This window comes from Oreochromis aureus, linkage group 3, assembly GCF_013358895.1.
Source record: "Oreochromis aureus strain Israel breed Guangdong linkage group 3, ZZ_aureus, whole genome shotgun sequence".
NCBI classification, from domain to species: domain Eukaryota; kingdom Metazoa; phylum Chordata; class Actinopteri; order Cichliformes; family Cichlidae; genus Oreochromis; species Oreochromis aureus.
Genome location: NC_052944.1, coordinates 21819110 through 21880057, shown reverse-complemented (window position 1 = coordinate 21880057; position 60948 = coordinate 21819110). Strand labels below are relative to the sequence as shown.

General features: G+C 40.9%; 5 protein-coding genes across 8 annotated transcripts in view; 4 read left to right on the top strand and 1 right to left on the bottom strand.

The window, feature by feature from the left end:
- Nucleotides 1–3993: 3993 nt before the first annotated feature.
- On the top strand, nt 3994–26535 carry per1b (period circadian clock 1b). 3 transcript variants are annotated; one of them, XM_031749325.2, is made up of 20 exons: nt 3995–4195; nt 12579–13497; nt 14422–14675; nt 14885–15006; nt 15562–15763; nt 15849–16043; nt 16725–16803; nt 17043–17149; nt 18037–18190; nt 18458–18728; nt 19677–19785; nt 19983–20142; nt 20224–20339; nt 20471–20617; nt 21163–21552; nt 22170–22954; nt 23046–23232; nt 23579–23792; nt 24767–24917; nt 25016–26535. In XM_031749325.2, exons 2-20 carry the CDS (start codon nt 13085–13087, stop codon nt 25289–25291), a joined length of 4332 nt encoding a protein of 1443 aa, XP_031605185.1. In that variant the 5' UTR covers nt 3995–4195; nt 12579–13084; the 3' UTR covers nt 25292–26535. The 3 variants fall into 3 exon arrangements, with proteins under 3 accessions (XP_031605187.1, XP_031605185.1, XP_031605186.1); XM_031749326.2 differs by lacking the exon at nt 3995–4195 and adding an exon at nt 8593–8705; XM_031749327.2 differs by lacking the exon at nt 20471–20617 and having other exon boundaries at nt 3994–4195.
- Nucleotides 26536–28509: 1974 nt separating this feature from the next.
- pcolceb (procollagen C-endopeptidase enhancer b) lies at nt 28510–36873 on the top strand. Its single transcript, XM_031749342.2, has 9 exons — nt 28510–28660; nt 29822–29930; nt 31256–31514; nt 31693–31817; nt 34037–34173; nt 34335–35173; nt 35284–35364; nt 35843–36013; nt 36489–36873. Exons 1-9 carry the CDS (start codon nt 28572–28574, stop codon nt 36617–36619), a joined length of 1941 nt encoding a protein of 646 aa, XP_031605202.2. The 5' UTR covers nt 28510–28571; the 3' UTR covers nt 36620–36873.
- A 3621-nt stretch (nt 36874–40494) lies between these two features.
- On the bottom strand, nt 40495–43210 carry LOC116327701 (transmembrane protein 272-like). The gene is made up of 5 exons (XM_031749347.2): nt 43159–43210; nt 42876–42935; nt 42738–42788; nt 42446–42610; nt 40495–40984 (listed from the first exon to the last, which is right to left on the bottom strand). Exons 2-5 carry the CDS (start codon nt 42928–42930, stop codon nt 40773–40775), a joined length of 483 nt encoding a protein of 160 aa, XP_031605207.1. The 5' UTR covers nt 42931–42935; nt 43159–43210; the 3' UTR covers nt 40495–40772.
- A 2349-nt stretch (nt 43211–45559) lies between these two features.
- On the top strand, nt 45560–53202 carry LOC116327702 (cornifelin homolog B-like). 2 transcript variants are annotated; one of them, XM_031749349.2, is made up of 4 exons: nt 45560–45650; nt 50899–50997; nt 51978–52123; nt 52935–53202. In XM_031749349.2, exons 1-4 carry the CDS (start codon nt 45575–45577, stop codon nt 53022–53024), a joined length of 411 nt encoding a protein of 136 aa, XP_031605209.2. In that variant the 5' UTR covers nt 45560–45574; the 3' UTR covers nt 53025–53202. The 2 variants fall into 2 exon arrangements, with proteins under 2 accessions (XP_031605209.2, XP_031605208.1); XM_031749348.2 differs by lacking the exon at nt 45560–45650 and adding an exon at nt 49738–49896.
- Nucleotides 53203–58561: 5359 nt separating this feature from the next.
- The window catches only part of LOC116327704 (cornifelin-like), a 2784-nt gene continuing 397 nt past the window's right edge, over nt 58562–60948 (top strand). The window contains exons 1-4 of the mRNA XM_039607586.1: nt 58562–58672; nt 58980–59107; nt 60141–60286; nt 60939–60948. The exon at nt 60939–60948 is cut by the window's right edge and continues 397 nt beyond it. Of these exons, the coding sequence (XP_039463520.1) occupies nt 58981–59107; nt 60141–60286; nt 60939–60948 (283 nt within the window). The 5' untranslated portion in view covers nt 58562–58672; nt 58980. The remainder of the gene's footprint in view (nt 58673–58979; nt 59108–60140; nt 60287–60938) is intronic.

The window sequence follows — 60948 nt, the reverse complement described above, 5'->3', positions numbered from 1 at the left end:
CTTTCGGTCCGCTAGTAAAACGTAGTTCTATTAATCTGCGCTTGATTACTCTTGAACCGGAACCGGATGTAAGTCCCAAAAAACTGAATTTTGGAACTGAAATTGAAATTATTCGAGAGCTAAATTTTTAAAGGATAAAATACGGTTTCAAAGCAAATGAATTCATTTTCAAAATATAAAATTAAATTTCAATTTAATGATGATCATTTTCAAACCAATAAATTGAATTTCAAATTAGGCTAATTCAAATTCAGTTTTTAAAAGCATTTATTCAAGTTACAATTCAGATTCAATCCGGGCAATTCAAATTCGAATTTAACTTATTCAAATTCAGTTTCTGATTGCACAGATTTCTGCCCATACAGAGGACGATGAAATTTACAGTTTTGGAATCTGTGAGATCTCTGTTTTCAAACTACGTGTAGTTTGTTTGGTTAGCCGGGGCTCTATGCTAACAAGGTTCCGTTGTGTTTGTTTACTGACATTTTGCGAAGTAACTGCTCTTTTAACTGTTTGGTGTCTTTGCTTTGTTTGGTGGTTGTAGAAATGGTTTATATGAGATTTTAGCTGAGATTCAGAGGTTTCTGTGGATATTACACATTTTGGGACTTATATTTCTGACCCCGTGTTATAACCGATTAAACGCGACCTCCTCCCTTTTGCCCCTGGTAACCTATAAGGGCAGCAAATCATCATTTTGCAAATTCTGATTTAAATTTCAATGATCAATAAACCATTGTCATTTTAGTTTTCCACGTTAATTAGTTAGAGCCTTTTTGTTAATTAGTTAATTAATACATTTTTTCTGAATACTGTTGTCACATTTAGCGTCTGATGAAACTGTAAAAAGTGTTTTCTGAGGACTGTGCAAAAGAAAATGAACAAAAAAATGCCACCCCTTTCCTATTGGTGTAAAAGGTTACCAAGTTGACCAATAAAAAATGATTTGGCAACACGTGGGATTTAGTTATTTAGGAAGAGGGGAATGTTTTGGTAGTAACATTTTCCCTACTCAGTTTTAATGTTTTTGTGTGATTTCAGATCAGTTGTGTTAACCCTTGGAAGGTCAACATGTCAATGAAACATGTCAATAAAAAAGTAACTGTAAATTAACTGTAAATTTAACTGTAAATTCAGACATGTAAGATTGTGCTGAAAAGAATGATACCAAACAAGGCAGGGACAAAAAAATTTAAGATGAAATACAGAGGTAAAATCACAAATAGCCCACAATTTTAAAATAAAACACTCACACTCATTTTATTTGTATTTTCTTTGCAACACTATAAAGGCTTCAGAGAATCTGGACTCTGATCTGCAGTAACACACATTTTTTCTTCTTTTTTTTGTACATACACCACCTCTTTGAGGTAACACCTGCCAAGAAAAAGATTGGGCCAAAAGAATAAATAAAAGATTTCATCATTTGTTGAAAGAGACTGTCTCTGAGGTTATTCACCTGTCTATTGTTCATTATGCCTCAACAGCCAATCACATGGCATCAACCTAATGTATTTAGGTATGTAAACATGGTCAAGACGAAGTTCAAACTACACTGAGGTTAGGGAAGGGAATTGATAAGAATTTAGCAATTCCATTATTGATATCACTTATCAATTCGATTCCTTATTGATTCCCTTATCAATTCTCATTGGCTCCACTTTGAGAGTCACCACTATCTCTAATCAGCAGATCAACGACATTACATTCATGCAAAGTAATTACATGATGAGTGGTCAAATGTTTGAGGATGTTAGAGGTATTTTCCATCTTTTTGTGATCAAAACAGTTCTATATATATTTATAGTGTTCTGTGTAGTATGTGTATATTACTCAGAACACTTTTCTTAAAAGTAATGCAGTACATTACTTAACTACACATTTCTTAAGACATTTGTTACGTTATCTTTATGATGTTACTCTGTAAAAAGGATCTGAAACACACTGTCTCATAATTACCACATAACAACATAAGCCTACAGGCTACAGCCTCACACACCAACACAAATCCCTATCCTAATAGATGTGCAGCCAACAAAGCAACTGAGTGATGCTATCCTGTCAACATGGACCAAAATCTCTGAGGAATGTTCTAGTAGTAGTAGTTCTAGGGTCTAGTATGACGGTAGCACAGGGTACCTGATAAAGTGCCTGGTAAGTGTATATACTTATAAAAGTATGTTGATATTACTGGTTCAGTGCTTCTTTGAGTTTTTCCTCATACATTATCAGTGTTATGCATTGCTGCCCTCTGTAGGACACATTCCTAGTTGCGTTTGGTTGTGATGAATAAGATTTATTTGCAAATCTGAAGCGATGGAGGCCAGACTGAAACTCTTTTTTGAACTGCTGCAATGCAACGCTCCGTCACAGTCTGGGAAATCCAAACACCATAAATAAAACCTCAGTGGAAACAAATAAATCTGTTGCTGATATGTAACATTATTCCATACAAATACAGAAGAGCACGTATGAATGCATATTTAATATAGGTATACGGTATACAGCACGCCGTTCTGCTGCTCTCTCGAGTTGCACAGCTCCTGTGACGTTCCCAGCAAATGAGATCACACAGGACATGTGCATGTTTCTCCCCACCAGAGGCAGCCAGGCAGAGAGGCCAACTAAACCAGTGACTGAGGACGAAAAGTGGGGCATTTCAGCAGCAGGATTGTGCGGAGTTGTTGATCTGTGCAATGCACAAAGGTGTAACTTGTACTAAAATACATTGCTTCACGCTCTGTCTGTATGCATACTGTATATGTGCTGTATATACTGTATATATGATAGCATTTTGTTTTTGTTTTGTCATTGCTTGGGATGGGAGTGGTCACTGTTCAGCAGCATGCTGTTCTAGTGACCTGTAAAGTCTCACTGAGACGCTTTGTCGTGTGTTTTCCTTTGAATTCGTCCCTGATTTATGGGAGCTGCACACGGACCTGTGCCCTACATCTGCGCTGTTTACAGACACCGAGCCACCATCCCACAGCCTCGTGCCGCTGGAGAGGGCATACAGAGCGAATGACGTCATCGTGCTGGGAGCACGTTGAAGTGTACATGTCTGGGCCTTGCCGCAGCCGTAAATACGAAACAAAAGCGCAACATAAAAGGCGCTTGCTTTTTGCTTGTTAAATTGCTTTTTTTCAGCGCTGGGTGTAAATAACTTGGGCATTTAAACTTTTATTACATCTCTTCTATATATGGACAGGTAGAATTGTTGCTCGGCTCGGACTGTCAGCGGTTTATAACTCATCTGCAAAATCATTTGAACAAAATATGCCTGCAATCTGACAAAACAAACAAACAACAAATCTTAATCATTTTTGGTTTTGTAGCGACGCTTAAATAGTTGTTTTATTACATGCTCCACCATAGCCTGGATTTTGTTTGATCTTGCTGGTCAAAGTTCAATATGACTGAAATTGAAAGAAAATAGATATAATGATCGATTTATAAGGGATAAAGGTAACTTGGGTTCAGTTAGTTGTCTCTTTCCAGGATTAAACGGTATTGACTTTAAGACTGAACTCTTCCCAGAAGAACCTACGCATAAAAAGTAATTGTAAATGAGTTAATTTCGAAGTATGACAAAATATAATAATATTATAAAACCATTACTACACAGATGTATACAGATGATAAGGAGTGATTTCTGTTGGATGCAGCAGTGTATTTAATAAATAATACAAAAAATCATAAGCATAATATTTCTCAGCCAAACTCTTAACCAGCTGCGTGCTGAAAGTATAATTGCGCTGCTACTGCGTCCATTACGGCCAACTGCACCAACTGTGGGCAGGGGCTACGCCTTCTCGTGTTCCAATGTGTTTTCGAAAGGAACTCAGGACCAGTCACTCTACAACGTGACCGCCAGGCCCCGTGCCGCTAGCCCCGCCCATTATAACCAATCACAGCGAACTGGGACGGGCTTTGGGCGGGGAAACTCTCACGTGCTGTCCAATCAAGACGGCTATTTCAATATTAGTTACCAGACCATGTACGTGCACGTGTGTCCCTGCGTGTAAACTACAGTTGGGGGAAGAATAAAAAAAAAATGTATTTAGATCCAGCACAGACCGCTAAGTGAAGGTTGTCGTTGCTACCTGGATTTATGCCGTCTCTTTCAAGACTTTTGAGTTCCCCACCTTGGGATATTGAAGCAGTTGCGTTATTGTTATTTTGAAGCATATTTAAGGTAAGCTGGCGCTTTTGGCACTCTGTCTTACAAGTATGTGTTGCTTTGTAACTACCATGCTAGCTGTTATTATGCTTACTGTGCATCAGTATAGAAATTGGAGAGATATATGCCTTTAACGGCCTCGTTTTATAGCTGCTGTACATGACTGTTCAGCTCACAGATGATACATGAGCTTTTTTCTTTAAACCTCCTCGGCTAAACTTGATGTAACCTGATGACTTCAAAGTGTAAATGTATTTAGAAGAAGAAGCCAACAATGTGAACTAATGTAACACAGCAGTAATCTACATCTACTACATCCCGCCCAGTTTCCAGGACCTAATTCCTATTTTTCGTGAATTGTGTGAAACTGGCCCCTTTGGTTTCTGCGTGGTGGACGTGCATACACGAACGTTGTACGGTGTGCTAAGAGGGGAGGAAAATTGCCCCCTTATGTTTACGATATGCTTGCTAGCAAAGGGGCATTCATTGTTTTTCACATATATTGTGACTGATGATCAGTTTAATCATACGTGGCTTCATCAACAACCCATTTTTTTTCATGTCACAAAAAGTAATCCCCCTCCTTTTTTAAAAAAATACTTTGCCAGGAAAGGGAGGGGTTTCTGCCGTGTGGTGGTCGTCTGGCAGACAAGCTAGTTATGTTAAGCATTACATTTGGACTCTGATTTAGGTACTGAAGCAACACAGCAAATGTTTACTCAGTGTTTTAGCCAGACTAGTGTAAACTGGACGTCCATCTAAAAGGCATTCATAGAGGCTTCTTTCCCAATGTACACATACTGTTCTTGGTGCTGGCAGATTTTACTGAAAGCCAAACACAGTTTTTACAGCTCTGCTCTCATTTGATGTAGGACTATTTGACTTGTGCATTCACTGTAGACAATCGCATGCCACTGCTCCTGTGATTGAACAGTGGCGATCCACTCATGCCTGTGAATTGTATTTTGTCGCCCCCAGAGGCTGCATAACTTTGTCACTGCATCATATTAATATTAGAAATCATCGCACAGCCCTGGTGTTTTCACTCAGCCAGTTTCAGTTGGCACCTGTGCCAAAATCTTGTGACATTTGTGATGGTGTCCTGTTCCAGGCTTGTAATCCCCTCTGAGTGGCAGTTTTACAGTAAATGCTCCATAAACAGTGCGGCACACACCAGATCACTGTTACCACACCGCAGAGGCTTGAGGGTTAAACATGACCCTGCACAAATGCAAGCCTGCAGCTTCTTTGCACTCTTACCCTCCTGAGTGACTGAGAGTGCAAAAAAGCTGCTCAAAATCTACTCAGAGCCGCTCCCTTATTCACAGAGGGTTCCCATAATGGCACTGTCTTTCACCCAATAAGTGACCTATCAGAAAGTCTTAGAGTGGACCATGGATGGGCAGGAGACGAGCTCATAAAGAAAAGTCAAACTTGATTTCTGGCAGCAGCGAGTTGTGCTAATGTTGCAGGAGGTTGATAGAGGCAGAGAGACATGCAGTGGCAGCAGGGGTAATTTTCTTCGCGCTGCAATCATTTGATCACATGTATGTGGGGTAATGACTCAACTCATGAGACAAGTAAACAATCTTTAGTTTCCCTCGCAGCGATACATCAAAGCACGAATGACTAATTTAGCAGCGGTTTAGTCAGCAGAAACAGAGCACCACGTTCTTTCCGTTTTGACTTCACAAAAAAGAAAAATGTTTGAGATGAATCTTTAGTTCGATGTAAGTTATTTCTTTATTTGAGCTATATACTTTTAAAATGGACACGTATGTTTGGAAAGACAAAGAGGGTTTAGATATGAGCAGATAGAAGGAGTGTGTCTGTCTTGTTTTTGGATAAGAGAAGAAAAAACAAAAAAACATCAAGGTTACCAGACTGACCGCAAACTGCTGGGAAATATCTCAGGTTTTCTTTTTAAATGTCTCTGTTTCTGATTTGGTTTTGAGGTTTTACACTAAAAGCTGCCATTGCCTCAGAGGGGTTTTTTTTCATTCTTGTATTACATGTTCATTGTTAAAGTTTCCAGCTGAACTTGTTACAGAGGATGTTCACAACAGACACGTGGACAAGTCTGTGGATGTGGTGTTTTTTACCTGCTTCTTACAGGCTTTTATTTTACCCTCTTCAGCAGCTTATGTGCTGAGGTTTGTTGGCAGGCGGTCCAGAGTGTGTGCAGTCATGCATATATTCATGCAACCGGTGCTGTTATTAAATGATCAAGTTGCCACATGTTGATGATTGAATCTAGTAATTTACACCAGACACTTGATTTTTTTTAATGTCAGCGAGTGACACTAATGAAAAGCATTTTTGTTTTGGGGATTTAAGTGGACCTATTATGCTTTTCCTTATTTTCTGTCACATATAGGTTGTTACAGTGGAGGATGCTCATATTAAACATGGCCAGAATTTAAATAATGATGTTGATGGATGTGGATGTAATCGCTGTGAGCTTGGGCTTCAGACCGTACTTAACACATGGATTGAGTCTGTTTTTTGTTTTTGTTTTTTTACTCTTTGCTCTGTGTGATGTCAGAGAGAGGGGATATCCTTTATATGGTCCTGTGTAGGAGTATGACAACCCCACACCTGCTGTTAAAACCTTATGTTTGCCAGCAGGAAGAAAGTTCAGAGAATGAGCTGAGGGACTGGATCAAGGCCAGGAATATGAGTGAGAATTATTTTGAGCTGTGTATCATGCAAAGAGACTCTGATAGAGTCCAAGAATAAAAAAAAAAAATCAATAGCATTTGTACCTTAAGGATCACGTTACTGCATAGAAACACTGGGAACCTGCAGTAACACCATCAGCAAGCGGGATTTAAGGCAGGCTGGATTGGTTTCTGGAAAACCACAAGACTCTCTGTTTGGGTTGTTATAAAATTTATTTTCAAAAGCATCTTAGCTCATAAATGGAAATATTTCCAGCTGAATCCAGACCGCAGATCACTGCATGGAAGATTTACTGAAATCCATGAACAAGTGTTTGGCAATCAATTTTGTTAGATAAGGGGCACAGATTTGATGTTAAGGCTGCAAAACTTAGACTTATGACATTTTCTTTGTCTTTTTAGGTACATTTTTGTGAAAGTTTGCTTGGAAAGGATAATGGAGTCATAAAAAAGTGCATGTTGATTCTGTGCAGTACTGCTCTATTATTTTGCAGTATTTGATTCCAACAAGTCCCATTCCATGTTTTTTACTGTCATGACCCCCATACACAGTTTGACTTAATTGTAGGTCTAAGCAGAGATATCTCAGATCATACTTTGTGCCATTGTGCCATGAATCAACCCACTGGCTACTTCCTGTGTACACCAGTGTGCATGCAAAGTGTGCATATTTGGTTAATGTGATGGTTTAGGCCATTATTGCCCATCAGTTCTTCTGACAACAGTGTTTTAAAACGAAAACATGTTCACGCAGATGCAGTTTGAGAAAGTTCATGGCTAGTGGTTGTTGTTGTTGTTGTGTTTTTTTTATTTGGCAGGCGCATATTATATTAGAGGCAAACATACTAGTAGTACAGGTGTGGTCCGGCATAAGAAGAACATGACCCTTCTTTGTGGTTGGGTAGTACTAGCCAAAACAAGGAGTGCTAATTGAGCTTCCTGCCATTTGTTGACAATAGACTGACAGTATCTTGGAGCATGATGAAGCTTGCAATGAAAGACCCAGTGAGAAAGTAGCCAGATGCTGTGCGTGTAATGCCAAGATGAAAAAGAAAATAAGCAGAAGGAAAATCAAACTAGTTTACAGAATATTTATCAGGCTTTATTTCCATTTGTTCAGCTGTTGCTGAACCACTTTATTGCACATTTATAATCTTCCAACTAGGTTATTGCAACATAGGTTTGCACAGCTTGAATTTTAAAGTCTCCTGCAGGCTTTGCAGTTTGGAAATGCAGTCCGAATATACCTTTTAATTAATTCTAGACTTAATCTGAAAGGTTTTTGAACTTTTATTTTTTGATATTGTTGCTGTTGTTTAAATCGGCTAATGGTGAAAGACTTTTATTAAATAATCATAGCATACTTCAAGAGGTACGACAAATGTAAATAAACATAATGTAAGCCCATAAAGTTTTATAATGCAATGCGATCGTGTGGCAGTGGTGTGCCCGTTTCTCTCGTGCCGAGCGTGCGTCCTCTTGCCTCACAGATGTACATCATGTACGTTTATTACTGTCGCTCATAACCGCTGGTCCAGAATCAGCTCGCGCGTCTGCTCACAGCGTTGCATATTTAATAGGCAAACCTCTGTGGGCGGAGCTGAGACCAGTGTCTGGCATGCCGTCTGGGAGCCCGGACTCCTGACGCTGCAGCCCAGCCTCTGCGTTGCGCGCTCTGCGATTGGTTGAGCGAGCTGACCAATCAGCGGCCGGCGAGACCTGCGGAAAACACCGCCGTGTACACGTGCCGCATGTACACAGAAAAGCCAAGAGAAGCGGGGATGCTGAGCCAGCGCTGTCACACTGCACTGTGCTGAGATGTGGAGCAGTGGGCGCTCATGCCGGTGAGGGGAAATTGAACTAACACACTTGTTTAACGCGCTCGGTGGGTTTGCAGTGATGAAGCTGTTAGCTTGAGCCCAGAGGAGTAGTTCACACATGTCCGTGCACGGAGCGTCGCCACACCTTCTTGCAGCCTCCATCTGTGCTTTACAGCAGGGAAGTATCTCATGTTACTGCCAGCTTGCGTCAGGTGGCTGATGTTTGGTAGATGCGCTGGCCTGTGTCTTGTGATATTGTCCCAGGCCATAGTTTGTAGTGTCATATGGTAGTTGTGTGCTCATTTGTTGGGTAGCTAGTTTGTAGCTACCTAGTTGGGTAGCTAGTTTGTTTAATATACAGCATCAGAGATTCTCATGTTGCTGGCTTAATTTGAGGAGTTTTATAGTCTTTAGGATATGAATTTTCTCTCCATAATCTACTGTTGGAAAACAGCAATGCAGTTACAAGAACAAGTGCTGATATTTTTTTTCTTTGTTTAGTTAAAATGACAGAAAATTGTAAACATTTTCTAAGAAGCTGACAGTTTCAGATTGTTAGTTTGGTGCAGGCAGGCATCCAAATGAGCAAATATTCACATTTGAGGAGGAGCAAGCATTGAGCTATGTGCATTTCTTTTCCCTTAAATCCGGCTTGTTGTACATAATCGTTGTTTCAGTTTGAACTTCAACCTGCACCATACCCTACCTGCAGTGCACTTCATGAATACAACAAAGCCTCCTCTGGTGTTCAGTTTCAGGCTCAACACATTGTTGTCAACTGTTTGCTTTTACAGCCCCAGGTGTTAAACATTTGCAGGTTTCATTAGAGATGTGATTGAATGTTTTAGACAGCTCATGTTATTCAGATGGCCAAAGTGTGAGATTGTTTTGCTGATGCTTCAAATAAGAATTTGGACAGCATCTGATGCTTTTAAAAAAAAAAAAAAAAAAAAAAGTTCTTTATTCATTCTCCATATGAATAAATAAATCTTTGTCATAAAAGTTACAGGCAGGTTTATGGTTTGTTTGACATGTCAGTGTATCTTTAGTGTAAAGCCTTACAGTTACAGTGTTTGAATCAGATCACTTGCTTCATTACCATCACAGTGAACAGATTTATGGCCAACTGTTGGAGCAGAGCCCAGCCAAGTGGAGAAGTGCTGTTTTACTGGCAGGAAAGCTGCATCGCTCCTTTCATTCGCTGATTTATATTTGTCACCATAGTGAGCGTGTGGTTTATTTATCCCGTGCAGACATGAGTTCTTTGCATTTTTGTTTACAGTTTATCATTAGCAGTTATTTTCTGCCTGTGCACTGTGAGGTTTGCCTGAAGGATTGTGAACACAGCCATGCTGTCTGTTAGAAGGTGACATCTCAGAAGTATTTTTGTTGGTCCAAACATCAGCGGTGATCAATGTGCAGTGATTTAAGACAGAGAAAAGCAACTGAGAAATTCAAATTAGGGTGTGTCTGACATTTTTGCCTACTTTCTCTTCAGCATGTGTCCTGTTCAGAGCAGTCCCAGTCGGATTAATGCTGTACTTTAAGGTCTGGTTATGTAACACTGTGTGAATGAAGATAAATGCAAACTGTTGAATACCAACACTTCTGCATTTCAAGATCCTGGACATTCTTGTGTCTTTTTATCAGTCATGCCACTTGACAGGTACAAGGTCAGGACGTGCTAGTTCACCTGAATTGGACAGGAAATTACGCAGAAACAAGTGCTGCTATGATTATTATCACACGTTTCCAGCTTTACCTGTCATTCAAAGTGATTGTTAATCTGATATAATGTGGTGACTGCCGGTCTTCACACTAGGTGTGAACCAGTATATCAGCCGAACATTGTTACTGGCCTGTCAGCAAATGCAGCCTTTGATTCATAAAAATCTGGGACGACGTAGTTTCTGCTTTGCGCTGTGGTTAACTAATATGTTTACATATAAAACTAAAGCGGATTTAAAAAAAAAAAAAAAAAAAAAAAAAAAAAAGTGTTATCTACAGTATTGTAGTATATCTGTATATCATTTGCATTTGACAGAAATCTAAATTAAATGAATCTCATCCCAGCTCCTATGATCCGGCTCTGGATGTCTTAGAGACCCAGGTCTCACAGGGGTAGGCGAGTGATTTTTGCCTCTGTCACACTGACAGAGACAGAATTGACTTCTAATGAAACATGATTCATTTAACCTTTCTGCTAAGTGTGTACAACACGGGGCAGTCGTGAGCAGCGCAAATCAGATACAGAAACTAAGAAGAAACCGAAGACATGTTTTTTTCCAAGTAACGTGTTAGTCCTGTAGTCAGCACGCCTTCTTACATATTCTTTCCCACAGCACGACAGACATATCTTGCATAATCAGAGCTTGGTCCTACAGCGTGTATTTCCTGTGAATAATTCGAAAAAGGTGGGCGGCATACTGGCTCAGCGGTTTTTGCAGCGTTAGCTCGTGGTCATGAGTTCAAAAGCGATCTTGCATTGCAGTGTGCAGTTTCCATGTTATTCTCGTGTCTGCGTGGGTTTTTGCTTTCCTCCAAAGCCATGCATGCACCCCAATCCTGACTCTCTATTGGCCTGTGTTTTTACTGGGCATCTGATTGGCTGCGGAAACAGAGCTGAGGTTTAAAGAGTCCAGCAGGTGGACTGGGATGGTGCAGGCAGGTACTGTAATAGCCAGAGCACAGTTCTTCACCACCACTTTTGTGTGCATCTTTGCCATCACCTGTGGAAGCATGCATGGATGCCAGCCTGCCTCACACCCACTCACTCCCTGCTTGCATATTTCTTCATCATAATTGGTCCCTTCCCTCCGCCCAGTCTGGCCATAGCACATACAGATTGTCGTGTGCATCATCCATCTGACCAAACATAATGCTGATTAGTATTTCATGCCCAGAAAGGAGGGAGCTTAGGTGCACCGCATGAATTTGTTAATCTCCTCTCCCCATCCACAGTTTGTTGCGTTTTAAGTTATTTATGAGTTACCCTCGTCACAGGCCCTCCTCACTTGTTATCTCCTCCTGTCCCCTCAGCTGTAAAGGGCCGTTGCGTCAGCACAGGTATATCTGAGCATGTTTAAAGCCGTCCTGAACAAATGCAGCATCAGAGCATCACTGCACACCTGTCGGAGGCAGGTAAAGAGGGTTGTGGGTCAGCCAGGTGTATAAAGTTGAGAGGATTGACGACTGAGTACAAGGCTGTGTTGTCTCCTGGTTGCGTCTGCAGGTCTTAAAGGATTAAGAGGTGTCACCGCTGCTCAAGTAATAAATAGCACTAGACTCTCACTTGCGTAGGTGGGCCGTATATATATACTTGGAGTTACCTTTCCCAATTAGTCTTAGCGCTCTCTAATGTGAGCTTTGTTCTCTCCTCCCAGCGCACTGTTTGTTTTGACTGTCCTGGGGGTAAAAGAGACTGAGCTTTGACGAGCGACCAGTGTCCTATGTCACTCTTTGGCACCAGCACACGTTCACCTGATCTATATTCAGATCCATGCGTACGCACTTGCAGCATGCAAATAGTAATAGGAGATTATTGTTTATTCTGTGCGCAGGATGAGGAGATTGTTTTTGTTTCTCAGATAATCTGAGTAAAAGGAGAACAGCTGGGCCCTAAACAAGAGCACACTCTTATAGCTTGGCATGCAGCCCGCATCATTCAGACAGGAAAATATTTCACGCCGTATTTGATTTGTCTTCTGAGGCTGACACCATATTAATCTGATGTTAAGCATTTTTTTTTGTTTTTTTGTTGCCTTTTTAAAGGCGCAGTCCTGGAGAGATGCTGCAATGAGACCATGATAACCAAATGTTTTATAATCCTAATATTGCTGTTCTTTCTCTCTCTCTTCCTCTCCCTCTCTCTGTCCATCTCTTATTCTTTCATTTCAGGTTGCCTTCAGCGCCTAGAGCACCACATCTCTAAAGAAGCGAGAAAACCAGACGCAGAGTGAAACGAATGTTTTTTGCTCTCACCGAGAGCAGATTTTCTCACTCTCGCTCACAATCTCTCATCCCATCTGTTGGAGCACTTATGCCAAGGCTGTTTCATAACCACAAATTCATGTCTTGTCTGCAGCACTTTAAGTGACACTGTTATTTTTCCCGGATAATTACTGTTCTGTTTATTCAGAAAGGGTGCTTTGTAGCAGTCTGCACTTTTTTTTTTCTTCCTGAAAATTCTCAAAGAGGGGTCTACAGCCCCCACCCCACCCCCCAAAAAAACTCAAAAGAAAGAATGGTATCGTCTCTGTTTGATTTGTTAAACTAACAGCCAACAACTATGATTCACATGTGCGCAAATAGCAATCCCACTTAAATCAAAGTTCAAGGTTTTGTTTTTTTTCGCCTTGACTGACCCCCTCAATCAAGCTGTACCAGCCTCATCCTACACTAGTATGAGTTATGACAACTCTAAATCAATGCCTAGCAGCAGCAATCGGGGGCGATTGGCATGGGCCGACGGAAAAGACCCGGAATCGGATTCACAGGGGCTAAATGTGCACGAAATCGGGAGCAGTGGTCAGCCTGGTGCCAATGTCACCCACAAGGACCAGGGGAGCGGAGAGGGAGGAGGTTCATCCCCCAGCGATGGATCTCGGTCTGGAGGTTCGTCTGGAGATCAGAGGTGTCCGACTTCAGACGATATGGATGGAATCTCGAGCGGGAATGACTCTGGGGAGAGGGAGAGTGAGGGCGGGATGGAGCGGGTGAACAGGTCTCATAGACATCAGTTCACACGCAGCCCCCACAGCTCTTCAAATGGCAAAGACTCTGGCATGATGCTGGAGACTACAGAGAGCAACAAGAGGTAAGAGAAATCACCCAAAGCTCTTTTTGTTTCTGTGTGTGTTCAGGCTGAAATTAGTATGAGTTTAGTCAGAATACACTGAATGAAATGAGTGGCTGCACTAAGGCCAGGCCTAAGGAGTCTAAGACTGGAAATGAGTAGATATAGATTAAGGTGATAGATAGCTGGGTGCTGTCATTATAAGACAATGTCAGCATTACTGATGCAGACGATTACTGCTCTGGTTTACCTGAGCATGTACGGTGGCTGGCGACGACCAACTTTGTGTGGCATGCAGAAAGGATTTTTCAGCTTTTATTGCACCAGTTTTCAATGTAAGTGCTTTAAAATCAGAAATGTAATTGTATTATTCATGTTTAACATAAAAGTGCCACAACATTATAACTGCCTGCCTAATATTGCTCAGGTGCCCCTTACGCATAATGGCATGGACACAGGACCCCCGAGGGTGTCCTGTGGCGTCGGCTTGTGGCAGAGTGTGGGTTGCAGAGTCGAGCCTCCAAGGATCGGTCTTGTTCCGGTGCATCCCACTGTTGCCTTATTGGACTGCTGTATGGGGAGTTTGGAAGCTGGGTGCACACTTTGGGCTCTTTTATACGGTAGTCGAACTGGCTATGAGCAGTTTTTGCGGTGTTGCAGGGCGCATTGTCCTGCAGGGAGAGGCGGCTGCTGTTGGGAGTGTCGTTGCCATGGGGGGGTGCGCCCTGGAATAGGTGAAGTTGTCGAGAAACCTTTTCTCTGCTTCTACCCATTTTTATCTGAAAAGCTTCTCTAGCTGTCAGAGTGGACATCAGTCGCTGAAACTGCCTATTTATTCTTTTTATTTATTGACACTTATGTCTGCCTGGTTAGCAGCAGCATTGTTGACACACTCACCTCTCTCTCTGTGAATTTTCATTGTCTGAATCTGTCCTCCTTACCCAGCTCCAACTCTCAGAGCCTTTCACCTCCCAGCGGCTCCCTGGTCTATAGCCTGCCATCGTCCAGCTCGGAGCACGACCCCCCCTCCACTTCCGGATGCAGCAGTCACCAGTCAGCCAGGGTCCAGACGCAGAAGGAGCTCATGAAGGCCATCAAAGAGCTCAAACTCCGACTCCCAGCTGAGCGCAAGGCCAAGGACCACTCCAGCACTCTAAACGCACTCAAATACGCTCTGCAGTGTGTCAAACAAGTCCGAGGTGAGGGTCTTTTTTTTTTTTTTTTCTCTAAAAAGGTGCCTGTTCTTATGTGGGAGACAAAAAACTCAGATGATGAATTTTAGGTCCATGTGACTTTCTTAAATATTTCTTCAGATTAATCTTTGTTTTTCCTTCATAAATGTTGTAGATATGTAATGTCACCTGTCTGCAGATTTACACCTTGACTGAGAAATGTTTAATGTTTCCAGCCAACAAGGAGTACTATCACCAGTGGAGTGTGGAGGAGTGTCACGGCTGCAGTCTGGACTTGTCCACCTTCACAATTGAGGAGCTGGATAATATCACCTCAGAGTACACCCTCAAAAACACTGTGAGTTAAAACACTTATCCACTTCTTCCTGCATCTTAAAACTACTCTTAAAGGAGTGGGGAAGGTACCTTATTACTGTTGTTAATGAGCCATGGGCATTATTGTTTTATTACTTTCTGTACCTCAGGGTTTAACATGTAACTCAAAGGAAAGGAGGGTTACCTCCTGGTTGCTGTCAGAGCGTTTGATAAATTCACACTATCCTGAAACTGTGATGTGATACTGATTTTAAACTGAGATGGCGGTTTGGGGTATTTTTGCAGGTGTTTATATCTGTGCTGATGTTTGGGGACAACCAGTACATACAGTCATGAAATTTAACAGGGTTAGTAGCTGAGAGCTAAATAAGGGTTGAATTTGAAGATGGGCGTGGCCATCAGTGGTCTATAGTTTGTCTTTTAATAATCTAATTTTTACACAGCTTTGTGCTTGTGTTCAAAAATATCAATTTTCACAGTTTTTTTCCTTTCAGAAACATGAATTGAAATGTGCCCTAATGAAAGATCCCAGATTGTTGGAGAAGATGGCTCATTAAATTCCTTCTGTTTTCTCCAGGACACGTTCTCCATGGCAGTATCGTTCTTGTCAGGGAAGGTTGTGTACATATCGCCCCAGGGCTCATCCTTGCTGCGTTGTAAGCCCGAGTGTCTCCAAGGAACCATGTTCTCTGACCTTTTGGCTCCGCAAGACGTCAGCACCTTCTTCAGCAGCACGGCACCCTGCCGCCTCCCCTCCTGGGCCTCCTGCATCGGCTCTGGTGAGCATATGCTGACTGAAAGCGAGAGCAAGTTTAGCTATGTTTCCTTATGTTTCCTGTGCTGACTGACTCCGGTCTCCTCCAGCTTCTCCTCCAGTCGACTGCACCCAGGAGAAGTCCATGTTCTGTCGGCTTAGCGCTGACCGGCCGCAGGGCGGCGAGATGCACTATTACCCATTTCGCCTCACGCCTTACCAGCTCACCATCAGAGACTCTGATGCTGCTGAGCCACAGCCCTGCTGCCTGCTGATCGCAGAGAGGGTCCACTCTGGATATGAAGGTATTTGATACGATCCCCTGTTGTCTGTAATAAACCGGTGTTTGTGTGTTTATATGAGTTAAAATTACACCATCATCAACAGTTATTTGACACTGAGTCACACACAGCTAAAAAGATGTAACAGAACATTTTAATTATACCCGCACTTTTTACAGCAGATGATACAGATTGCATCTATCCACTGTTTTTTTTTTTTCCTTTACTGTTTGGACTGATAATGTGAGGTGACATATCAATATCAGGCTGATTCTTGTAACCAGGTAGGCACCACTTGTTTGAATAGAGTAGCAGAACAGGGTAGCTTTTGGTGTCATCAAACATGTGACAGGTTACTAGGTTGGTTTCAGAGCGCGTGTTTGTTTTGGTGAGACAGGATGAGTGGGCGGTGCGTTGGTGTTAACTCTGTGGACAGGATGTTTCAGTGGAAAACAAAGCAAGTGAGCCTAGGGTTTTCAGAAAAGAGAGAGTCTAGTTTGTGTACTTGTACTCTCACAGGTGCAAAGTCTATAGCTTTGGAGGAAATATAAATGAAAGAGACTGGAATACCATATTTCTTTGAATATGAATAATGTAGACACTTAATATTGCATGCCTGTCAGAACAGTGTCAGACACAGAAAGTCTGTTTCACCCTCCAAACATGTTCCTCATCTGTTCTGTTTGTGTCCTCTGTGCCCGTCAGCTCCTCGCATCCCAGCCGACAAGAGGATCTTCACCACCAGTCACACTCCCAGCTGCCTCTTCCAGGAAGTTGATGAAAGGTCAGTTATCTTTGCTCTGACCCGATGCTTACTGCTGTGTTACCTTCTGGTAATTGGTGTTTTAAGCTTAAGGAGTGCGATCGACTCATCAATTTCCCTGTGGATTTGGAGACGGTTGTTAAAAATAAACAGCTCCAATATGTTTTGCGATTTCATTTCAATTTTCTGAACATTAAGGTGTATGTAAAGTGATTCATCTCAGGTGCCTTTAACAGTGTGGAAATGTGATGTGTTTACAGGGCAGTGCCACTGTTGGGTTACCTTCCTCAGGACTTGGTCGGGACACCCATCCTGCTCTGCATCCACCCTGATGACAGGCCCATTATGGTGGCTATACATGAGAAGAGTAAGCCTCTTTAAGCCTTTCTTCAAAATGTAATCACACGTGACAAGATTCATGCAGGGCTAATGTAAAAAACACACTTTAGCTCAAATAACAGACTTGTTAGCAGAAGACTCTAATTGGGAATCTGTGCAATAGGAGACAAACCTGCTGACGTATGGATAATCTGCTGATGTAACGACAGCTGCTCTTAAAATGTATAAAAACTTAGCAACCAGGTTCTCTGCTCAGTGTGTGTGGCAGAGCTGCAGGTGGTGTGCACATAGACACACACACAAGCAGCTACAGTGGACAGGGTGACACCTACATTAATCCAGCAATGAGGCATGTGTCCACAGAGCTGTTTGTATTTGTTAGTTATGTAGAATTTAACAATGAGAAAGTAAAAGAGAAAGGTGTCCCCTTTTTAAAAAAAAAATAAATAAATAAATAAAAAGATAAAAATAAAAATCAGTTTTCAGCTTGCTTGCCCACCTCTTTTCTGCAAAAAACTCTCTGGACATCATCAGTGGTATAATAAGTTTGCAAAAAACTGCACATTTATGACAATAATGATGCGATCTCTCTAATTTTTTTACTTCTGCTGTCTTCTTTGAGCTTAATCATCTGTGTTGAGCCTCACCTTTGAGTTTTTCTGGTTTGTTCCAGAATTCCTATGGACTTCCAGTAGAAAACAGCCTTACATTACAGCTTTGACAAAGGCTGAAGTAAAACTAAAATAGTCTCTAATACATAGGACCTAAGGTTCTTCATTTTAACCTTGTCGTTTTTGGCAGGAGCTTATGTCACACAGAAGCGTAGGGCTGAGTAAATCGTTCATGTCTTTCATATCTTTTCTGTTTTTTCACAACTCAGGAAACTCACATGTGTGCTTTGCCATCTCTCTTCAGTCTTTCAGTTTGCTGGGCAGGCGATCGACTACTCGCCCCTGCGGATGTGCGCCCGCAGCGGGGAGTACGTCACCATGGACACCAGCTGGTCTTCCTTTGTCAACCCTTGGAGTAGAAAGGTCGCGTTCATCGTGGGGCGGCACAAAGTCAGAACGTAAGCTTTTTCTATCTCTCACTTCATCAACAGATTTTTGTAGTTGGTCAAACTTTGTGCATCTGTCCTTAAAACTCAGTGGACACACGTTTAATACTGCCTTTAGTGACTGAGAAAGGATCTTCTTAAAAAGTGGCAGCCACTTTAAGTAGACGTAAAAAAACAGACACAGAGTTTGTTTCTATTATAAAACATGCAAAATAATGTGTCAGAAAAGAAGTTTAAGATTTCGCCTTTGGTGCTAAATCTCCCTCTCCCTGTCTCCAGGAGCCCGCTGAATGAAGACGTGTTCACCATGCCGCAGGACTGCGAGAATCGGGTCACCACGCCCGACATCGTCCAGCTGAGCGAGCAGATCCACAGAGTCTTGGTGCAGCCAGTGCACAGCAGCAGCTCTCAGGGCTACAGCTCTCTTGGGTCCAGCGGGTCACGAGGCTCCCACCACTCCAACCAACAGCGTCTCTGTGCCTCAGCCGCCTCGTCCAGCGACAGCAACAGTCCCGTTGTAGAAGAGGCTGCAGGCCCATTTCACAAACCTGTGAGTCTGAAAAAGAAGTGGTTTTGTGTTGGTATTTTTATTTTTTTTTATTTATGTATTTATTTTTTTAATTGTAGGCATGGATTTTGTTTCATGCATAGTTAAATAGTTGTATAGAATATTTTGACAACATCAAAAAAATTATGCTGTTTGTATTGGAAATGGTTCTGAATATTAAACACTTTGAGCCAGGTCAATGTGGACACAAAATTATTTTAAAGGGCACCTAATCGGCTATTTTAGTCTTCAGACTGCTGTAAATGCTTCATTTCAGATTTCCCACTCCTCACTGGAAGCCTTGCTTTTTTTATAGTTATATAACCAGATACAACCAGTTTTGCAATCAGATGAGTCGAATCCCTCGATTGCAAAGAGGCACGTCATAGGGGCGAAAGACACATGAGAAGAGCCAAAAATTGATTGATTTATTACAGCCTTTTACCTAATCCAGTTCAGTCTGTCTGGCAGTCAGTCCAAGTCAGATCAGGAATTTTGGCCTTGTGATTGAAAGTTGCTTCCGAGAGGTTGGTCACTGCAGCTGCTAACACTTCAGTTATCACCAGGCAACCACCAATGTTTTGTTTTCGAGTTGCAAGGAGGTCATTGTCCTTTTTACTGTAGTGTGACTAAAAAATAAAATATCTTGATCCAGACATTAGATGATCAAAGGGCCTGCGAAGAGTATTAGACTAATCAGGATTATTTTTAACTATGAATTATGCAAGGCTACTCCAGCTGGAAATGAGCAGGTCCCATTTTGTGAAATGTTTTCTCACAAGATTGTTTATCACCTTGTTTTTGATACAGCCACATTTTCCTGGGTACTGTTGCATCACATTTAGGCTGTAGTGTTACGCACGAACTATATGACAGATTGGCAGAAGATTCAGTGCCGTGTCATTCTCTCGTTAGTTAGCTGTGATTTTTCTGGTCTTCGTTTTTCTCTAGATGACGTTTCAGCAGATTTGCAAAGACGTCCATATGGTGAAAACAAACGGGCAGCAGGTTTTCATCGAGTCTCGTAACCGCCCGCTGCCGAGGAAAAACACCAGCACAGGTAAGAGGCTGGAGTTATTTTAACTCAGAATGTGCCTGTCACAGGAGAGTAAATAATAAATTGTGTTTTTAAAAATTTTTTTTTACTATTCCAGGAAAGAAAAGAGAGACATAAAACAAAGTTAAAAATAATAATGTCCAAAAGCCTTCACAGAGAACAATTTAATTTTCCTGATCCTGTTTTTTTTCTTCATCCAGACACTGTGGCCGTCAGAGTGATCAACAGTGACCCAGTCAGAAGTTTGATAGCAGACATGACAAACCCATCCAAAAGTTTGGTCCCTGCATCACTTGTACCCAAGGAGCCATCTACGAGCTACTCCTACCAGCAGATCAACTGTCTGGACAGCATCATTAGGTTTGTGCACAAAAATGAAGTAATTTTTGTCGCAACATTTTCCCTTTCACCATCCCACTTATCCAGCGATTTCTCACACAGGTACTTGGAGAGCTGCAACATTCCCAATACAGTCAAAAGGAAGTGTGGTTCCTCCTCCTGCACTGCCTCCTCAGCGTCTGATGACGACAAACATGAGCCCAACCGCAACAGCAAAGGTATTTTACTATGACATGAAACTGATTTGAGTTTTTAGGCAGGTAATGATGTAGCTAATTAGGTAGAAGACAACAAACCTGGTTGATGTTTTGTCTGTGCGACTAAATTTCTGACCGTATTGTCTCTCCAGGTGGTTCAGTTAACCTCGTAGGTGAACCACCTCCTCTGCCTCCTCTGACCATGGCCACAAAGGCAGAAAGTGTAGCCTCAGTTACGTCTCAGTGTAGCTTCAGCAGCACCATCGTCCATGTTGGAGACAAGAAGCCTCCCGAGTCAGGTGGGCCTCGTTAACACTCACCCTCTCCTTCCTGGAACTTGCAGGATGAGTTCCTTGCACACCTTGAATGGAGTTCTGTTTTTTTTTTTTTTTTTTTTTTATCTTTTTTTCATGTTTAACGTTGGTGTTCAAGTTGTGCTTTTTATGTGTTCATTTTGCAATTAAACTTGTTTTTATTGCAGACGTACTACCTGGAACATTTCTGGTTGATGTGTTGTGTTTTATTCTTCTCCTGTGCACACTATTTTATATATTATAATATTTTTTTTCCCCCAGTGATCAGTGTTAAACTCTGATGATACAGGAGCTCTAGCAAAGAGGAGGCTTCCAGCTAACACACTTGAGATTGTATAGATTGTATAAAAATATATACGTGTATGTATGTATACCTGTATCTCCTGGTCCTACCTGTCTAACTACAGCTGTGCACTGAATTGTGTGTTTGTGTTTGGATTGTGTGTCAGTTAATTGCTAAAAGTGTCATCTTTAATTCTTCTTTATATTGTTACACCCTGCCTTCTTGTCCTCTCTTCCTGTTCTCACAGACATTGTCATGGAGGAAGCTCCTACAACTCCCACGCTGGCTGCTCCCTTTGCTGCACAGACTCCTCTCGACATGACCCCGACTTCTCCCGCAAGCAGCTTAGCGCTTCCCGCTAACGCAGCCATCACGCCTCCTCCACCACCACCTCCTCTCCCTCAAGCCAGCCAGCCTGATAGGGACAGCCGGAGAAGTGGAAGTGTAGGAGGTGGAGCAGCAGGAGGTGGAGGTAGCAGGCTGGGTCTTACCAAGGAGGTGCTGTCCGCCCACACTCAGCAGGAGGAGCAGGCCTTCCTCGACCGCTTCAAGGACCTCAGCAAGCTGCGCGTTGTCGATCAGACGATGTCTTCAACTGTGCGCTGCCACGCTGCAGCTGGCAACCCCCTATCACGAGGTAGGAGTACACTGTTACCCCAACACACACACACACACACACACACACACACACACACACACACACACACACACACACACACACACACACACACACACACACACACAGTGTTATTTGGGTTCTATCATTTTCCATCTGCCAGTCCATCGAATCAAGCTTTAAGTACTCAGTTAGTACCTAAAGTGCATAAAGTCTGCAGCATTTAATGCTATTGCAGATGAGGTGATGTACAGAGAATTACCGGTCATTGTTCCTTATAAATAAGTCAATACTGTACTGATTTGAAGACCACAGGTATGATGACTCCTTATTTTGTGGCTTGTGCTCTAAGGATGATGTTTTATAAGAACAGTAGCACTGCACAGAGTCTTAGAAATAGTTTTGTATTGAATAGCTGTTTTGCAAAGTGAAGAAGTATTTAAAAACTTTACTCACTAAAATGGCACTGGTGTATTTACTTAAAAATTGCTATTTTAACTTTCTTTGGGGACCTGTATCGCCTTCACAAGTCCACCATCGATACATTAATGTCTGTGAACCTGAGGGTGTGAAAGCTGCAAAATATTTTATGTGAAGCAGCAAACTGATTGTAGGGCATCTTTTATCTTCTTTTCTAGGGGTGCGTTGTTCCCGTGACTACCCAGCTGCAGGAGGTAGCTGTGGTCACAAACGTGGTCGTGGCGGTAAGAGACTCAAGCACCAGGAGTCTTCTGACCAGCACAGCTCTCTAGGCATGAGCGGGGGTCGTCAGGACCCCAGAAGCACGAGTGCTCCCATGCCCCTCAACATGCCTCTCGGCCCTCCCACAACCTCATCCTCTTGGCCTTCTGTAGGCTCCCAGGCTAGCATGCCACCCGCTGCTTTTGCTCCTGGTATGTTTCCAATGTACCCAGTCTACCCACCTCTTACGCAGCCCTTACCCATCCCAGATCTATCACGTTTACCCCCCGGCCAGATGGTACCTCCTATGATGGCCTTCGTTCTGCCCAACTACATGTTCCCACAGATGGGAATGCCCATGTGTCAGCCAGGCTCCATCCCTGGACCCTTTTACAATCCCAACTACGTTTACCCCGGGGCCCCTGCAGCCGCTGTCCCCAATAATGTGTCCAACCCCATGCCTACGCTAGGCACATGTGTCCCGTCTCGCAGCAGCACACCGCAATCTTACACGCAGACGCCAGCTGATCGCGAAGGCGCGGAGTCACCGCTCTTCCAATCCCGATGCTCCTCCCCTCTCAACTTGCTTCAGCTGGAGGAGTCGCCAAGCAACCGGTTAGAGGTCGCCACGGCACTAGCAGCATCTCAGCAGGCATCACCTTCCGTGCAGGGCGGGGCAGCCAGGGGGCAAAGTTCCACAAATCAGAGGAGCTCAGATGATACCTCCAAGGAAAATGAGAATGTAAGTGTTCAGGATAGGATGTCCGACCTAAAAATGTAGTCATCTCTCATGAAAGAGTTAAAAAAATTAACATTAATGTCTTCCCTATTAGGCTGAAGCTAATGAGTCCAACAACGATGCCATGTCCACCTCCAGCGACCTGCTGGACTTGCTGCTCCAAGAAGACTCGCGCTCAGGCACCGGCTCAGCTGCCTCTGGTTCAGGGTCTTCTGGAACAAGGTCCTCGGGTTCAGGCTCCGGCTCCAACGGCTGCAGCTCCTTTGGCACCGGTGGCACCAGTCAGTAGATTTATATCATTAGTACCACCTAAAAAAAAACATTTTGTTCTCGGCTGTTGATGAAATTCTTTTTAGTTTAATGGTTTCCATCAGGGACACAGAGTTCTGGGTCACCATGACATTTAATTTAGTTGATAGTGATATGACTGTTATTAGTAAAGTGAGATAATACCAGATGAAACAAATCACATAAACTCTAAAAGTTGCAGGGAAAAAAAAAAAAAAAAAAAAAATTTCCCTGAAAAATGTTTTGATTGAGATTGTCTTTAATCAACACTTTGATAATCTTTCATTCTAAAGCACAGACTGAAAACTCTTCTGAACTTTAATGTTCTTCTCCCTCTAGTCAGCAGCCAGGGCAGCCACACCAGCAAGTACTTCGGCAGCATCGACTCGTCTGAGAACGACCATTCCCGCAAACAGCCAGCAGGGGGCAGCAGCAGCCCGGGAGGAGACGGTGGAGAGGAGCAGTTCATCAAGTGTGTGCTGCAGGACCCCATCTGGCTGCTTATGGCCAACACAGACGACAAGGTCATGATGACCTATCAGCTGCCTGTCAGGTACAGCACTGGGCAAAATGTCACAAAAGACTTTGGCTACGTTCACACTGCAGGCAAAAGCGCATCAAATCTGACTTTTTTGACCCTATGTGACCCATATCCGATCATGGTATGACAGTGTGAACAGCACAAATCCGATATTTTCAAATCCGATCTGGGTCACTTTCGTATGTGGTACTGAATCCGATACATATCTGATGTTTTAGAAAGCGACTGCTGTTTGAACGGTCATGTCGCATTAAATCCGTCTTTTACGTCACTGACACAAGACAGATGCCAATCATCAGCGCCGGAGAAGACATCGCGAACGCTTCCTGGCCATCCAATGTAGATGTTAGTGAAACTGTTTGGAAGACAACGTTGGAGAAATGTAAACATTTTATTTGTACTGTATAATCTGGAGATTCTGATAGAAATCTGCAACTATCCTTTGAAGCACCGCTCCTCTCTAAAACTGCAACAAGGATCATTATTAGGCCATATGTAAATAACAAAATAAGTTTATAACTTAAAGCAAAATCCGAAAAGTCCGAAACAAGTCTTTATATTAAGGGCCATCAGTCAAACAATACTCCTTGGTCTGGGTCTAAACAGAGCGCGTTGTGTGTGACGTCTTCTTTTGCGCATGTGGGCCGCTTTGAGGATTCACACTAGAGCGCGTTTGCTGTCGCATTTTATTTGTAGTATGAACAAGCAGACAAAAAAATCAGATTTGATAAAAAAAATCGGAATTGAGCATTAACACCTGCAGTGTGAACGTAGCCTTTGATTCATTTGTTCAGCTCTCTGATGAGGAGCTGGTTTAGAAAAAGTGAGGATTGTTTTGTTTCTCAAGAAGTAAAGTGTGAGTCGGACCAGTCTAGTCATACTGTATCATGGAAGAGAAATACATCCAGATGTTATTTGCTGACCAAGCAGCTGTTAGTCCAGAAAGGCAGCAGCTTAATGCTGGTCCACTTTGTCTTCATCAACAGGGACTTGGAGACGGTGCTGAGAGAGGATCGTGAGTCCTTGAGGAACATGCAGAAACACCAGCCACGCTTCACAGAGGAGCAGAAGAGGGAGCTGAGCCAGGTCCATCCTTGGATCCGCACTGGACGCCTGGCACGAGCCATCAACATCTCTGTAAGCACATCAGATCTACCCTGTACCATGTCAAGGTGCATTGTACATTCTGTTGTGTCCCAGAAAAGACAGGAAGTCAACTCTCTCTGTGTTTTCAGGGCTGTATTGGCTGCAAGTCTCCCCCCCCCGTGCCGCCCGCCCCCCCATTCGACGTGGAGATCCACGACATGGAGCTGTGCAGCGTGCTCAAGGCTGAGGAGGAGACCGCCAACGAGACGATGAAAAACCTCGCAGAGGTGACTCACCCTGAGGAAGAAGAAGAGGAGGAAGGGGTTGAAGATAAAGGAACGGAAAAACAGGACAGCGGCCAAGACATGACGGCAGAGGAGGAGGGAGTGGGGTCAGACACTGTGGCAGGAAAAAGTGAGACTTAGCCACTAGAGTCTGACGGGACTCACCTCCCAGGTGGCCCAAAGTGAAAAGCACTAGCGCTCATCATGAGTTTCATCATGAGACAATATGCGCCATCCAGGACTTCCTGTGCTCAAAGCATCATTACAGAGGCTGTAATCCAATGAGCTTGCGCTGGGATGCTGAGGTGCATAATGATGCAGACAACTGCCGTTAATTGTCCGACAGCAGGTCAGGAAGGACACGTTGATTCTTTGAGTCTGATTTCGATGTCAGCGGTCCAGGCACGCACTGTGACTGATAATTAAATGCCTTGGAAACCACTGGACACACACACTCAGTTTTAGAGAGTGAATTGGTCCTGTTTTCTTTCTTTTTGTCTAATTTTTTTATTGTCCTTGTAGTTCATGGTATATTTATTTAAGTTGTAAAATAATCAGAGGAGACTAAGGTTAATGTTTTGCAAAGAAAAAAAGTGCGCCTTTACATAAAGATGGATGTGCTTCACTCGTGTTTTCATCTGTCCTGTTCAGAGTTCAGCCTGTGAGGAAAGAAGGGACTTTTCTGAATGTTTCTGGGATCCTGCTCTGGTTTCAATCCTGACCTTTTCTTCTTCTTTTTTTCTTCTTTTGTATGAATCGTGACCCCAAATAATTAAACTACTTTCACCTGATAGATAAAATGTACAGTGAGAACCAAGTAATTTTGTAAGCATTGTGTATATTTTTATACTTTGATGCACTGCAGATGGAGAACACCCAAAAGAGGGTGTGTACTGTAAAAAAACAAACAAAAAAATGTGTTTAAAAAGCTATTTGTTATACGATAGATCGCACTTTTTGGAAATGGAGACAGTGTTTGTGACTCGGCAATCGAGTTGCTTTACTTGTGGACGAGCTTGGGAGTCTGACCCACACCTGTTAAAAGGCTTCTCATCAGCCAGGCATTAGTTTGAACAGTGAACAAACACTACAGACGGCGTTTCCCAAATTATCATCCCCCCTATGGAGCCTGCAGCACTCCTGTGTTGGTGAGAAGATTTGGAAAAAGGTGGATGTAACTCTTAAAAAGTCCCCTGAAGAGTTCAAAGAGTGTTTTACTATCTTCTCTATTCCACTCTGTCCCTTTTCTCTGTCTCTTCTCTGTGGCACTATTCTGGTCATGTGATATCCTCTGCTTCATAACGTCAGTGGTGTCTGCGACAGTTTAATATTTTTCAAGTTCTTTGTACAAAAAAAGACAATAAAAGACTTAAAATGGGTTTAAATGCGAAGTCAGATTTTTCTTCTTTTCCACCTCATGATTACATCTCTTTGCAGTCTATTTTTGTTGCCAGTTGGCGTGGATACACAGAAGCGTCCAGAACGAGCTGGGAGCTGGGAGCGGATCGGGGCAGCTGCTTTCTTACCCGACCGCAGTCTCCTGCTGTTCTGCTGTGGTTTCTACCCATAGTGGTCACCGCAGCTTAAAAAAGACAAAAGGCACGTCCTGGTTCAGACAGGCTCAAAGTGGCGAAGCTGACTTCACTGCATATTATGATTATAACAATGGCAGCAATGATTGTAATGTGTGTGGGTCTTCTGGCAGACAGGCTGGTATTAATAACACAGCTGAAGACGCTCCATCTTTTATTATACAACAATAAAAATGAGTCTTACTGTTGTAATAGAACATTTTACTGTAGAGTTCAGCATAATTCATGTTTTTCATAATTGCTTTTACGAGCCCTGTATGATTTTTATTCTGGTTCCTACAGTTTTTTTAAGCTTTCCTGTGCTTACACTGGATCGTTTTGTGAGGTGAGGTTAATTCTGTGGAAAGAATTTAATCTTTTTAATGAACCGTCACCTAAATTGTGCTCGTGTGCCCATGAGCTTTGAAAACAGCAGTCAGGATCCATGCTGGCAGCTGTGAGATCGCAGCAGTACAGAAGTAAATGCTAAATTTGCATGCTAATGTGTGAGCCCAAAGAGGGACTACCATTATATTGAGATTTAAACACCGCAATACAAGCGCTGTTACAAGCAATTTTATTATATATGTGGGAAATGGAAACCAATTAATGATAACAAGAAGAAAAATCCACCGGTCCTGCTAAAGATTAAGCTAGCAAACAAGAGGACCGAAGCTGCACCACCGTTTGGGGCATTATTAGAATTACCACTCACCCTGACCAAGTGACCACACTCAAACATCAATACACTCAACTGCATTAAAGTTACCCCAAGGGTGCACACCGGCTGACCTCAGGAAATCCTGTAAAAGACACACCAAGAGAAAGCTACATTCTTCAAGCTCCTTCTTATTCCTCTTTCGGCCGATCACCAACTATCTGCATATCCTCCCTCCTTCACTACATCCATAAATCTCCTCTGTGGCCTGCATCTTTTGCTCCTGCCTGGCAGCTCATCTTCAACATCCACTCCACCCTGCCTGCAGTTTCCTCTTTGTCTATTCCTTTGGATGGTTGACCTTAGGCATTTAAACTCATCTACTTTCACTACATCTACTACTTGCATATTCACCTTTCCACCTGTCTCCCTCTCATTCACACACATGTAATCCGTCTTGCTTCTCCAGTGCACACCTCCATCTCTTCAGGCTGTCCTCCACCTGCTTCCCACTCTCACTACAGATCACAGAGTCATCTGCAAACATCACGGTCCATTGCTACTCCACATTTTACGAGCTTGTACAACCAACTTTTCATTTCTTCATCAGTCTCTCCCATGGTTATGGAGGAATTTGGGGAATTCTTTACAGTGTTGCCGCAGCCCACTGAGGTTTTTTCACACTGTTTTAACGTCCCACCACAGCATTTCGGTCGAGCTGAATTCTTGACTTTGAATGGACTAAAAGCCCAGCATGTAAACCTGATGGTTCCAGATGAAGATGGCGAACAAAAGCACGGCTTGTAGCCGGCAGCGCTGTGAAGTGGTCATTATGCATGCTGCAACACAGGCCCTCTGTAAGCACACGCCTACAGAAACTTACCTTCTGCATATGCTTCATTAGTCTACCTGTTAATGAGCAACACAAGCACACTGTACAGATCCACTCTGGCTGTGAATCAGTTGTAAACAACTCTTTTTACTGCTCGTCACCTGCATCAACCAACTTCTTTCTTCCACCCTTGCCTTTCTCCGTAACACCCCACCATCCAACCATCACTTCCCCTCCTCTCCCTGCCTCCCCTCCCCTTCCCTTTCCAAAACCTTACCTCTCTCCACGCCTCTGCGCTGCTTCTCCCTCCTTCTTTTTGCTTCTGCACTCTCGTCTTTCCCAATCCGGGAGGACAGCAGGATGGAGGACAGGGTGTGGACCCCCGTGTGCCTTCTTGTCATTTTGTCCTTGGGATGGACTGATGCTCAGACAAATGACACTAACGCAAGGTAAGGTGTTGCCAGCAGAGTTATTCTGTATGTATGAGCTGTCAATGTGTCCTTTGTGAATCTGTTTTCTTTTCAATATCCCGCATGTGCACATGTGGCAAGCAATTTTCAAGCCCACATCTGTCTGGATTAACTACTGTGCATGTGTGAGACTGTTTCCTCTCCTGGTCGCAGTATTGTGATTACCGAAAGCTCGGTAGAAATAGAAGGGTGTAGCGTTAGAAAGATGTGGTCGGCATCCCATAAACACACAGACAGGCAGGCGGACACATAATGACAGCGTGCTGTAATTTATTGTGATTAAATCTGGGTAGATGTACCAGCAGCAGTGCTCTCGTGTCATATAGTTTGTTTTTCTTGTTGCAGCTGAGAAGTAAATCTTCCTGAAGTTCTTTGTTTGTGCAGAGTTCCACACAAACAAGGTGTAAATTGAACATGAGAGACAAACAAATGCCTGTGGCCTGCTAAGCTCCAGAGGGTCAGAAGGGAGGGGACTCCAAAACTGGAATATTTTGGCCAAGTGTGGCCTTAGAGTACCACAATAGACACACCATGCATGCCTGAAGAACGTGAGAGACAAGCTGGAAAACAGCTCTGTAATGTAAGGGATTGTAAATTTTGCCTCACTGGCTGGTACAGAGTAAAATTTAAACCTGAATTCCAGCTGCAGAGTTTCTGGAGGAAAACCAGATGCCAGATCTGCCAACATCTAAATTAACGAGTCTGGGCCCGGCCGGCACGGCAAAATTAAAAGTTGAAGCTGGCGCTGCTTTCATGTGTGTTTATCCGAGTGCGAAAGAGTGGGTGTGTGTGCCACCAAACCGTGTGTGATTGGGCTGCTGTGCGGCAGTGTTTGCAAAGCGAACGCGTACAGTTTTCTTGCGGTGCAGTCAGAGTGTGGCGATAACACATATACTGTGTATTAACAGTCCTCCTGGCTTGGTTTGGCCAACTTCTATGAAAAAAAAAAACATACCATGAGAGTTTACTGGGAACTTCCCCAGCCTCGGAGAACAGAGAAAGACTGTGTTTTTCACATCTAAACGTGTGTGTGTGCAGGTTTTTGCCTCAATGCTCTTCAGTATAGCTGCATAAGCAAGCAGCATTTCCTAAAGCACACGGCGCATGAAGTGAACGGCAGGATTTCTTTTTCTCTTTCAGGCCAGTCTTCCACTGTGGAGGCCACCTGGTCACAGACTCCGGCATCGTGGCCAGTGAAGGTTTTCCCAGCTTGTACAAACCCAACAGCAAATGCACCTGGTACATCACTGTGAGTCACTGAAAGTAGCTGTGTTTCAGTTTGGGACACAGGGATAGTGAAACAGTGGTAGCACCTATGCAGATGACTAAATGTTTTGAACTGAAGCTAAATCACTGTAGTGCCAAAAGGATGTGATTGCGGTGTGGCACTAAAAAAACTAAAGAAAATAGAAAAATAGAAAAAGATTTGATGAAACCAAAGTCAGGTTGACTACAGTGCTGGAGCATTCAACATCTGAGTGCTTTCTGATCTGTATACAATCTGTGCTGCCTCCTGAGCCACAGCTGCCCCAATAATGATCAAACCACCAACAACAGGCTCATATTAAGCTGCCTTCATCATCCTACTATAAACCAGCTTGGCCCAAACTGGACTGTACCATCGACTCATAGCTACAGGGGGAGCCACACTCTTAGAAAGTGCTTCAACAGCACAGAAACAAGAACCAAAACATTAATTTACAGTTCCTCTGTGAGTACTGACAATTATGGTTCATCCACATGTAAATAAACACGTTTCAACTACTCCATCCCATTTACTGCAATTCAATTCAGTTTTATTTAAATGGCTCCAAGGCTCAAGGAGCTTTATGTAGTAAAGTAAAGACAGTAGCACGGAGAAAACCCCAACAATCAGACGACCCCCTGAGCAAGCATTTGGCAACAGTTGGAAGGAAAAACTTCCTTTAAACAGGAAGAAACCTCCGGCAGGACAAGGCTCAAGGAGGAGCAGCCTGCTGTGACTGGTTGGGGGTGAGGGGAGGAAACAGGAAATAGTGAAATGGAACTTTTTGTGGAGCAGAACAAAAACTCTGCAGTGTTTCCTTTTGTGTTGATAATTAAAGTAACACCTATGCTATTCCTGTTTTTTGTCATTTTAAATATGAAATATTTTATTTATTTTTATTTAATCAGCAGGTCCCTTGAGGATAGCATCTACTTTTCAGACCTGGCCAACAAGCTACATTATTACAATGTTACAATTTCAGATATAACATCAAACCACATGAAACAAAATAAAACAAGTCAGAGTCAAAATAACACAAGTACGAGATCCGGGTTGTGAAGAACAGTTGCATAAATGATCATTTTCAATGAAAGGACATTTTCAAATCTGGTTATTTTATTTCGTTAATCCATTTTCTTCTGGATCTATTTCCTTCAAAAACACCTCTGTAGTTTTTACTCATTATTAATCTGCTTCACTTTCAGCATCTTCTTGTTGTTTTCAGAGTAACACAAGCAGTATCAATGTTTAAGAAATAATCTGCCTTACATTACAAAAAACATGTTGTTCCTGTGTGTGGGTCATACTGAATCTGTTGTCCCGTCCAGGTCCCAGAGGATCATGTGGTCATGCTGTCTTTCCGCCTCTTTGACTTGGAGGCTGACCCCATCTGCCGCTATGACTACCTGGACGTCTACAACGGTCACTCCCGCCTAGTGCAGAAGTTAGGTCGATTCTGCGGGACCTTCAGGCCCGGTGCCCTCATCTCCACCTCCAACACCATGATGCTGGAGATGGTGACGGATGAAGCCACTGGTGGAAGAGGATTTCTGGCTTCTTTCAATGCAGGGAAGCCACATATGGAAGGTGTGGACAAGTAATCCTGCAAACATTTTACTGGGGCTCCAGCACACAGTTTTATCTTTTTCCTGCAAACACAGGGCAGCACCATGCTTTTTATTCTGTCACCTGGCTTTTATCTCACCTTAACATATTGTAACACACTCTTATTTTTAACTCCATCTTCTTTTCCATCTTTCTATAGAAAACCAGTTCTGTGGAGGACGACTGACCAAATCACAGGGCTCTGTCAAGACCCCCAACTGGCCCAACTCTAATTACCCAGCAGGCATCAGCTGCTCATGGCACATCTCCGTAGAGCCGAGCAATGTAAGCTGATCACACTACACTTCATACAGATTGAGAGCGCTTCACATCAGAATTTCTGTTATTATTAGATTCCTAATGATCCAGTAGCATTAAAGACCTGCTCGCTTACATTAAAGAAAGCTGAATTTATTATTTTATTTATTTATAGCATATCATATATTTATAGCATATTCTACCAGCTTTATTTTAGTCTGTGAAACCAACTGAGAGTTTCCTTGGATGTGTTTGGGCTCATCGTCTTGCTGAAATGTCAAACCCTTGTTTGATCGTCAGCATCCTGGTAGATGGCAGCAGATTTTTTATCAGGTATATGAAGGGTGCCCGTGCCATATGCTGAAAAACAGCCCTACATTAGGATGTTCCCACCTCCAAACTTCACTGGAACCTTCAGTAGTTTAGAAATTCTTCTGTAACCAATGCCATCAGTATGTTTTGCATAATAAGGCTGCGACGGTCTTAAGAAAGCTCATTGATTTGACCCTTCATTAGATGTTTCTTGTTGACACATTGGTAATGAGACACCTTTTTATAGGCCATCAGTTGGGACTGAACCACCTGATATTAATTTGCAATGTGTGGAAGGATTGCTTTCTGATTACTGATAGATTTCAGCTGGTGTCTTTACTTTTTGTACCTCCTTTTCTTCATGTGTTCAATACTTTTTCTTTTTGGTTTGATTCCTTTGCATGTGTGGATTTGATAGGTTGTTACTGACATCTGGTCAATTTCATGTCAATAGCACCTTTAGAATTATATTTACTTAGAAAACTGGTGATGTGTCCAATACTTATTTTACCTGCTGTATGTATATCTAGAATGAAGTATCAACATTTTGAAAAAAAAAGTCAGATATCAACAATTCTTTTCCCCATATGGCCCACATATCTCTTTTGGTTATGTCACCCTAATTAACATATTAATTTGAGCTCTGACACTTACTACAGTCATGACTAAAAGTGCATATTCATATGCGTTTGAAAAGACTGTAAAATATGATGTTGATTTTTGTGACTATTCCGAACTTGTAAATTAAATACCACAAATTAGGCTGTCTGCAGATAGTTAATGACAAGAACCATAAATTAGACAACAAAGTGACATAAGTGGAAAGTACCATCCAGCGGAAATAAGGACACATGTAGGATCGGTTCACTAGCTAGGCTAGCTAGCATAAATTTTCCCGGTGGAAAAATTTAACAGCATGATGTTGTACTGAGGAACAAATGCTGAGGAATATACGCTATACATAGCCTTCCAACTAGCGTAAAAAAAGTAATTAATCCACCTTATAGGGTTTATTTTCCAAAGGTTAAAATGTTGTACCTGGCAGCTAAAAGCACCTAATTGTTAGCAAACACCAAAAATGTATTACCCACTCAAGTAGGAAAGTGCCCAGTCAAATACTTTAGACTGAATGATTTATAAATACTCTAGTTTCACAGTGGATGCTTCAGTCAGTTTAATAATAAAATCCAAAGGTGTTTTCTGTATCTTCAACACTTTAAAATACTTTTATTAGTTAACTCGATAAAAATGAATAATAAAGCCAATATTTCCAATCAAAGAATTAATAGTTAAATTCTTGTGGATCTAATCTGCATAGCCAGTGTAGCTGACAATGCACCAGGAATGCAAAACCCTCAAAAAAAGAAAGAAATGTTCAAAAACAACAAAATTTACACATGATTGCCCCTTTTTAACAAGAACTGGGCTTAAAGCTTTGTGAAATATACTATTAGAAAATATGCACAGGTGCTGCAGTATCATTATAATTTGTATTTGTATAATTTACTTGCACCAAATAATAGTCAAAATCAAATTTCAGTTGACTGTATGTGCAGTTGAGTATGTTAAATGTCTTGTGTTGGAGAAAGAGGAAATAAATGGCAGTAAAGGGGCCCATCACAAGGAAATGTACCTAGGATACTTAATGCAGTTAACGTGTGTGAGTGTGACAGTGGTCTTGTGCTGAGGTTAAAATGAAAGACCTCTTTGAGTCCCTGCAGGCATGATCATGTGTGCCAAGAGATTGAACTAAAAGGAGGGAAGGAAGCAAGGGCAAGAGAGGGAGTAAATGCACCTCTGTATTTCAGAACTCCACCACCACCTCCTGATGGCTGCACTGTACACGGTTCATGAAAATTAGTCAGAAGTAAACATGTGCTAGTGCCATGCCCTGCCAAGACTTTCATAGTTTTCTGTTTCCACCTATTTTCCAGGTGATTGAGGTACAGTTTGAGAAACTGGATCTGGAGCCTGACATGTATTGTCGTTATGACTATGTGGCCTTATTTAATGGGGGAGAAACGGATGACTCGAGGAGGATAGGGAAATTCTGCGGAGACAAACCACCAGGGTGAGATACTGTTCAGATATAAGCTACTTTGAATTAAGCTAAATACATGTACACATATCTTACAGCAGAGCTTTGCTGAAGTTTTTATACTGCCACGTCCCGTTTCTTCCACGTGTCTGTCGCTTTATCCTTTCTTTCTACTTTCCCTGTTCCTTTCATAGCACTATAGTGACAAATGGGAATGAGCTCCTTCTCCAGTTTGTGTCTGACCTCAGCGTGACCTCAGATGGATTCATGGCCTACTACTCCAGTGTGCCTCGTGGGTCCCGCACACCCACTGCAGGAGGAGACTTTATCCACAGACCTCAGATAACCTCCACGACAAAAACACCCACCAAACCAACCCCCAAACCAGTTCCCAAACTCAGACCAAGCCCCAAACCCAAACCCACTCCCAAACCAGTTCCCAAACTCAGACCAAGCCCCAAACCCAAACCCACTCCCAAACCAGTTCCCAAACTCAGACCAAGCCCCAAGCCCAAACCCACTCCCAAACCAGTTCCCAAACTCAGACCAAGCCCCAAGCCCAAACCCACTCCCAAACCAGTTCCCAAACTCAGACCAAGCCCCAAGCCCAAACCCACCCCCAGACCACCCAAAAGGCAACCAGGAAGGCCACCGCTAGTAAAGAAACCTCCACTAAACAGACCCACTACTACTGACATCAAACCCACATCTAAACCTAAACCTACACCTAAGCCTAAACCTAAACCTGAAATTAAGCCTACAGTAAAGCCCAAACCCAAACCTGAAATTAAGCCTACACCAAAGCCCAAACCTAAACCTACACCTAAACCTAAGGTCATTAAGCCAACTCTTAAACCAAGAGTCAAGGTTAAACCCACACCTAAGCCCACTATAAAACCTAAAGTGAAACCAGTGAAGCCAACCAAGAAGGCAGGAGTTAAACCAACAGTCAAACCTAAGATGAAACCCACAGCATCATCTAAACCAGGAGTAACCAAAGCAGTGACAAAGAAACCTGATGTGAGCAAGAAACGTAAGTACAATAAATTGAGTATTGAATTTTTAACCTGCTTTATGCCCCCCTGTATGTATTTGTGTTTACTTGTATTAGAAAGTGTTTGTTGCTGCATGTTTTTCCTACAGCTTTACCACTGAACCCACTGTGTACACAACCCTGTAAGCGGACTGGAACCCTCCAAACCAGCTTCTGCCCTCATGACTTTGGTGAGCTACAAAACAAGCTGCAGTTTGGGCTTTGCAGAACTTCTCTCCATCTATTTTCACACCTTTACATCTACAAAATGTCACTTGTTTCTACACATTTTCTCCTCAGTGAAACATGCCTTTTTTGTGGTTCTAGCCCACTCTACAACTAAGTGCTTTCTAACATTCAGACACATTTACACTCAAAGGAATGCATCTGAGAGCAACTTGGGGTTAGTGTCTTTCCCAGTCTTTGGCATGAAGACTGGAGCACCCAGAGGTCAAACCACCAATTTTCAAATTAGTAGCGACCACTTCAGGGTGGCTTTTTACCAATGGATATTTCACTGATAAGGAGATTCCTCAGATAATCACTCAGAAAATCTTAAATGTTTGACCAAAGTTTTAAGAAGTCTAAACACCTTTCAATGATAATTGAATGAAAAATCTTAAATTTTTTTCCCTTAGTGACCACATCTCTCTTTTTTCTTTATTTTAGTGATTACGGGTAAGGTTACATCTATAGATCCTGGTCCAAGAGGCTCAGCAACCATCGAGGTGTCACTGATCAAGGCGTATAAGACAGGAAGCCTCACCGTCACCAAATCAGGACCCGCCAAAACAGTCACACTGACTTCTACCTGCAAGAAATGCCCTGGGCTAATCAAAGGTAAAAAATGAGACAGTTTTCTTGCTCTCCATCTTACAGAAATATTGCCATATAATACAGTTAGGGCAGGTTGTCAAACATCTGTAAATATTGTGTACAAACTGGAATCTCTTAATGATGGCTTTCTATGTTTAGGGTACTACCAGTGCTAACATCCAGTTCAATGTCAAACTGTATGCAGATGATGTGTTTTTGTATTTAACCCATAAAAGCCAGTCATTAAAGGCAATAATGTAGATAATAAAACCATATACAGGTGTCATATGAGGTGCCTCTGGGAGTATTGTAAATAAATAACTACTATATAAAGAATAGGAGTAAAACAGAGTTTTGGATTGTTATAATGTTATTTAACTGGAATTGTTCATTTCCAGTGTTGTTCCTTTAACGGTTTCTCTTTACAAGTCACCAGCTGCTCTGATGCAGATGATAACGACTTGCTCTGGTATTTTTTTCTTCATCGTCTCTTGTCCAGGTCGTAACTACGTGTTGATGGGAAAAGTCGACGCAGAGGGCAACGGCCATTTGAGCCCCTCCAGCTTCACCCTTCTCTTTAAGCCTGTTCATTCAAAAGCACTGGATGTCCTTTCTCGCAAATCATGCTGACATCGTGGCCTAAACCACCAATCAAACCGACGGCCCTGACTCTTTAAAAAAATGTAACATTGCATAAAGAGTGAAAATATTATAAGCAATATCGTACAGAATTTTTTTCATATTACAATATGGTTGTGAGAAGGAGTTACATTTTAAACATACAATATTAACATATTACTTTTGTATTTTCTATGTAAATTATAAAGTTTCTGTGTTAAAAGATACATAATAAACACAGTTTTGGGGTAATTTTGTGTCAACTATCCATTACTTTTCATCCATGATGAAATATTTTGTTCTACCACATCCTGAAGCTGTTTTATAGTAATGAGATCTGGTGATTGTGGAGGCCATTTGAATACAGCAAACTCATTGTCATGTTCAAGAAACCAGTTTGAGATGATCCGATGAACTTTGCAAAACATGGTTTGTCATCCTGCTGAAAACACTCATCAGAAGATGGGACCACTGTGACCATAAAGGGACATGATCAGCAACAACACTCAGGTAGGCTGTGGCTTTTAAATGATGCTTATTATACTAAGTGACCCAAATTTTGCCAATATCCCCCACATCATTAAACCACAGCCACTAGCATTAACTGTTAATATAAGGCAGTGCTCTCATCTTGTTTATGTCAAATTTTGACCATATCTTCCAGATGTTGCAGCAGAAATCGCGACACATTAGACCATTTGACAATTCGATTTTGTAGCCTCAATTTTTGCTTCTACTGCTTCAAGGTTTGACATGTCGTGTGTTCAGAGATGCTCTTCTACATAGCGTGGTTGTTAACAAGCGGTTATTTGAGTTACTTCTGCCTTCCTACCAGCTCAAAGGAAGCCATTCTCCTGGCATAATCAAGTCATTTTCACCTAGAAAACTGCTGCTCACAAGATATTTTCTGTCCATCTGACCATAGAGATGCCTGTGTGAAAATCTCAGTAGATGAGCTTTTTTTTTTTGGAAATACTCAGACCAGCTGTCACGTTAATGGCTCTGTTGACCCAGTGTTTTAAGTTTTAGTTTATTTGGATGTTGATGTTTGTTTAAGTTTTTTAAGGTTAGCTAAGTTCATTTGTTTATTATATTCCCTTTGTGTTTTTCTACCCCTAAATTTAAGTTACCCTCACCCTTTATGTGTTTCATGCTGCGTGTCTTATGTTGTCAAGTTCGTATTGCCATGTCTGCATCTCATGTTTCCTGTTTTATTTTGAAGGTCTGTGTCCTATGTCAGTGTAGTCGGCTTTGCTTCCTTCGTCTCGTTATGTCAGATTAGTGTTAGCAGTTTCCCCATGTGTTTCCACTTCCCCTAATCACTCTTGTGTGTATTTAGTCTGTGTGTTTCTGGTCGTTCGTTGTCAGGTCGTCTGTTGTCCTTTGTGCCACGTTTCCATGATCCAGGTATCTTTGTGTCCATGTCAGGTTTCATGTTTTGATTTTTTTTGTATGTTTATCTTTCCACAGTTTAGGTTCTCGTTTAGCTTCATCTCTTCATTTTGTTTTGTAATATTTTACCAGCCTTAATAAACGGCTCGCCTTATGTTAACATTCCAGTTTTATTCCACGTTCATTCATGTCTGCGTTTTGGGTCCTCTTCGTCACTCATTACGCTCTGCCTCTGCCAGACTGTGACACCAGCCCATTAGTAGTAAAAAGCCTTCAAAGTCCTTTAAATGACCTTTCTTCTCCATTCTGATGCTAGATTTGAAATTCTGTAGATCGGGTTGACCACGACAACATGCTTAAATGCACCGAGTGGCAGAAGTGATTGAACGATTGCATATTTGTATTAATATAAAGTTGAACATGTCTACCTAATAAACTGGTGATCAAAGTGGGAAAACCTGAGATACGTGCCATCCATAATGTTTAGGACACCATTTTTGTAGTTTTGCCTCTGTACACCACCATAGTGGACTGTAAATCAAACAACCAATATTTGACTGAGGTACAGATTTTCAGGTTTAATTTAAGAGGTTTCACAAAAACTTTGTATGATTTAGTGAAGAATTACAACCATTTCAGATTTCCCCCCCATCTTCAGATGTTGTCACAGTGGTTTTTTTTTATTGGGCTTCTAATAGAAGCATTTTAGTCTTTTCCACACTAATTGTCTTACTGTGTAATATATTCTGTTATTAAGATTAGATTATGAGGTATTTCAGGGTATATTTTTTGTCAACATCTTTGAAAAACAATTTCACAGCTTCTCGCTACTGTAATTGTACAACTACTGCAGTTCTTGCTTCTTTATTCTCATATTTGCAAAAAGAGGATGAAGAAGTGCTGGGACTTTCTGAGATAAAGTACGCAGGTCTAAAAAACTGAAAGCATTTTAGGTGATACAGGAGTGGAAGTGAAAAAGCTGCAGTTATGATGAACAGTCTCCTTTAGCTTCCCGTCATGATGTATACAGAAATTCACAAAAACATTTACATTAAACAAGTTTATTCAGCTTCTGCACCTTCTCTGGTAACTTTTCCTTGGCATGAGTGAAACTCATCCTCTCATTTTTAATGACTCTCAAAGACTTCTCTATCTGACGTGTTTTTGTGTCACATTTGTTTTAGCCGCATGAGACTTTTGAGTTTTTTCAAAATGCAAAATTCCTGTTTTCAGTTCTCAGTCTGACATGGTTGTGGTGATCCATATTTCAGTGTAAAAATGTATTGGACAAAGATTAAAAAATGCAGTAGGCTTTTTTCCACAATATTGTTTTCTCATCATGAAAAACAACAACAAAAAAAACAACCCCCAGCATGGATTGGAAACTTCCAAACGAACACGCTTTCAGATGGATTTCTTTAGAATACAATACAGTGCAAAAACTTTGAGCAACCCCTGATTTCTTTATATTTTGTTAGGGAAATGGAAATAAGTGGAGTGATTTTTTTTTTGAACTGTACAAACATACGATGCAAATGTAGTATATAAGGAAAAAATAGTGTTTCTACAGTTACTAACAAGCTTGGAAGTCCGTATTTGCTGTGACTGCGTTTAATCCTTAAGCACAAATATGGCAAACGTTCTTGTCATTTCTGTAAGTAGTCTTCAGGAATAGTTCTCCAGACATCTTGAAGGACATTCAAAGCTCTTCTTTGGATGTTTCTGCCTTTTATTCTGTTCTCTGTCAAAATGATCTCACACTGCTTCAATAATGATGAGATGTGTGCAGATGCATTCAAACCTGCCTGCTGCCATTCCTGAGCAGCCGCTGCACTGGTGGCACTGATCCCACAGCTGACGATCCTGATGCGTGCTGGACTTTCTTGGGTGACCTGACGCCTTTTTCACAACAATTAAACCTGTTTCCTAGAAGTTCTTGATGATCTGACAAATGGTTAATTTAGGTGCAATCTGAGTAGCAACAGCATCCTTGCCTGTCAAGCCCCTTTTATGCAATGTAATGATGGCCGCATAAGAAGAATGATTTCAAGCATCCCCTTCCCTTTTAACACATCCATGACATAATGATCTCCAGCCTTGTGCTCGTCAACATTCTTTCCTGTGCTACCGAGAAGATTATTGAAACGGTCTACTTTTATGCCAGCGATGAAATGCAGTGGAAGTGGGTTTTTTGGGGGGATTAAGTTCATTTTCATGGCAAATTTGAGCTTTGCAATTCATCTAATCACTCTTCATAACATTCTAGAGTATATGCAAATTGCCATCATAAAAACTGAAGCAGCATTTGGCCGCGACTCTACTGCTCAAGACCATTTAAAAAAAGTCTGGTTGCTTGGAAGCAAAATATGAAGAAATGATGGCTCAAGACTTTTGCACATGAACATTCAGAAAGTAAACAAGAATTTTGATACACGACCAATTTACCCTCTGACTAAACAGCTCTATCCAATAAATATTCTGTTTTGAGTTATTTTAAATATGCTTGTTCATTATTCTGCCTAGCATTATATATATTATTAAAAAAAATCCAGTCAAATGTTTAGATAACAGAAATCTGCTGTGAAAATAATTTAAAAAGATTAAACACTGTCCACTAAACTTTGTATTTTACCTGTAAATTGTGACATTTCTCTGAAAAGAAAAAAGTGTGTTGCTGTGTTATTAAATGCTCTAAACATATATAAGACACGTATGAAAGCCAAATTCCAACATATATGTTCAAAGCTTCATTTTTTATTTATTAGTTTTCTTTTCATCCCCGCAGCAGCCTCTGAGTGTCGTTATCATCATCAGCCTCTCGGTGCTTACAACAGCAATAGGACAAGAAGAGCGCACCTAACAGGATGTAGGTCAGGTTGGTGCTCCAAAATGCAAACAGGTAGAGCGTCTGGTTGCAGTACGGATCGGCTTTTGTTGTATTTTTATTGTAGTTCGGTTCGTAAATGGAGTAGATCATCACATTACCTGGAGAAATGTAAAAAAAAAGACTCAGAGGTGCTTGCTCACTAAGAAAATACTGCTGTAATGCATTAATTCTTATGCTACGAGAAAAGCAACTTGTTCCACAACATTAACTGCTTTTCAAATGTGCTAACTCATTATTTTTTGCTTTGGTGTTTAAAGCTGCACAAATTCATTTGTGGCCACATGAGAGGGACAAAGACCCCTGTTTATTTCTCTGTTATGAATGATCTATTTTAACTTTTAAATCAGCAAACCAATTATTAAATGTAAGTCAACAGATCTGTTCAGAGCTGAAGTTTTCGCGTACTTGCATAGATCACATGATTTAAAACCTCAGCCGTGTTTAAAATGAGCATCCAGCTGTTGTTACGTTTACATGAAATAAAATAAGGAAATAGCTCATCTTTAAATTTCTTTTGACTAAGCATGTCTTACACTTCCAGTAAACAAAGGGAAACAATAATATAAGACTCAACAATTAATTTTTATTCTCTGTCAGAGACACGAGTCTGAGACCTCTATGTCACATATCCATTCATGCAATCAATATGAGTGCTATTGTACCGTCACGGGGACATTCAGGACTTTCTGTTGATACCACATTTGTGCGGGTTGTTCTAACAGAGCACATGGACTTTGCAGCTTTGCAGCTTCCACATTTCATGGCCACAGCTGTCATGATTCTATTGCTAAAACTGCCTTTATCAGTTCAGTTTCAACTCTACTGAAATTACCTTCAATTCTTTTTATTTACATAGCACGAAACATGAAAACAACACAGCCACCAAAAACACGTGGTCCTCTGATTACATCTCACAGAAAACAGACAACCAGGTTTTAGGAAATAAAAATTCAGAGCACACAAACCAGAGGGAGGTGCTCATTTCTGAAGGTGTCATTAAAACTGAAACCATTCTTCAGCATATATGTGGTCACAGCATTGCTACCTCAGGCTACCTAAGATATGAATTTACTGGTTCCTAGTTCCTAGGCAGATTCTTGAAGATTAGGCTCTCTAGAAAGCGGGAACTCTTTTAAACAGAATGCAACAAGGCTGCCTCGGTCTGTGAGAGCATGGAAAGATCATTGATTTTACAGGCTGGTGTGCTGCAATATATCGTTACGCTACATCCTTCTGTGATCAAACAAGACCTGATGCATCACATGTCTACAGAAGATAAGGAACAAATAAATAACTAATTAACCTCTCAGGAGGTTAATCTTATTTTCCCTACATGCACTGTTGGATGGTTACTTAACCATCGTATTATTAGCTCTAGTTTTTATTTTAGATTTGCAACATCAGCTACTCTTTTGCTCTTTTGTTTTGCTTTGCTACTCATCTAACGTGGTTGGGAAATTTGAAAAAAAATCTGCTTTGCTTGTGCAGGCTGTCTGTAATATTTCTAAAATCAGCTGACTTTTGGTGTTAAGAAATTGGATTCAGCTCTCAAAGCTCACCTGTGATGAACCAGCAAACATAGAAGATGATGGCCACAGAGCACAAAACGATGTTGCAACAGTTGTAGCACGAGCTCAGTGCCAACAAGATGGGTATGAGTATGAAAAAACACATATAGACGGGGATGAAGGGCTGCCTCGGACAGTCGTTGCAGTACACTAATCCTACAGGGCACAGAATACAGATAAAGATGAGTGTCTTTATTAAACACCTCTGATTATTTGATTTTTCAAACTTTGTTTCCAGCATATAAAATGAATTCAAACATTGGTAGATGAATCTCTCACTTACCAACTACCCCTTGAGCAACGAATATGATATCGAAAATCACCAAGGTACAATCTGAAGGAAGGCAGTGACATTTTTAGTCATAAATGACACCATGCAGCAGCTGCAGATGTGCAAAAATGTTTCAAATTACTCTCTTACTTAATATTATTGCCCAAGGCCCGCAGATGTGTTGTGACCTGTTGTTGTCAAGCATTATGCCTGGATAGAAATCGAACATACAAAGACACAAAGAGAGCCACGTGATGTTCCTCCGTAGCAAAAGAAAAGATATTTGTTGAAGAAGGACCAGCTCACCAAAGAAAAGTTTCGTTTAAAACGTATTTATTACTGCAAGATCTAAACGTGTGTCAATATAGTTAGTGAATGAATCTTAAATGTATTATGTGAAAGAATTAAAGTTAGATTTTTTTGCAGGCCTTACCTGTTTGTGTCTCACCGGACTCGTTGAAAACATGACAAGGACTGTTGTTAGAACTTGGTGACTTTTAATGTGGCTATGTGGGCAAGATCATATTGTCTAACTTCCTTTTACAGTGTGTTTCTTGTTAGTGTATGCCCTCTTTGTGTTCCCTTTGCATTATGGTTAAATGAATGAGATTTCACAGATTTTGGAGTTATTGGGTTTTTTGGTATATGGGTTTCCATAAGCTTCACGCTGTATAGAAGAGCTCACAGAAACATTTGCTTACATTATCACAAAGCCTCTGATAATTATTCCTTATTTATAGTTTTCCTTTTGTTGTGTGTTTCTCAGCAGAAATGAAATCTGTTTGCTGTCCCACACTGCACTTCCTGTTTTCAGTTCCCAGGCTGATGTTCTGTTTTTTTAAAATATTGGTTTAGTACGTGATTTAAACTTTTTTTTCCCCGATGCAACAATTAACAGGAAGTGAAAAAGATGCAGTAACCTATTAAACTGGACGGCTTTTTAAATCATCTGTGTTGAAATATAAAAAAACCCCAAACCCAAAACACCACAATATTGAAAAATTAACATATTAGAACTAGAGATGGCACGATACCACTTTTTTATGTCCGATACCGATACCGATATCATAAATTTGGATATCTGCCGATACCGATATGAATCCGATATAGTGTGTTTTTTAATCAATAAAACTGTTTTTTTAATATCTTGCTGCATTTTGTATAAGTTCATACTCAAGTTTAAATAAACAACAACACTAAAGCTATTCTGTTATACCTGTATGTAAAAAATACACTGCACCCAAAATATTTTATAGTTCAGCAACACTGATCAATCTAATAAACTTAAACCTACTCCATCCTCCCTATTCTGGTATTTTAAAGAGTATAGCAGAAATATTAAGCAACCTAACTAATAGGGTTGCAAACTCCCAGCAAAAAAAAATAGGAACCACCCCCACCCTCCACCTCATGATGCTTAATCGATGTAATCAACTTTAATTTGAAGCAGGGTGAAAAAAATGCACAGAATTAAATTATTTTTCAAGAATAATTAAATAGATTCAACATCTTTCTTCAACAGAATTGCAGAATTCACAGATGGTACCTTCTCAAAGAAAAAAGTACTATAGCTTACTAGGGTATATTAGACTTAACAGTTACTATATACAGTAATGGACTTCTATACATTTTACATCAGATTAAAACTTTGGGTGTAAGATTCAGATAATTATTTATTAAAAGCTAGACATTTTAAATGAGAATAAGAAAGAAAAGTATGTCTTTGTGCCCCTTTTCCTGTTAATGCCCCTATCGGCCCCCTGGCTAAACTTTGCTAGATCCGCCCCTGCACAGTTACCAGCCGTCAGCTACGTAGAAAAGGATCCTGGTGTAGAAAGTAATATTAAATAAATTCTAACAACAGCTTATCAAGCTTAAACGTGCTGCTGTTGTTCCGCCGCTGGTTTCCTCTTTCTGGTGCAAAGTGGGCCAAAAACAAAGAAGAGAGACGGACTCGCGACAGAAAAGCCGATCAGCTGATCATTAAGCAGTTTCACATTGAAGTAGCCGCAGGAAGGTGAGGGAGAGAGAGAGAGAGGCAGTCGCTCCATATATCGGTTGTTAAGCTTAACATGGGAACGCTTTACAAACATTCAGAGATGAACTTACACACTTGCTTTACTTCTCTCTGGGATAACTTCCTCGGAGATGAAATGCTGGTTTGGTAGCCAGGCTACAAATACACACAGCCGCTCTATCACATGAGCATACTGCTCAGACGTGCTACGGTTATGAGCCGAGTTACGCCGTGTTGCAAGTTTTGTGAGATGTTTTTTTTTTTTTATATTTAATGTATCGGATTACATTTTTAATTTCTCACCGATATCCGATCCAGTAATTTACGTCAGTATCGGACCGATACCGATACGCAATATCGGATCGGTCCATCTCTAATTAGAACATGGAGTGTATGTAAATAGTCTTAATAGTAGTCAAAGATGGAAAACAGTGGTTTGTAAAATAATTTACTGTTGAATATTTTATTGAACAATTAATTATTAAATCACAATATGGTCATCTGTGCTCAAACTCAAACGCAGGACTCAGAAGTGCAAGTTTAGTGAGTTTATTTATAGTGCAGGGGAACATTGTGCTATTATACAAAGTCTTTCAGCAATTCTTTGTTTTTCTGATCTTCAACGTTTTCCGACTCTCCTCTCTCCACCATGCAACACACTCTCTCACACTATGGGGCATCTTAAACAGAGGAAAGGATACACTGGAAATCTTTGTCATGATAACAGGGAATAAGACTTACAGACAAGTGAGAATACTACTGTGGTCAGACCACACTCAAGTGAAGACTGAAGGTCAGGTCCCAGCTTAAATAGTAGTCTGTTGCTTGCCAGATGATTCACAGGTGCTTGATTGCTTCAGGCAGGCAGGGAGAGGGTGGACATCACAGGAGGCTCCTGACCCTGCAAGGTAAGTGGACACACACACACACACACACACACACACACACACACACACACACACACACACACACACAGCAAAAGCACACATACCAATAGAGAGAGAGAAAGAATTAAGACATAATGGTGAGAGAGAGATGGTGAAGATGCACAGGAGGACTGGAGGACCATGACAGTAACCCCAGCTTAACAGGAGCCTCCCGGGACCCACTGGGTTTATCTGGATGACTATGATAGAATTCCCAGAGCGTGGTCTTATCCAGAACTACCGACCAAGGGAATCCAGGAATGCTCTTCTGGACCATACCCCTCCCAGTCCACCAGATATTGAAGAGCTCACCCACAATGTCTGACATCCATGATGCGCCTCACCGAGTAGGTGTGGCATATGGGACGAAAAGCCTTGGGACATGGTTGGGGAATTGGTGAGGCTAAAGGGCTTGACCAAGTACTCAAAGTGGCCCTGATGGGTGTTAAATACCATTTTCCAATCATCCCCCTCTCGTATCAGAACCAGGTGATAGGCGTTATGGAGATCCAGCTTTGTGAACACGGCTGCTACCTGTAGTTGCTTGAAAACATAATTGTGAAAAGGCAAAGGGACTGGAGGACCATGGCTGTGTCCAAATTCAGGGGTTGCATCCTTCGAAGGCTGCAATTTCAGGCCGATTACGTCACAGCAAAATGACAAAGACTTTCCAAATTCGAAGGCTCCTCTAAATGTGGCCCACAAAAGCGTCCTCCTTTTCCCTGGATTTTAAAGATGGGTTGTGAGCTGCCCATATGCCAGGATTCATTTGAATGTAAAGTTGAAGACATTTTGGGAAAAAAATGTCAGATGGTCGAACGAAGTGGTCCAGAAATAAACTTTTAAAAGTAAGTACTGGATTTTTATCTCACTCAAATATCCAGAGGAACAAGTGACAACCTGAGCCTGTCTCCTTTTTTATAAAGTCCAACATTTCTGCAGGATTTTATTTCCTGTTGCCCCTTTCTTTTAGCTTTTTTCCTCTCTCTCTCTGATTAAAACATATAAAGAATGTCCATGTGCTTAAAAGTCAAAATTTTGTTTTCATCCTGCAAGTTAACAAATATTTTGATAAAGACACTCCTAAAGTTAACATTACTGTTGCCCACAGCGAGCCCATGGCTGTGGTGTTCTCTCAGATACATCTCTCTGATGAAACAACACATTTTCACCAATACAACTAAAATAAATGACATAAAATAAAGATTTTCTCTAATTCAGTCATCCACCAAGGCCATAGCTGCTACTGTTTTCGTTGCTAGACAACAGGACCATCCAATTTAACAGCTGCACTTCCGGTCTTCACGGCCTTCGAAGGACTCGGTCTTGCATTGTGTACTTAAATAGAAGTACAAATACTATTGTTAAAAAATACTCCAGTAGAAGTTGAAGCACTGTAAAAAGTAGCTCTTTGGAGGATTTTTCTATTTTTTTGTGAAAAGCTAACTGAACCTTGTGCTTTATCAACATAATGATAAAATAATATCAGTAGATGGGAATAAAAACTTTAGTCTATTTTTTTTTTATTCTAATTATTCTCAGCTTGAATCTGATAAAGGGGAAGAAGGAAAATTAAAAATATATCTGTATTTTCTGTTGCCTCTATTGTAGAGGGTGGCTTTGCCTCTGAACAGAAAAATGTGTACAGTCAGGGGTTAGGTGGACTCAGCAGATGAGGGAAAAAATTGGTTGTAATCAATCAGTGTGGGGAAAAAAAACGCTGCACTGCAACTTCAGAAAACACCTGCAAAAAGAAAAACGCTGCAAAAGAAAAACGCTGCAAAAAGAAAAACGCTGCAAAAAGAAAAACACTGCAAAAAGAAAAATGCTGCAAAAAGAAAAACACTGCAAAAGCACACAAAACACAACGAAAATAGGAAAAAACACAATGGAAATGTTTCTGGGGAGACAATAACCCGACGGACCAGTTGCACGAACCAAAACATGTATGTATATTCCAGATATCTGTAGTATTATTAGAATCATATTATTACAACACATTTACCTCTCCTCCACTTCTTTGAAGTGTCTCCCAGTCCCAGCGCACTTGTTAGCATGTTTTGGTTCGTGCAACTGGTCCGTCGGGTTATTGTCTCCCCAGAAACATTTCCATTGTGTTTTTTCCTATTTCCGTTGTGTTTTGTGTGCTTTTGCAGCATTTTTCTTTTTGCAGCGTTTTTGTTTTTGCAGGTGTTTTCTGAAGTTGCAGTGCAGCGTTTTTCTTTTTGCAGCGTTTTTCTTTTTGCAGCATTTTTCTTTTTGCAGGTGTTTTCCGTTTGGCCTCTCAGGGCCACCATCAGTGGCGGTCCTAGCCTGTTTGGCGCCCTGGGCGAACACTCCCTCTGGCGCCCCCCCCCCCCACACACACAAACACAAACACACAAAACATGTTAAGGATTGTACATTGACATAAAACTGTTGTCCACACACACATATGAAGAGAGAAAGAGAGTATGCATAGTTTGCAAACGGCTACCAAACAGCCATCATAATTCGTCATACAATGAGAACAGGACAAATCAACAACTGACAATGACTAATTAATATTAAAATCTGTAACATAATGTATTGTTTGGAGTTTAGTCTGTTACTGTTACTATTTTTACCATTTCTTCTTGGAGCAACTGTAACCCACATTATTTCCTTAGGGATTAATAAAGTATTCTGATTCTGATTGTTTCAGGATGACCTGCCATTATCCAATGACACATCTGTTTACCTGTATCTTTTGCTCGTTTCTCCTCCTCTTCTTTTCTCTTTTTTCTAAACTGAGCACCTGATGGCTTTGAACTTTTCTTGTCCATCTTCCTGGTTTTAATTTTGCACTCCAGTATGAACACCCATCCCTCAACCAGAGGATCACCACAACATAACCTAATAGACCTACACCTTAGTTCACAGATTAACTTTGTCTAGGGTGTATTTCTGGGATTTCACACAACCCAGGATTCAAATCATGAATACATAATGGGCTTGGATTTACAATATTATGAATGAAATGTGCTCTATTTGGAAGCAGCCCCCCCTCCCCTTTCGACGGGTTGTGTGTGAGACTTTAAATCATCAAACTGTAAATTATAAATTTTAAATTGTTATTGATCCCTTTACCCCGAGTCCTAAAGTGTATATTTATTTTCTTACTCTACTATATTTATTGTTCGTTTATTTGCACTGCTGTAACTGGAGCCTCGTCGTCTCGTCTCTCTATATACTGGACTGTATGTAGCGGAGATGACAATAAAGTTTACTTTGACTTCAGCAGCGCCAGCAGGCGCTTTCGAGGGCTCTCGCGCTCAGTTTTCGTGTATAGAATTTCGAAAAAAACATCGGTGCAAATTATAAGTCTGTATCATAATGTCTGATGTTTTCGTGTTTGTTGTTTTGTTTTTATTTTGTTTTATTTTGCGAGTTGGTTATTAGACGCTGCTCCAGCCAGCCAGTGAATCCCCCGCCGCCCCGCCCTGTCCTCCCTGTGCAGCAAGCAGCAGGCGCACCTCGCAAACGGAGGGCGCCCTTACTCCCAGCAAATGGGCGATAGAAAACCGATCGGTGCCTATGACATTCCCAATATGCGCTGGCTGCCGTCGGGGCAGCATGAGAACGAGCTTTTTTTTTTTTTTTTTTGCCGATGCCCGTGATGCCGCCCCCCATCACGATGCCGCCCCGGGCAACCGCCCGTGTCACCCGTATCTAAAACCGCTACTGGCCACCATAGTAAACACCTGAATTACACCAGATATGAGCAGATGTTTCATGAGTTGTCCCCTCTACACTGCCAGTAAACTGTTTATGCCATCTTTTTTCTACATGGTATGAAGGTGGAATTCACTGAATGAATTTAAGGAACTTCAGCTAAAATTCAAATGAATCTCTGCTGAATCTCAGTTGACGTGACCTCACTCTGAGCATGAAACCACAGCCACTGTGTACCTGACACTTAAAAAACGTTACTCCCTTTATCCTCGCTCCTCCTCAGTAGGGTTAGCTAGATGCTGAAATACTGCAACTAACAGATACCCGCTGTCATTCCTTTGTGGTGGCAAAAACAAAACAAAACAAACAACAAAAACACGCCGTCCCACTTTTAATCCCTGCTTTGGCCTTCCATGTGTTTTTGTTTAGGCTCAAATCGGTTTGATTTTTTAAGGCTTCAATTCCTCTTTCACTCCCTGATATGTAGTTAGATACTAAGTTGTTCCCACACAGAGCTCAGAGATCTGCAGAAAAGGTAGGACAAGCATTTTATACTGATGAACAGCTTAAAAGAGTCAGTAATCTTTGAACTTATGATACTTTGGTATAAGTGTTATCAGGAAGACGTGCAGGTGCAATGATAGATACATTATTAATATTATTATTGTTATTATTATACTTCAACTGCAGTAACAAAATAAGCGGACTTAATGATGCATATTACTTAGGCTGGATGCTAAATAAATGTATCCATCACAGTTCACATCTGTTTTACTTTCTGTGTTTTTATATAAATGAAACAGTGTTTAAAATGTTATATAATTTTGATATAGCATTTTACATTTCTGGCTTCCTCAAAATGCTGTATCATTCTGAAAATGCTGCTTTCGGTTCTAACTGATATTAGTGTGGTTGGTTATGGGTTGCCTGAGTTGTGTTTTTATGCAAGTAACATCAGACCTTTCCACGCCATCTTGTGGAGAGGCCTGATGTTACTTCACCTGCTCTATTTCTGAAGTGATCGACCATGAATTTGAATTTTGGCATCAAAGTTCAGACCTACGTGCACAATTACAGCAGGTTTTATTATAGCAAAATGTATTTTTAAATAGTCCAAAACTTCAATTTAGTTTTATTTATATAGTGCAAAATCACAGTCACAGTTTTCTCAAAATGCTCATGAGGCCATTAAGTTCTGTGCTCTGTGCATCTGTATTTCATTGGCAACTTATTCAGTTATTATAAGGTTATAAACATTGACACCACACGCACTTTATCAGACACCAGTTTTAAAGATGCAAATAACACATGTATGGCTTTTATTATATATATATATATATATATATATATATATATATATATATAGATATATATATATACATTCTTAGTAGTTTGTTGCACAGTGAACTTTTTTGTCTGTATTGCACATAAATAACATGTGCCTCTGGTCTCAGGTCTTCATAGTGATTTACATGAAGCTAAAAATCCTCTTATAAACCTTCACTCTGTATCTGTATTTGTGATTTATCTCCTCCAGCCATGGCTGTCCAACAGCAGCCCACCCAGGTGATGACAACTGCCAGTGCTGGGCAGTGGACCACCGGCCTTTGTGAATGCTGCGTTGATATGGAGACCTGTAAGTCAACCAAGCTATTTCTGCAAACAGCAGCGATTAGTGCATCAACCGTCTCCTTAGACTTTGCTTCAGACTTTCTTTGCAATAATTTAGCAGAGTCCAAAGTCAGTAAACATTCAAGAATTTCTTCAAGCAGTGAGACTATCTCACAATAGCTCCCCCTGGAGGATACCAAAAACATCACAATGGTACACCAGTGCAAAATTTAAAGTGGATCAAACTCAGTGGAGACCTTCATGTCACAGTGTCACACAGGGACATACATAACTGTGCTCTTCAACATGTTTTTTTTTTATGGATTATTATATCTCTATATGTACGTTTTAAGATCTTCTTTCATGTTTTACAATCAGGTAAAATGTTTGAAAAAAAAGGAACATTGAAAGATTTAAACAACATATCCATTTTTTTCTGTATCCCAAAGTGACTTTTTTTAATCAAAGACAATAAAACAAAATGTACATTTGACATGATCACATTCATGAGACTTTAGAAAACTTCTTGTAAAATCTACTAGCATTAACATTCATAATGCCACACGTAAGAAGTGTGGAGGCATAAATGCTGTGGTGGAGGTGTTTCTGCAGGTAGAAGCAAAAGAAGAAATGCTGCCCCGCTTCAATGGTACTCTCACAGAGGACGATTAAAGGACAATTTGACTGACTGGAAACTGGAACAAAATCATGCAGTCAAAATATGAAGAAATAGCCACTGAAACTTTCATGATGTACAATGAGCCATAGAAAACATGATGCAGGCATGAGAAGAGGAAGATGCGCAAGAAACACACAAACTGACAGCACGGAGAAGGAGAAGTGCTAAACAATGAGCTGAAACTCTCCATGTCTTTATAAAACAGAGTGAAACTGCAGCGTTAGTAAAAATCTATGTTGTTTGCATTGTGATTTAAAACATAGTTATTATATATGACACGTGGACATTATATATATATAATACTCCGTGCATGTTTCTCCTCAAAGGTTGCTGCGGCTTCTGGTGTTTCCCCTGCATGCAGTGTGATGCAGCCAGTAAACATGGATGGTGCTGTGCAATGCCACTGCTGGACGTTTGTGGTGTGGTGTCCTGCTTCCTCCGTGGGTCCATCAGAGAGCGCCACAACATTGTTGTAAGACTGGTTTGAGATGGAGGATACTGTTACAAACTACATTTAAAAGATAGATGCGGTCACTGGAGGAAGTGCAGTTTTAAGACTTCCTAAAAGTCCTGGAGGTTTCTGCTTGGAGTAATAAGTTATGATATTTTCAGAATATAGTAAAAGTCCTGAGATTGGTCTTATTTATTGAATGTGTGTATTTCAGATGTGGTTCTAAAATGAACTTCATAGCATAAAATGTGGGAAGAAAACTGCACCTGCGGCTGCTTGTTTGAACAAACTCTCAGATATTTGGTTATCAGGTCTACACAGCATTTTTAATGGACACAGCTTTACTGTTCATGTTACTCTCAGTGCTGACATGAGCCTGTTTTAACAGTTAACTGTAGCAGGTTCCTGCCAGCATCAAAAAGCTGATAGTTAGTGAATATAGTGGAGCTTTTAGCAGATAAGGAGAAAGAGACTGCTTACGTTCATTTATGTCTTTATTGTTAGTAAAAACAGATGAATGTTGAATGTTGTGATGTGAAATTTACTGTCTGTAAATCACAGGAAAGCCTCCTCTGCATGTTTCTGTTACTAGTCATGTTGGTTTGAGTTCACAGTAATTAGTGCTGTACCTGATACTGTAGTATTGCCCACTTTTTACGCAGTGGCAACCACGACAGCACAATTTTATTTTTTTATACGGTGCCGAATCACCACAGCAGTTGCCTGAAAGCGCTTTATATTGTAAGGTGAAGAGGCTGAAATACTGCAGGGGCCCCGGTAACTCCTGCTGCTTCATCCTCTGTCTTTCTGCTTTCTCTTCTCCATCCTGCAGGGCTCGTTCTGTGATGACTGCTGTAAAGTGTGTTGGTGTTACCCGTGTGTTTGGTGCCAGATGCATCGTGAGCTGAAGATCAGGCAATAACAGTAGCCCGCCACCTCGACTGTGGTCAGCACGCAAGTCGTCTGTGGATATGACGCAAACATTTTGGCTGTGTGTTGAGGGCCTATGTCACTGCTGAAGCAAAATGCTTTAAATCTGTTGTCATAATAATGTTTTGAATCCGGTGACTGTTTCAGGCCAATAAAATCCTTTAATTTTATACAACATCATGTCTGAGATTAATTGTCCTCTTCCGCAGAGCTGAGTTTAACCAGTATTCAGATATAAACTAGTCATATTCATTAATTGTGAACGGCATTACTACCATTCATTTAGCTGTATTTGAAAGAAACTCTACTGCTTCTGTAACAGCCCTTTATCACCTTATATTATTTTCCAATTTGTTATAAAAATAAAAATAAAAGTGCTCTATTGCAAATGGCTTTCAGTGAGCCCTGCAAAATAAATAAAAATATCTAACAATGAAACCAAGAGTACCCAAAATCACATAAATATTTGAGTTCTTTGTCTAGTAAATCTTTTGTGATACAGATTGGGTTCTTCTTATTCTGATGTGCCTAAAGCACTGCAGCATATCGTTGCTTCCAGCTGCCTGAGCCCTCTCTTCTTGCCACACTGATGTAAGCAAACGCCAGAAAAGTGCATTGACACTGCAGTTGTAGTCACATTCGATACCTGATCTTTGTTTACTCTTGCTTCCTGGGTAAAAATGCGTGGCGAAGAATCGCTGCAATAATATTTATCGGCCACTAGTTGGCCCCCCTAATGCCTCTACATCACAGAACTTACGGCTATGCACAAATCTCAGATTTATATTTTTTGAGCAGATTTTGTTTTATTCTACAAATAAATTTAGAGCTGTCCAGACCATGCATGTACACAACAACGTAGCCTTGACTGCCTTAGTAAAGGTAAACACCGAAAAGTAAAATTCTTATTATTGCCTTCTTCTTTTTGTTTGGTGAGTTGGTCAGACAACATCAACCAACAAATGGTCAGAATTATAGATAACTGACAAAACAGGAATTAAATAACTAAAAAACAAACAAACAAACAATGAAATAAAAAGGTTTGAGGCTTAGCTTATTTAATTAAATATACTACAAACTGTTGTATTCGTTTCATTTACACAAAGTTGTGTCCAAGGGGGAAATATGAAAAGTTTAAGAAGTTATTGGGTTTTTACAGACCCAAAATGGGAGCTAAAATTCCAGAACTGTAAAATAATGCTTAACCTTTCACATGTGGCATATGTGAAACAATAAACAATATGAAACTGAGGCTACAGTTTGATATTCTGGTGTGACGAGTCTCGATTTCTGCCAAAACATTCAGATGTTAGTTTGCTGTAAACATTATGAAAATATGGATTCATGCTGCCTTGTATCAACAATTCAGGCTGGTGATGGTGCGATGATGCTGGTGATATTTTTTTGGCACACTTTGGGTCCCTTAGTACTAACTAGCATGATAGTACTTAGTACTAGCATCATTTAAACACCAGAGCCTAACTGACCATTGTTAAAAGATGTCAGAGGCTCACCTCCACTGAGGAAGTGACGATAGAAATATAACACAGAGTTCAACAACAAGTATAGCTGTACGTGAATTTGCTGAAGCTAATCTTTTTAGGAGCAAAGACATATTTCATTCGATGTAACAAACATACACATTTTGTTCGATGTAGTGAATAAGTAGAAAAGTACAAAACGTGTTGATTCTGAATACTGAAATGTCATCTGAGTAATGAGTTAGGCAACCGGATGTGTGAGCCATAGGGCATCTGCTCAAGAGAAGGACAGAGGGAGGGTAAATTCATGGAAAAATATATACAGTTATGGTCAGATGTTTATATCCACTCATCATTGGTCTTTTAATTATTTCATGAACTGTTCTTTTTCCAGCGTAGAATAATTGCACAGCACACGTGTTTGATGACTTGGGTGCATAAATTTTAATGTATTTTTCGACATGTCTTTTGACCTAATAAGGTTGAAGCCTGTCAACTTCTCGTTGGTGATGATGATTGACTACAAGTGCAGCATAAAAAGCATTTGGACTAACCAATACTTTGAAATATAGTAAAGCCCAAGAAAGTCAGTGAAGATCTAAGAAGGAGAGTTGTAGATTTACACAAGTCGATTGTCCACAGAAAAGGGCAAAATAAAGAAAGCGATTCTTCTCATGTAGATAGTTTCTTCTTTTATGAGCTACAGCTCTTACTGCTGTTACTGACAGTTTCTCAACTAGTGTGTGACAAACATCTGCATTTCTGAGTAAATATTAGGAGGTATTTCAGGATCACTGGCATGTGATTTCTTGGTCGGCATCATCTGCCTGATTCCAAGTATAATTTCGTAAGTCATGCCATGGATGCAGTTTGCAGATTTCTTGCTTCCTCATTTTCATGTTGCCCATGTGCATGTTACACAGAGGCTACAACAGACAGTTTCTCATCATATTGTGTATTAGAAACATTCAGATTACTATAGACAAGTTTATTGAGCTTTTACCCTCTTTGATAATTATTCCTTACATTTTGTGGTATTTTCTTGTTATCAATTCTGAACACATTAGTACATTACAGGCTAGACATTTGGGATCAAACATTTTTTAGAGGTTCAGAATAGTTCCCTTTTTGAGTTTTGGTTTCTCTTTTTTTTGTTTTTCTCAGTGTCTTAAGATCCGCTTTTCCAAAATACCTTCCCTGTATTCAGTTCACATTCTGAGAAGCACCAAAGGCATAGAGGACACAGAAAAAATGTCTCTGAGCCCCCGAAAAAGTTCAAAGTTCTAAATATGATTAATTGGCCTGTAAAAGAGATCAACTAAGTACAACTCTACTCAAAAAGTGACTTAAGCAAAATTAACAGTATACACAACTTAACTCACAAACTGACCTAAACACAAAGACACTGAAGGGTAACTTTTATAGTGGTTTGGTCAAACGATTTACACACACAAGCGGAAACAAACTAAACATCAATACTATCTACTATCTATCTAAGCTAAAACACCCCCTTACTGACAAGCACAGGGTTGGTCCTGCTGACCTGGCATTGTGTTTTCAAAGTCCTCAGCCTTTGGCCACACCTTTTGCCCAGACAGTAAACACTCAACTCCCCAAACCAGGTAACTCAAAAGAAAGAGAAACATTCTTTGGTTTTCTGTAGAGCAAATCCAAGTGGAACTGATAAGGAGGATCGATAGGCAGGCAGACTAACAATTCCAAGGAAATGATCTACTGGTGTGCAATTCCCATCCCTACACAGGACTATTTATACACATCCAGTACCTCACTACAACACCTGCCTTACTTCACAAGGAAAAAGGCACTTCTAAAGTATATAAGCAGATACAAGTGACAGGAGTCATAATCATTTTTACTGCAGTAATGTGTTGCTCCTTTTATTATTGTTTTGGTGACAGTTTAAGGAGAAGAAATGGTCTTCTCTGATAAATGAACCATTTATGTTGCCATGGTAGAAGCAGCAGACAGAGAGGTCTTCACTGACACATGTGCTTTCCATGGCAGTTAACCTTTAATGATATGATTAGCTCTGATTTGCTGAAAAAAACTAGACGAAAACAATTCTATAAATTCTGGTGTTTGGGATTTCTCCCTCTACCTTTTTGCCTCTCTCTCTATCTCTACAGGCCTGACCGGAGGACAAGAGACGGTTGCCATGGTGAAGTGGGAAGAGTGGTCTTCTTATTACAGAGAGAAGTTTGTGCCATACAGGGTGAAAGATAAACCAAGTGCAAACCGCGGCTAGCCCTCAACTATTTTGACCAATCACATTAATATTCTGTTTTTATGATGCATAATAGAACTGTTTACTTCCTGGGTGTGGTTGGTTTGTTCGTTTAGGTTTGCTAAATGAAGTAAGAGACACGGTGCTGTTAGTTACTCGAACCTTTAACTGTCTAATGAATTTTGAGAAACGTATACTTTGAGTTTATGTTGTCTTCTCTCATAAAGAACCTGACAATACTTCAGATACTGTTATCTTCTGCCAATACATCAGCAGCCTTGTCCTTCCATACCTGAGAATAGAAACTGTTGTGTTGAGCTTCTTCTTTAATCACTTACATTTGGAGTCCACAAATAAAATCTACAAATGTGATGACTTGTTCCTCACGTTTCACTAGCTTTACACCAGATGTGTGCGCTGTGTGTACTCATTCCTGGAGCTGTCAGTAAAAATCCAACATGGTGACCTATTCTGAGTTTATTCTTACACGGTTACACCGTGCAACAGATTGCAACTACGTGAGATTTTATTAGTTTTATTGAGTTTTGGTCTCACCTTTTAATTCATTGTGGTACCCGTCCAACCCATGCAAGACATAAACTATTTATGTACTTTATTGTCTGGGCCCAAAACATAAAGAACCAGCTTTGACAGCACGACACTGCCTGTGAAATCAACTAAAGACCCAAGCTAGCTCGTTAGCAGCTAAAATTGGCATCTTGTTAATTTAATTAAACTGCCAACAACTGTCTCGTTTCTTCAGACTTTAATCATCTTCAATAAATTTCCTTACAAATGTGACACTATTTAAGGGGAACTAACAGCGATATTTATAACAGCAACATTTGCATGAATCATTGTTATAATCAACCAAACACAAATTTCCTCATCTTCGTGTAAATATCCAGCAGCTCCATTTAAAAAAACAGACATCCCTCCAGCCATAACAGTAAATAAGTGAAATAAATTGTGGTAAAAATACGGATAAAAATACATTTGAGCTAAGTCATCTTGTTTCCTTTCCCAGAAGAATTGGACTCCTGAGATGTCAAGAGAAAAACCTGACTTAGTGACCAGTTTATAAAATACTACTTCATCTCTTGGACATTTACATTTTTTGGTTAATGGTGTAGTATTCAGTCCATGGGAATGCATTAATATGCAGGGTTTGTTCTTCTCCAATCTACATGTTACTATTATTATGATTATTATTATTGGCAGTCGTATTACATGTTGAAGTATCATTACTAAACCTCAGGTTGCCCTAGATGTGTCCATCAGAGTGTGAGTGTGAATGTGGGACAAGGTGCTATGGAATAGTAAAAAGCAGTGTGTGGATGTGTGTATGTAGTAAAGAAACACTCTAAGTGCTCAGAGTAGAAAAGCAATATATAGGTACCAGTCCAATTGGCTTTCAAATGTCAGTGTAAGTACTCTTAGACCTGCTGGTGACCAAATGTTTCAGTGTTTGGCTAAAGTACAGACTTCTGCACTTAAGTACAAATACTACTGTTAAAAAAAATACTCCAGTAAAAGTTGAACGACTGATTCAATTTCTTTACTCAAGTAAAAGTGGTGTCAAATGTGTTTGGATTGACAGCAGAAGTACTGATAGATTCATAGAATAAGTCTTGTTGCTGCTCAGTGGTTAAGCAGTGTGTTTTCCTTTCACAGCAGTGAAGCAGGGGCTCAGTGAACATCATAGCAGTTACGGTGAGTCATTCCAGTGATTGGTGTGGACTTCCCATCAGGCTGAGCCGTCTGCAGATCATGAGTAACCCAAAAACATCTGGCAATGTTTTTGGGTTACTCTCTCACCTCCCCTTCCTCTTTTTGGTCTGTGCTTAAATGCTGGTGTTTCCTAACTTTTTCTCTTATTTTGAAAGCTCAGAGAACCAGAGAAGACAGAAGAAGGTAAGAAAATATTTTACACTGATGAACAGCTTAAGAGAATCAGAAATCTTTGTAAAATCATGAATGTAATACATGGTAACATTTTTCTGAGGAAGTCAGAGACAATAAATCTGTGCATAAAAACAGTGTCAGCTCTTTTGTCATTTGTACAGCTGGTCCAAGGTATTTGTTGTGATTTATATGAACCAGGAATCATCCTGTTATACTTATAACATGTATCAAAACCAGTCTTTTACCTTTTTCATGTTGAATTTCTCTAACCAGATAACCACTACAGCATTTCAGTCTGTGTCTGTGTTTTCTTCAGCATGGTGGTTCCTACAGGCACGGCTGTCCACAAGCAGCCCACCCAGGTGGTGACAGTCATCAGGACCGTTGAAAACTCTGGCCAATGGAGCACCGACCTCTGTGATTGCTGCTCTGATATGGAGAGCTGTAAGTAAACCCAGGAAACCCTACAAACAGCAGTGATTTCTGCATGAGCGATTTCCTCAGACTTTGTTTGCAATAAGCTAACAAAGTCTGAGGAGTAGCATTATGGAGTTTTTCATTATTTTACATTTTTCACCAGAAAACCAAGTTTTCGTATTTGGAGTGGAAATGTCTCAAATGTTCAACTTAATCTTTGAACACTTCATGACTCCTTTTGTAGTAGCATAAGAATTCAGATTTAGAGTGTGCCCTATCTTTTTTTAAACTATCAATAAATAATAATAATAATCATAATAATCATAATAATAATGAAAGAAATGTGTTGTGCATTTTCTATTGTTCGGTTCCGAGTCGCTGCTCGTGCGGTCAACTGGCCCGCTACCTACCCTGACCTGTGTCCCCATTGTGATGTTTGTGTATTGTATGTACGGTCGGCAAGGTTAGTATCTTAATTGCCCCTTGGGGATAAATAAAGTCTGAGTATTATATCTATATCTATATGTATATTTCTCTCGGTTGAACACGGAACACACACACGCACACGCACACATCGCATGTACACTGACACAGACCTACACTCACCCCCTCCAAACGCCTTCGAAGCTTATGTCTTCTACGTTGTGAGATGTGATGATTCATGTGCTGAGGTGTTTTTTTCTGTTCTCAAACTGATCTCCCTGTTGGAGCTCAGTCTGGGGGGAGTTCTTTTTTTCTCCTCATCTTTCCTCATGTTGTGCATTTTCCATTGTTATAACTCTCTGACCTGTCTTCCCCGTGATGTTTGTGTAATGTATGTGTGGAAGGGTAAGATGGCGCTGGCAAATTTCCCTCCGCCTTAACCTGATTTCCCTCGGGATGAATAAAGTATTATCTATCTATCTATCTATCTATCTATCTATCTATCTATCTATCTATCTATCTATCTATCTATCTATCTATCTATCTATCTATCTATCTATCTATCTATCTATCTATCTATCTATCTATCTATCTATCTATCTATTTAAAATAACTCTGTACCTGTTTCTCCCCAAAGGCTGCTGTGGCCTTTGCTGTTTCCCCTGCATGCAGTGTGATGCAGCCAATAAACATGGATGGTGCTGTGCAATGCCACTCCTGGACGTTTGTGGTGTGGTGTCCTGCTTACTCCGTGGGTCCATCAGAGAGCGCCACAACATCCATGTAAGACTGGGTTAGAGATGGAGGATACTGTTACAAACTACATTTAAAAGATAGATGTGGTCACTAGAGGAAGTGCACTTTTATAACTTCTGCACTGACTTCATTTTTAAGCCCTGGAGGTTTCTGCTAGGAGAATAGAGTTGAATGTGTGTCTTTGTGATGTGGTTGTAAAATGAACTGAAGTAAAATCTAAATGTAAATTTTATGAGATTCATATAAAATGCACACAAATTGTGCTTTGTGCAGATCCGTCTCACTCGCCCTCACCTCTCGAATAGCTCCCAGATGTCTCCGTGTCCTTATTATTTGTTTATAAGTAACCATATCATGCAGTGCCATCATAAAAGTGACCTGGATAAATCTTGTGGTATTTTGCAATCCGTGGAAGTTATAAAGGAATAGCTTGACTTGAGAAAGAGGAAGTGTAAAGTTCTTCAAATCTGAAATCTCTTGCCCTCATCATGGGAAAAAAAGCTGAGGTTGCTTGTTTTGACAAACTCTCAGATATTTGGTTACCCAGCTCTACACAGGGACACAGCTGCCGGATGAGGGGATGACAACACCCCACTAAACTTTCATGGCTGAGGGGTAACAACAGTAACTCCTGCTGCTTCATCCTCTGTCTATCTGCTTCTTCTTCTCCATCCTGCAGGGCTCGTTCA

Bases quoted from the DNA above. Each gene is read 5' to 3' on its own strand.
- per1b (XM_031749325.2), top strand. From the start codon at position 13,085: ATGAGTTATGACAACTCTAAATCAATGCCTAGCAGCAGCAATCGGGGG. The intron at 20,618-21,162 runs GTGGGCCTCGTT...CTGTTCTCACAG, and splicing joins CAAGAAGCCTCCCGAGTCAG to ACATTGTCATGGAGGAAGCT. The intron at 21,553-22,169 runs GTAGGAGTACAC...CTTCTTTTCTAG, and splicing joins TGGCAACCCCCTATCACGAG to GGGTGCGTTGTTCCCGTGAC.
- pcolceb (XM_031749342.2), top strand. From the start codon at position 28,572: ATGGAGGACAGGGTGTGGACCCCCGTGTGCCTTCTTGTCATTTTGTCC. The intron at 29,931-31,255 runs GTGAGTCACTGA...TGTCCCGTCCAG, and splicing joins AATGCACCTGGTACATCACT to GTCCCAGAGGATCATGTGGT. The intron at 35,365-35,842 runs GTGAGCTACAAA...TCTTTATTTTAG, and splicing joins CTTCTGCCCTCATGACTTTG to TGATTACGGGTAAGGTTACA.
- LOC116327701 (XM_031749347.2), bottom strand. From the start codon at position 42,930: ATGCTTGACAACAACAGGTCACAACACATCTGCGGGCCTTGGGCAATA. The intron at 42,789-42,875 runs GTAAGAGAGTAA...GCCTTCCTTCAG, and splicing joins GCCTTGGGCAATAATATTAA to ATTGTACCTTGGTGATTTTC. The intron at 40,985-42,445 runs GTGAGCTTTGAG...ACATTTCTCCAG, and splicing joins TGTTTGCTGGTTCATCACAG to GTAATGTGATGATCTACTCC.
- LOC116327702 (XM_031749349.2), top strand. From the start codon at position 45,575: ATGATTCACAGGTGCTTGATTGCTTCAGGCAGGCAGGGAGAGGGTGGA. The intron at 45,651-50,898 runs GTAAGTGGACAC...TATCTCCTCCAG, and splicing joins GAGGCTCCTGACCCTGCAAG to CCATGGCTGTCCAACAGCAG. The intron at 52,124-52,934 runs GTAAGACTGGTT...TCCATCCTGCAG, and splicing joins GAGAGCGCCACAACATTGTT to GGCTCGTTCTGTGATGACTG.